At 39.5% G+C, this 71,936-nt stretch overlaps 3 protein-coding genes, 1 long non-coding RNA gene and 2 other non-coding genes across 10 annotated transcripts; all 6 read right to left on the bottom strand.

The window, feature by feature from the left end:
* Window positions 1-32,872: 32,872 nt before the first annotated feature.
* On the bottom strand, window positions 32,873-42,942 carry ccdc142 (coiled-coil domain containing 142). Of its 2 annotated transcripts, none has more exons than XM_072664000.1 (14): window positions 42,692-42,942; window positions 42,481-42,577; window positions 42,083-42,209; window positions 41,488-41,549; window positions 40,405-40,468; window positions 38,193-39,794; window positions 37,755-37,841; window positions 37,265-37,426; window positions 36,648-36,811; window positions 36,151-36,270; window positions 35,824-35,938; window positions 35,517-35,694; window positions 34,827-35,038; window positions 32,873-34,285 (listed from the first exon to the last, which is right to left on the bottom strand). In XM_072664000.1, the coding sequence occupies exons 3-14, from the start codon at window positions 42,165-42,167 to the stop codon at window positions 34,035-34,037; spliced, it is 3,102 nt and encodes a 1,033-aa protein (XP_072520101.1). In that variant the 5' UTR covers window positions 42,168-42,209; window positions 42,481-42,577; window positions 42,692-42,942; the 3' UTR covers window positions 32,873-34,034. The 2 variants fall into 2 exon arrangements, with proteins under 2 accessions (XP_072520101.1, XP_072520100.1); XM_072663999.1 differs by having other exon boundaries at window positions 42,696-42,942.
* A 566-nt stretch (window positions 42,943-43,508) lies between these two features.
* On the bottom strand, window positions 43,509-47,845 carry slbp (stem-loop histone mRNA binding protein). Of its 2 annotated transcripts, none has more exons than XM_072663632.1 (8): window positions 47,684-47,845; window positions 46,527-46,658; window positions 45,792-45,896; window positions 45,566-45,622; window positions 45,325-45,465; window positions 45,029-45,178; window positions 44,477-44,588; window positions 43,509-44,181 (listed from the first exon to the last, which is right to left on the bottom strand). In XM_072663632.1, the coding sequence occupies exons 1-8, from the start codon at window positions 47,737-47,739 to the stop codon at window positions 44,122-44,124; spliced, it is 813 nt and encodes a 270-aa protein (XP_072519733.1). In that variant the 5' UTR covers window positions 47,740-47,845; the 3' UTR covers window positions 43,509-44,121. The 2 variants fall into 2 exon arrangements, with proteins under 2 accessions (XP_072519733.1, XP_072519732.1); XM_072663631.1 differs by having other exon boundaries at window positions 43,511-44,181; window positions 45,566-45,628.
* Window positions 47,846-49,924: 2,079 nt separating this feature from the next.
* LOC140541158 (uncharacterized) lies at window positions 49,925-52,372 on the bottom strand. 2 transcript variants are annotated; one of them, XR_011977905.1, is made up of 6 exons: window positions 52,255-52,372; window positions 51,295-51,361; window positions 50,936-50,988; window positions 50,757-50,813; window positions 50,530-50,565; window positions 49,925-50,254 (listed from the first exon to the last, which is right to left on the bottom strand). It is a non-coding gene; the product is annotated as an uncharacterized lncRNA (long non-coding RNA). The 2 variants fall into 2 exon arrangements; XR_011977906.1 differs by having other exon boundaries at window positions 50,757-50,808.
* Window positions 50,637-50,705, bottom strand: LOC140541616 (small nucleolar RNA SNORD63). The gene has a single exon (XR_011977943.1). It is a non-coding gene; the product is annotated as a small nucleolar RNA SNORD63 (small nucleolar RNA).
* On the bottom strand, window positions 51,056-51,259 carry LOC140541615 (small nucleolar RNA SNORA74). Its single transcript, XR_011977942.1, has one exon. It is a non-coding gene; the product is annotated as a small nucleolar RNA SNORA74 (small nucleolar RNA).
* Window positions 52,373-56,722: 4,350 nt separating the features above from the next.
* Window positions 56,723-70,537, bottom strand: fhdc2 (FH2 domain containing 2). Of its 2 annotated transcripts, XR_011977898.1 has the most exons (13): window positions 70,414-70,537; window positions 68,362-68,905; window positions 66,597-66,658; window positions 63,840-63,942; window positions 63,388-63,473; window positions 63,084-63,184; window positions 62,768-62,838; window positions 62,522-62,629; window positions 61,079-61,149; window positions 60,788-60,905; window positions 60,491-60,655; window positions 57,015-59,459; window positions 56,723-56,980 (listed from the first exon to the last, which is right to left on the bottom strand). XR_011977898.1 is itself a non-coding variant. In XM_072663472.1 (12 exons), the coding sequence occupies exons 2-12, from the start codon at window positions 68,794-68,796 to the stop codon at window positions 57,825-57,827; spliced, it is 2,955 nt and encodes a 984-aa protein (XP_072519573.1). In that variant the 5' UTR covers window positions 68,797-68,905; window positions 70,414-70,537; the 3' UTR covers window positions 56,723-57,824. The 2 variants fall into 2 exon arrangements, 1 of the variants encoding a protein (XP_072519573.1); XM_072663472.1 differs by having other exon boundaries at window positions 56,723-59,459.
* Between the last annotated feature and the right edge of the window lie 1,399 nt (window positions 70,538-71,936).

Below are 71,936 nucleotides of genomic sequence, written 5' to 3'. Positions count from 1 at the left end.
GCATCGGCTATAGCACTCGTTCATGATGTGCTGCTTGTCAGCACGTAGCGTTGCTCTGAATAGCCTCCCACCAGAGAGTTTTTTAAACACACTAAATCAGTCCTTGAAAGAAATATATATATATATATATTTATTTTTTCACCGATAACCCCATTTCCAGCAAGTATTCATTGAAATGATATAATAACTGACATGGAAGGGGTAGACGGTGCAAAAAAAGCAATTTGATAAATAAGGTATTTGCAAGTTCCTTTGTGGCCTGCCCTTTTATGACGGGAGGAATTTAAGCGCTGCGAAAGGCCGAGTTAAATTGAATGCCAAAAAACTCTAAGCTTGTATGTCTAAAAAGAAATTCAATTAAATGGGATTTTAGTGTTCTGAATGCGTCGGAGTCTTTGCTCAGCTGATAAGGGCTCCGCCAAGCTGAGACCACCTTTATGCCGGCGAACGATCTGCTCCCTCTAAACGTGTAATCCTTACTCAGAGCACAATATGGATAGCTGAAATATCAATGCACCCGGGATCCAATTTAAACACATCGAATCAACTGAGGGGGACAGTTGAAGATGGACTTCCTGTGGCTTAGAGAAGCCCACACAAGATTTAGTGGTGCTCCTTGAAAAGGGGGGTAAAGGTTTAATAATAGTCCGTGTCCCACTGGTGGCAAACAGACTCTATTATACCACTGTGGATTTTTGTAGCGTTCTGCCTTTTTTCTCTTCAAACAAATGCACAGGTTAAAACAAATTAAGGAACTCTATTAAAGGACTTTACTAAACATAAAAGCTTTAAAGACAAACAAAAGGATCAGACAAAAAGAAAAGCACTTCCAAAATATCTGCTCACTGTTTTAAGACAGGCTTATGGAACAGATACTGTTCTATTTGCAGATAATCCATAAAATCTTCCAGTGACCTGACTGGATTATTGGGTTTTAGTAGTAGTAATTGATGCTAGTACAGTTCATGTGAATATTTTCACAGTTGTTAGGAGCCATTTAACATAGTCTCTTGTTTATTACTATTACTGTGCGCTTTTTGGTAATGATGTGGAATATCCACTAACCACTTAGTTACATCCCACTGCTGAACATGGTTGATTTCATTCTCCTCTGCAAACAAAACCTATTTTATTAACTAGAAAATCTTATCATCTGTTGCACTACACCCTTTAAAGAGGGTATTTCAAATAATGTCCTGCAACTGTTTGCGATAGATATGTGATAGAGTGCTAGGAAACTTTTTTTAGAATGTGTCCCTTTTTCTCCCAGTTCGGTACTGACAATTAACCCATCCATTTGTAGCTCCCCTTGCACTAGCAAGAGAGAGAGACAAATGTGCTCTCTCAGACTCTGGCCACTGATTGCAAAGCAAAATGGCTCTGGATGGACACCCGCGACCCCGGGCCATAGTGGTAGCACATTAGCCTGATGGGCCACTCTGAGTCCCCCTGCTAAAAAACTTTAAATTGTTAAAAAACACTCACACACCTGTTACAAACATGGTTCTTTTTTAACCAAAAGTGTCTCTTCGTCACTGCTCAAAGAACCATTCGAAACTGCTTTATTTTTAAGAGTGTAGCTAACGTTTAGACAGCCAGATTGCTTTATAATGCTCCATTACAAACACTGAGAGCTATTCGTCTGCAGCTATTAGCTTTTAAGCTATAGCTAACATGGTAGTTATTTTGTCACATCTAGTTAGAATTGACCTTATAAACAATTACTTATGATTCCAAAATGAGACTTTGAGGAAAAAGTTTCTAGTGTCCATATAATGAGCAGACTTTTGCTTAAATATGCCAATGGAGTGGACTGATAGAAAGAGAGTGTGATCATTTGCAGTTGTGTCCAGAGAAACAAGACAAATGAACTTCAATTCTTTAAAGTAATAGTGATAACACAGTAATAACTGACTATGTGAGTCAACTTTAAAAATAAGCTACTAAACTAGTAAAAAAAAGAGTCTACATTTAAAAAACTGTTTACGGGGTTCAGAGTGGTCCAGCAGACTAAGGCACTGCCACTATGACCTGAGGATCGCTGGTTTGAATCACGGGTCCTGCTGCCTGCCATCAGCAGCTGGGACCTAAGAGAGCACAACTGTCCCAGCATGGGCGTCTGCTATCTGATGCACAGAGCTGGGTACCTGGTGCTTTCCTCCAGGCACATTGGTTGTCCAGTGATGTTGCATTAGTGATGTGGTTTACAAATCTGAGCTAAGCCAAAGCATCAGGTCAGTACAGGTTGTTTTAAATGTTGAGTTATACATTTGGGGAGAAAGTGTGCACTTGGTAAATGTTAAGAATACTCAGGTATAGTATCCCACTTTGGTCAAGTCTAGAATTGTTTATCAACAATCAAAGATTAACAATTTGTGCAGATTTTAAATAATGTTGAGTTAAATTCACAATTAAATCTAAGATTTAAAGGGTTCATCAATATGTCTGCATCAATATGTCTGCATATTTCAATGAGTATGATGTAAACACAGCCTTTAGGCATGGCTTGCTGTGAAATGTGTTGTATTGTGTATTGCAGAGAAACTGAGAAACTTAGCAATAGGATCCACAGGTTGTGACAAATAGAGGCAATTTTATTTACTATAGTGAACCTGTACATGTCTTCTGAGTTAAAAAAACATTTAATAAAAAAAGTCTTTGAAACTGCAACAAGCAGTGTGTTTATATTGTATTTATATTCACAGTGTATTCATTTCTTGTAACAAAAGGGCATTTTTAGAGCCTTTTAGAGACTCTTCAGATGTCTGATGTTTTGTTTCTCTACAACAGAATATTTCAAACCAAAACTCTCTAAAACATTTCCTTTAATTATATCCAGTCTTATCCCAATCTCTTTGGTCACTGCAGTCTACTAATGAGCTGCAATCAGAAATGTGTGTGTACTTATGGAGCAGTGTAACGACAATTTGGAAAAAAAACTGTCAAAAAAATCTAACCCAAATAGCAAAGCAGTCTACATTGTACATTTGACTTCACAAAGGGTATGCTAAATGAGATCTTCAGTGTATGATTGACATCATCATAAAGTGGAGAGGGAAACACAAATTCAGGGCACAAAGACAATAAAAGGGGAATCTAAAAGCCACTATAATTGCTTCAATAACAGAGTTTATGGTGAGTGTCCACCCTTTAACTGAGTAATAAAACTAAAAGGGTATTGTAAAATGGAGCCTGTATGGAATCAGAGATCACAGACAGGAGGAATTGCAGATGAAGAAGTGAGGTAAAGTCGTAAGGTAGAGGACACTGGGTGCTGCATGCATACTGAAATTTGCAACAGCATGTGTAACGTGTTTTTTTCCCCCATTTAGAAACATTAGAAAAGGAACAAGAAGACGACGAAAAGGAAAGCTCTTTTTCACGGCTGTAATCAAGAAATACTTTGTAGACCTTTAAATTAACCACTTCACATGAGTAATTGAATGTCTAAGATTAGAGTTAATTAATTAATTATAGGGGGACACACACAATGAACGGTCATTAATGTTGCTAAGCTGCTGGAAGGTTGATTTGGTGCATAAATGTTTTAACTACATACGTGGCATCTTATTATATGGACGTACTCTACAATCCCAAATAATTAATTAAAGAAAGCCTATTAAATTACTTGCTCCATTATGTATTTTAGCTACTTTAGTGCGCACCGCCAAGGGTTTCTCCTCCACCTTTTTAGCAGGCTGGATTTAAGTGCCTATTTGAAATCAATTTCTCTAATAATGATCCTAATGAGCTCATCAATTAAGCCTGCCATAATGGGATGTTAGTGTGTGGTTGCAGTTATCACTTTAACTCTGGCACTAATTTCCATGCTTCATCTATCAAAGATGATTGGCTAATATTGTGTTGCTTCTGTTGGAGGTGATACGGAGATCACCAGGGGTGAGAAGAGAAAAAGTCAAAACCTTGAGCAGCCCCTGGAATGGGCAGCAATGATAGTTATGATGCTGCTGCTGCTGTATATATACATGATATGGACCAAAGTATATCAGGACATCTGCCCATTCATTGTTTTTGTTTTTTTAAATCAAGGGTATGCAAAAAAAAAAGTTTATCCTGCTTTTGTTGGTGTAACTCTTCCTACTGTCCACTGAAGACTTTCTACTAGACTTTGGAGCACTGCTGTGATGACCTGATTGCATTCAGCAATAAGAGCGTTAGTGAGCTCAGGATGTTGGCTGATCACCACCCCAACTCATCCCCAACTCATCCCAACAGTACTGGATGAAACACCATTATTCCAGAGAAAACACCTCCTCCACTGCTCCATAGCTCAATGCCAGGGGGCTTTATACCCCTCTAGCCCACACCGGGCATTAGGCATGGTGCCAATAGTTACATGTTTATCTGCTACAGCGAATCCTATTCTACAGGGACTGTGTGTGCGTGTCAGCGATGGATGGAACCTAAAGTAGTTGGAGCGGTCAGTACCTACCAAAAGTGCTCCAAGAGTGGCAACAATGCCATGGGCACCCAAGACTCATTCAATTCATGAATCATTTGACCCAATGAGGTCCCACCTCAAACCCCATAGGACCTATTGGACAAGGATCTGTTGTGAATGTTTTGATGCCAGACACCACAGGACACCTTGGTAAAGTCTATGCCTCAATGGGTTGGAACTGAGTCGACAGCACGAGGGGGACTCTTAGGCAGGTTCTTTTAATGTTATTGCTAATTGGTGTATGTATGCGTGTTTAGTGACTGAGGTCGACTGAACGCTGAACTTTCAAGCATCTACTCTGTAGATGTATCACTACCTAAAAGTAAACTGTAAGTAAATGATCAGGAGTGTTGGGGGGGTAGGAGGTCTCACACGTATTAGACTGCCCCACACACACACACACACACGCAATTTGAAACTGCTTATGCAAATGAGTTGGATAATGGATTTCAACATCTCAGCCTTATTTACATAAGTAAGCTTTTCAATGGTTGTTCCACATCAGGGATCCCATTATTTGCCTTCTTTCAGGGACGTTTATGAGCTTTGCCCTCTGCTCTGACCCTCACCACACACACACACTCACATGCCCCCACCGTCCAAAAAGCAAAGGCCTGTAATGGCAAGGACACACACATAATCCTAATGCAGTTGTAATGTATGCGTTGCTTAACCGCCACGAGTGATCTCTCAAACGGCAGCGTGCTCTTAAACGGAGCGTTTATTTAACCCTGGGGTTCGAGGGGGGGCTCCCCGACAGGGTTGCTCCAATCTGTTCAAATACCACTCCAGGTCAGTAGACACACGGCAAGCCACAATACTTGCATAACAAAGGCACCAGTCATATGAAGCTCTGGTCTACACAGGACGTACAAGATGTCATCTTCACAGGGGGCTTATATAAGCCATGTATTTTGTTGTACATCCAAACGCGGTGATGTGTGGCAAGCAAACACTCTTTATTTTGTCGTATCTGTGTTGGTCTGAGCTGTTCAATTAAATTTAACTACTGATAATGTGTGTACACTGATATACTTGCAGTTATTCATAACATTAATAAATTAATTAAAAAAATGAATACATGAATATATATTTATAAATAATATATAAATATATAAAAATTATATATCAATTATGTTATATATAAATTGTAACAATTGTCTTTACTATAGTTATAAATTTAGTCAAAACCAGTAAAATTCCAACTACTGAATATGTACATGACAAAACATACAAAAACATATACATATTTAAATAGTTATTTGTGTTGCCATGTTTTTATATAGAATTATTAACAGTTCTGGTGTTTAAACTAGAGACTGATCTGTACACACACACACACACACACACACATGCACACATATATATATATATATATATATATATATATATATATATATATAAAGAATATTTATCTATTTTAAAGGGTGCAGGAGCAGAGATACAGATCGGTCTCTAGTTTGAACACCAGAACAGTTTCTAAATAAGATTTCACAATGGTAGCATTTTAGAAGATATCTGCAACCATTCCTCCAGATCATATACAAACATTTAACTAGGTTCAAACCTTTGTAAAAAAAAAAAGTATCACATAAAATCTATTTTGATCTAAAATACTGAAAGTATAATAATAAAAAGTAATTTACATATATATATGACTTCTACTGCTGAACCTACCCGTGACACCTAAGCATGATTAATTGATGCTTGGCTGTGTGTGATTAATTGATTTATCACATATTTTTTAAGAGTCATTCATTATTTCATGCTAAACTTGCTAAGAACTAGTTTAACACAAATTCGGAGAGAGTGAGGGGTCACAAAAGGCTAAATGATCTTAATAAATGAAACTACTGCTCAAAACACACGTTTGTTTAAATAAATCAAGCCTTTTAGTAAAAAACGTATGCAAATTGTCAAATAGCAAATAAAAAATAAACATTCATGAACTCAATGAAAATTGAGAATCAATAAATGTACAAATATACATATGTACAGTTGTATGCCAATGTGGACACCGATTCTGGTCAACTATTATTTAGGTTTTATTTTTTGTTTTAAATAAGTAAACAAATCCTCTACAGGAATCAAACCTAAATATGACATCTTTTAGCAAATCTTGGAACATAATTTCCATCTATTTTTTTTTTCAAGATGTTTACAAAAAGAGAAAGACAACATGTTTTTTTTAAACCTATTTACCTATTGTAGAAAATCAACAATACATGTACTTTACCAGGGACCCAACTAATATTATTTAACTGTATTTTAATCTTTCAACCATCTGTCTAATATGCTGATGGTTCTCAGCGTGCCATCTCCATCAGTGCTTTGTGGTATCTGATTTTAGCACATAATCCGGCCATTCAAGTGCTACAAGTAAAAGACAACAGAAATCATCAGACCGGGCAAACATCTTTTGATATATGTTTAAAATGATTTGTGACTTTGTGAAAGATTTGTGCCACAATAGACTTTCTGCTGGTTTCAGATAGAATAGCCTTCTACAGAATCTGCTGCCAGAAAGAATAGCCTTCATTACCCTCACACCTGGATGAGCCTTTGACAGTTTTTAATTTGTGCCACCTCGAACCACTGTTGTTTGTTACTTACAACAGCTGACCAGAAGCACAACACACACCTTGACGCTTTGAAGATTTTCTGACCCAGTTCTCTGACCCCTGGTCATTTGACCCTTGTTAAAGTCACTCAGGTGTTCACACCTGACCATTTCCCCTGCATCTAACATTTCGAATATGTGAGCCAACTGTTTAGTTACTACCTTATATACATCCCAGACTTGACATGCATTGCTGTTATGGGATCATCAGCGTTATTCTCTCCAAATATGGCTAATCTGTGTATATTCCAATATGTGCAATTTCACCAGTACTCATATAGTTAAAGTTGTCCATGCACTTTCACACTATGACATCCTTTACCAGATTGGATGCAGTGCTGGAAAATACTTCTCACTATAACTGTTTTTTGCACTGTATTCCTTTATCTAAACTGCTTATTGTAAGAAATGTTGCCACATGTACTGTACATTGATTTTCTAGACATCTATGCACTCCATGGAATTGATACTAAACTAAAAGGAATGCAAAAAGACTTGAAACACTACATGCTCTATTCTTTAAAATTCTTCTTCCAAAATATGAGATCAAGTATGTGGAAAAATCAGTTTGCAAGCTGTTAGTGAACACAACACCCCATGCAGGCAGAGGCTGTACATCAGTGAAGCCATAATGAAATGCAAAACCCCGCCTGGCTAACAATTGGAGGCCTGTGTAGCAGCTTAGCCTGTTGGTCCAAGGCTATTCGTCATAATCAGCGACACTTTTCTCATTAGTAAAAAGCCATTACTGCTCGACTTTATCAGTCACTGAGCGTTATCGCTGCAGCGGCAGCAATCCTTGCATGCAGTAGCAGGGATGGTAGGTGTCCCTGTGCCTTAATAAGGCTACAATTTCAGAAGTCTGCGGTCAGGTGTCACTTAACGCTTAGAAGTTAGTCACGTTAAGCTGCCCACCGCTGCCACACTTAAGTCACAAGGAAGAACGTTGGTAATGAGCACTATCAAGCATAAAGCTATGCTCCATTCCTCACGATTCCTCTTTCACTCTCTTTTCTGTGCATTTAGTATGTAGCGGGCCAACCATGGGAGTCCTGAAAGAGGCCATTGTTAGGCTGTCAAGAAGACAAGTGGGGTCCCACTATGGCACTTTTGGGACGACGCCTCATAAGTACCTCAGAGGTTCACACCATGATTAGATCTGACAGCATAATTTCTCCAAGTTCTGAATGAAACAGAGAGATGATAATAAACCTGAGTTTTTTTTCCTGCTGCAGTAAAATCCTGGGCTATATTCCAAAAAACACCACAGTCCAAAGATCCTGATTCAGGGGATCAGGACTGGGGCTGTTCTAGGCATGTTTTGATTGGGTATTGGTGATATTAAGCCCAACTGAGTTCCAATCTTGTTTCTATTTTGCACTATATTTTCTCCACTTTGGCAGAGGCACCATAAACCACGTTGTTCAAGATCGTGTCCAAAACCAAGAGTAAAGAGCAGGATGTGGAGCACATGTTAGTGAAATATAAATTACTACTGCACTACAGCATAGCCTTATAAAAGCTTTTCAAGAACTTATAAAGAACATCAAAGTACAATGAGAAAAAAAACATCTAGACATCTTCAGTTCCAGTTCATCCATGTTTGAATCTCTACACAAATGAACATCAAGGCTTGTGGGATGGTTCTGGTCAAATGTCATGCATATCTACCAACAGCAGTTCGAGGGGCAAATCAAAAACTGTCAACTGACTTGATTACTCAGATCTCATCTATATGTGAGGGCAATATATAGATTCCATCCCTAGATAAATTTAGCACTCTGCATTTTTTAAGTGAGACAAAAGTCTTTTGGCTGTTAGTTTGATGGTCTTCATAGTGTTGCATAAGAGCAGACTTGACAACTGACATTTTTGTAGAGATTTAAACATGGATGCCAACCAGATAAAGTCAATCCATGTTTAAATCTCTTTTATGCAACACTCTGAAGACCGTCAAACTAACAACCTAAAGACTTTTGACCCACTGAAAAAATGCAGAGCTCTAAATTCATCTAGGGATGGAATCTATTCCCATCCCTGACTAATGAACAAGCCACAGGATAGAAAGTGACTGAGATAAGAACACAGAGATATTTCACCATGGGTGGCACAATGCTCGGCTGTAAGTCTACAGTGATATCCAGAACCAGGGCCACATAAATGTTTAAATCATAATCCTGACTCAAATATACAAAATTCATATCATTTAAAACACAAGCTTTAAAAAAGCAAAAAGCTAACTTTTTCTAACCAAAGTTTTTTGCCTGAAATCTAATCATTATTCTTTCCCCCACTTTTTAAATTGGCTCCTTTTAAAAGAAATACAATACTTTGAACTGTTAAATCTTTTCTTCTTGAATGCTTTCATTCTAAAATTGAAAAGGTGAAGTAAAACAACAAAATGTTATTTGGCACAAGTAAAAAGAAAAACCCTGTAAATTAGTGAAAACCACAAAAAAATCGATATTTTTAATAATGAAAAGAAAAGTTGGGGGGAAAAAGCATTAACAGATTTACCTTAATATCTCACTGTCACGGCAGTGCTCTCCAATCCTCCCCCTGGAGAGTTACTTATCCACAGATTTCAACTACAACCCAAATCAAAGATTTCTGAAGGTAGTAATTCCTTGGATCAGGTGGGGTGGATTAGAGTTGGATCTAAAGTCTAAAGTCTGAGGTAGCTCGCCAGGAGCTTGTTGTGTTGAACTGTTACAGTAATGTGGTCATTTACTTAAAATTGAACTATATAGAAACATGAATTATGTAAAATACTGTTTTCCATTGTTTTTTTTAAACCAGACATCACTGTTTATAAATCCACTGAAAGAGAAAACATCAGATCTTAAATTTTTAGTTATTAAATTTGGTTCTTAGTATTTGTCATTTTTGTAAGAATAACCCGCCACCGATTCAGCTGGAGACTTCTCAATTTAGTAGAAGGTGGTAGTGAAGTGTCACATTATCACTGGAAATAATCATACATGAACCCCCCCCTTGTCTGTATGCAATATTTGCAAGAAGAAAAAAAACATTCAACCTTCACGCCACCTTCTCTTAAAGAGCTTTCATGAAAGCCAACACAATCCAGAGCAGGTAGGACCTGCATGTAAAGCACTGTTTCACACTGTGATTATGACACATGCACTCGTGCACTCCAGCAAGCAGAGGTCATTATGGCGTGGCCGAGCGGTTTGTAGGCATGTAATTAATACTGTAGCATTAACATTTCAGCGGCCATGGTGGTGAGTGAGTTAATCACAGGGGGGCTGGAGCTCCGAAATGACTCTCCGCTTTACGAATGGCTCCCCATCTCCCCTCTTAATCTGTATTTTACGAGTGAGAAACTTTGCATTATGCAAATCGGTGGATGGGAACAGGTGACATTTCGACGGCGAACAAGAGCAACGGCCCAGTTTGGTCTGGGACGCTGATTTAGACATTAGTATCTGTCAGCGCTGAGTGCCCAAGCCTTGATCTGCATAGCAGAGAGAGAAAAAAATCTCATTTAATCTGCCCATTTTAAGGTGGAATTTTCTGAAAAGCCAGGAGATGTCTGAGAGCATGTGCGCCTGTGTGTGAACATGAGTTTGTGTAGACTGTATGACTGTGTGACTGTGCGTGGTGCACAGATTCCCCTTGCTGTTCTTCTGGGTAGTATTGGTCAGTTTCAGTAATTATATCAATAATTGTAGCCTAAATAATTATATAAATAATTGTGTAAAAATTAAACAAATTAAAAATGATAAAATCAACAAAATAAATAGCCTTAACTGACTAAACCTTCAAGAGAGTTTTAGTTAATTAAATAAAAACACATGGTGAGTAATATTTCAACACCTAATTTTAAGAAAGTTCTGCCATTATGTAGCAAAAGACAATATATGTGCTTACTCTGTGTCTCTTTTTTTCAACAGAAGAGAGAGAAAAAAGACACGGGAGCCGACTCTCTAGTTCCACCTTAAATGAGGAGCATCAGCCCAAGCTCCGTTCCCCCCGACTAATGTTTGCGTCCAATAAAGAACAAATCAGTGCCCAACTTGGCTCGTCTTATCATGCAGTCAAAACTGATGATCAAAGAAGTCATAAAGATCCCATTTAATCTTTCGCCTATCTATCACGCTGATGTCTTCATCCTCTTTGTGCAGCGGTAATATCAGCCCATTATGAAAGCAAAATAGATCTGGCGTGCATACAAGGCGAATGAAGTGCTCACTTTGATGTGACAGCGGGATCGGCGAGAGCGGTAATCTGCAGGAATAAAAAAGATCTCAATTATTCTGTGAGCGTAATGTGGGAGAGCAGCTCCGAGCATGCACATCTGCTTTCATATATTGTGACATGCGCTGATAAAACATCCTTGCCAATTTACACTCGCTCTGCTTGACTAATCTCCAACAGCTCTCATAACCTCTAATCACTCCATCAGCCGAAAAGGGGGGGGGGGGGGGTTGGGAGAGAGAGAGATGGAGAGATGGAGAAATACAGAGAGAGAGAGACAGAGACGACAGTATGAGAGGGAGAGCCTAAATGAGAGGGAGATCGGGGCACCATCCTAAATCCAAATTACATTTGTAATGAGGCATGATCCTGTATTTTGTGAGTATTAGGAATTTTTATATTGTGCTTAGAAAGCGCAATGAAAACATTACTGGGCCAAGTGTGTGGGCTGTAACATGCAGCCCAGGAGAGTTGATATAGCCAAGAAGATCTCTTCTTATTAGGCCTTGAGTGGAGATCATTATGATTATGCATGGAGTCCATTACTGTTATAGCCTATCAATGCTGCATCATAAATGTATAAAAGCAAAAACAGAATCAAACTATATGAAGTAAATTATGGAAAATGTACTGTAAATAAAAAAAACAATAGTATGCATCTTAATTCTCATAGTCTAACACACCAATATAATCAAAACCTGCTGCACAAATACAGTAAGAAAAAAAAATCTAATATTCAACACAGCACTAGCAGCTCACAGCTCAGAGCCTAAGACAAAATAAATTTGACAAAACTCACAGAGATAGCAGCTGAATACACCAAGTATTTATTAATACCAGCACAAGATAGTCTGTCGTACTTTGTAATTATGCCTGCAGGCTCCGATATGTCTCCCTGAACAATTATTATTACGCCAATTATCATAAATTTCCCCCTGCACCAATTAACAATATGGGAGGGCAGAGCTGCATGTATTTTAAGTGTTATAATTAAGCCTGGCTCTTTTGTTAATTAGCCTGTTCTGACTCTTTGCTTTTTATGCTGCTCATCTGCTCATTACCAGAGCCATTTAATTCAATTAGCACCTTAATTAGATGAACAGCCATGTTCTGATGTTGCAAATCTTGTTGGAAGAGCATGGTGTGATTAGCAAAGACAAACACTGCATGCAAATCATGGACGCGAATGCCGAAGCGAGACCGGGGGCTTGTGGAGAGGAGCCAGATCATCTGAGTAGGGCAGTTCCAAACAGCCACCCCCTGGGAACCAATAATGAATAAGACTACACACATAACAATGAACAGACACAGGAGCTCAAAACTACTGTAAAGAAGGTTTCTGCTTTCTATATATATATATATATATATATATATATATATATATATATATATATATAAACACAAAAAACCTTCTTTACAGTCATTGTAAACAGATTTTATTCCAAGCCATTTTGGAGCATTTCTTTTGGTCCTTTGTTAATTCTGAATTCTGACACAATGTAAATAATAACTGTCAGATTCAAATTATATCAGTATAAATGTCAAATAGCAAGGTTTTTGCCCTTCTACTAAAAGCAATCAGCTACATTAGGCTGCATCCATTGATGACACATATGTGTAAATGCGCAAACACACATTATTTAGTCCCTGTTGAGAAGTACTGCCACTAGATAAGGCCTTTCTAAATTAGATAAACATGAACCTCCTGGCGCCAAGCCGGATGCTAGGTGTGGGCTAGAGGGGTATAAAGCCCCCCAGCATTGAGCTGTGGAGCAGTGGAACTGATGATGGTGCTCCATCCAATACTTGGGATAAGGTGGGGTGGTGATCATCCAACATCCCAACCTCACTAATGCTCTTGTCTCTGAATGCAATCAGAACCTCATAGCAATGCTCCAACATCTAGTAGAAAGCCCAACAAATGCAGGATAAACTCTTCATACAAACATGTCCACATTGAAATAAAAATTATATATTTCCATATACATTCTTTTAACTGCATATTAGACATCTGCTCCGAAGCTGTAAAGTTGCAGTATGCTGCAGCCTCGCAAGTGAGACTGACATGTGAGATTAACACGGTGGGACTGCAGCAGAGGTAGTCTACTCTCAGATCCCTGTTGACTCCGATAAGAAAGCCCATTCGATGACATGGAGGGACAAACTCAATTAACTATAATGGAGAGAGGCCATTGTGGCTATCCGCTGACGGACGGCTACAGAATTCACTTTTCTCACTCAGGGAGATATTAAAACCCACCGAAAGTATGGAAGACAACAGCGAGTGCTGTGGTGACAGGCTGAACCAAAGGCTATCGATGAGAAATATCCTAATCTGTGGATTAAATGCTTGCTGGCCATAGTTTAATTTGAAGAGAAATGAAAACTATAGCCACTGACTCTGCCACATGAAGCTCAGGGAAAAGAGAGGCTAAAGAAGGCATCCGAGCCCAAGTTCACAGTGGAGAAATCTCACAATGCATTAAAGAGAGACCAGTGATCACTGCTGTTGCTTCGCCAGCAGGTCTAGGCTTTTGTCGTTCATTGTTATGATGAGAAAACTAACCAGTTTGCACCCTTTTTCATGTAACTGCTGAATAAATCAGCTTGGCTTGTAGTAAGTTTGTAAATTTAGGGGTTAAAATAATATTAGTGTTTGTAACGGTTTCTACAGCCTAACAATTGAAATATTAACTTAGATTTTGTTTTAGTTCAGATGATATTTATACAACTATTTTCTACATAGCCCCATAGTCCATAGGCTGATAAGCCTGTTTCATGGATAGGTGTGCCCTGTTCCTTCATTATTTCATGTTACATACCATACCACATCATCTGTCAAACATGGTGGAGGCACTGTCATGGCTGCCAATGCAACTGAATCACTGGTGTTCATTGATGATGTGACTGCTGACAAGTATCAGTATGAAATATGATGTGTAAATACCTATACTTTCTGCTCAGATTCAATAAAATGTTGCACAACTGATAAAATGGTGCTTCACAGTATGAATGAATAATTACCAAAAAAAACCTGTAAAAGCAACCAAAGAGCTTCTTAGGGTAAATAAATGGAATGTCCCTAAATGGCTAAGTCTGTCATGTGACCTTAACTAAACAGCTTTTCACTTACTGAACACAAAACTGAAGGCAGACAGAAACTGCATAGGATTTGCATTCAAAGTAAAAAATGTGTTGGACAGATGATGTGGTATGGTATTTGTTATGATATAAAGAACATGCCACACCCAGGCATGAAACTGCTATTGGTCAATTGTCCAATTACTTTCGAGCCTTTGAAATGAATACTGTGAAAATAACACAATATGGTAATGCCATAATTTTGTAAACACCTAGAATTTAAGCTGAGAGTGTACACTCTCACTCACACACTTTTTACATTTAAATCCTATACATGTTTCCTACTTTCGCTAAATCATCTTCAAAAAAGCACAGAGAGACAGTACTGTTGTAAATGTAAATACATCAGCATGATCTACCAAGTAAAAAGATTTTAAGGTAAACTGATGAAACAATAAACAACTACAAACACAATGGAAATGTATATAGTTGAAATTCAAATGTTCAATGAAAACCACTATTTAACCCATCTAGGTTAGCCTCCAGGTTCATCAGTCTGCTCTGACTGTGGCACCAATATTTTTAGATTAGAGCCTACAAACATCTGAGAGCCTACCGGTGTGCAATAGTTGGACCATAGTTATAAACAAAACAGGCAGTGTGTAAGACATTTTAGTGCTATCAGATGCAGCTAACCAGTTTACTAGGGTCTCATTCATACATAAAACGAAGCTGATACAGACCAATAGGGCTGTCAAAATAGTTGAAAAAGTTGGAACAAGAAATCACAAATAAAGCGTTTTGTGACAACATTTGTTGTGAAAGGTGCTATATAAATACATTTAGAATTGAATTTAATTAAAATATAGTAATTGATAAAGTAGTCTGAAATTATTTTCAAGTTGGCAGAACTACTCTACAAACTAATTAACAAGAGTCAAAACCTATAAACCAAGTTCCCATTCAAATATCACAGCTTTTTGAATGATGAGAGTAGTCAAAATGTATTGCTGCATATACACAATGCAGCCATAACATTAAAACCTCTGAAAGGTGAATTTAATAACATTGATTATCTGATTACAGTGTCACTTGTCAAAAGGTGGGATATATTAGGCAGCAAGTGAACGGTCAGTTCTTAAAGTCGATGTGTCTGAAGCAGGAAAAATTGGCAAGCATAAAGATCTCAGCCACTTTAACAAATGCCAAAGTGTGATGGCTGGACTACTGGGTCCACTGGGGTGTTCCTGGTATGCGGAACAACAGTGTTCCAAGTAAGGACAACTGATGAACCTGTGATCGGGTCATGGGAGCCAAAAGCTCAATAATACATGTGGGAAGCAAAGGCTAGCCTTTCTGGTCCAATCTCACAGAAGAGTTAGTGTAGTGCAAATTGTAGACAAAGTTAATGCTGGCTATAATAGAAAGCACACAGTAAATCACAGCTGCATATGGAGCTGCCTAGCTACAGAACTGTCAGAGTCCTCATGTCCATTGTCAAAAGCCCTTACAATGAGCACTGGACTATGGAGCGCAGGACGTAGATGGCCTGGTCAAAATGTTCCCATTTTTGGTTGCATAAAGAACCATGTTTGGACAAGATCTATAAGTAATAGATTTTTATTTTTATTTTTTTTACAAACATGGTTCTTTAGGCAACCAAAAGTGGTTCTTGGTTGCACAGCATTGCTTAAAGACCTTCATTTTTAGGAGTGTATGTGTAAATATATAAAAAAGCAGATGATTAATTATGCACCACAGTCTCTTTTACTTTAAGTTTACAGATTAGATTTCTCATTAGTAATGTTAGCCCCTTTTGGACAAAAACAATCAGGCATGAGACAACAATAAGGCCAGAGGTCCCCATCGGCCAAAGACCCCTCCTTTACCAAACAACTCAGCCCTATTATTGACACCCCCAATGGGATGATTACAAAAAAAGATGCCTGCCCCAACCCCCCCAAAAACGCCTGACTGTCAAAACGCCTAAACAATAGAGTGGGCTTGTAAGTATCCTGCTTGTATCAGCTGATAAATGGGCCGCTCTTTAAGGAACTTATCTCTTTAGGACTTGCAGCATGAGGAATGGCATCATTTGTACTGTTTGCCTGGCTGGACGAGTCAAGCTGGATCCATTTAAAAGATAGTGAGATACTGTCGACAGCAATAGACAGGGTAATTGCGGAGCCACTACTCTGGTATAAATTACATCACTCCAAATGGCAGAGGGGCCCGCCGAGAGCAAAAAAAAAAAAATCTGACAATTCACTCCACCCGCCACCCCACCACTGCTTATCACTGCTTAGCAGAGAAAAAAGAGACAGGTGAAAAAAATTAAGTATTGATCAAATTAACAGTTTTACCAATTCGTTTAAAAAAGGGTAGGGGCAAGAGAGATGGAACAATTAAATTCCAAAGAGAATACAGGAGTATAACTCATGACCTCCACAGGAATAGGGAATCACGCTGACTTAAGCACAACAAAAATACTTGGCCCTTTTATAAATGTTCTCACAGTCTAGAATTAAAATTTGCACTGTAGACTTACTGTCGTCTATAACATCTGTAACACAAAAATGGCCATTTACTTTACTATTCCAAAAGACCAGTGAAACTACACACTGGTTGATAACACTGTTTATATAGTGTTGCTTTATATATATATATATATATATATATATATATATATATATATATATATATAGTCTCCCTTTAGCTATTATTTATGGATGCAGTGATATTGGAATTGTCATAACATATTAGGTTTATTAGCTATATTTACAAACTTTCAGCTGTACATTTAAATCAAAAGCAATTTAAATAGCCCAACACCACTAATATAACAAGTGCTCTCTCCAAATTCAACACAAAATGCAAGTCTTAATGACGACTGCAGTATGGAATTATTCAACCCCTTAATGACAAGCATATTAAGTACTTAGTAGGGCATCCTTTTGCTGTTATGCTGCTAGCATGATGCATAGCCAGAAACCAGCTTCTGCCAGCGGCCCTGAGGAGTCTTAGGCCATTGCTCATTCCTCGGTCTGTGTGCTGTATCCACCTTCTTCATATCCCACCAAAGACTTTCTATGGGGTCCAAGTAAGGCGACTATGACAGCCACTCCAGAAACTTCCAGGACTTCTTCTGAAACCAAGCCTTGAGGCATACTTGGGATCGTTGTCCTGTTGAAAGGTCGAATGTTGCCGAAGCTTCAGCTTCCTCTCAGAAGGCATGGTGTTTTCTCCTAGAATTTCATGAAACTTGATTGAATATCCAGCTGACCCACAGGTCCGAAAAGTTAAAGTTTTGTTTTACATCTTCACAGAACAGAATCTACAACCTCTGTGTCTTGTTTATATGATTTTGCTGCATTTATAGGGTTGCTCCAGGTATTTTGTAGGGATATGGTGACAGCCAGTGATAGCTTCCTATTTCTGCCATGTCCAGGTAGTGTAGCCAGTGTTTAACTTTAACTAGGTTAGGTATTTGATGTGTTTTATCTTAAGTACACCTAATGCAACTAATAAAAAGTCTTTGATTTGCCACTTGATTTGAGGGATTCTATTCACATTCGATTCTATTTTGCAGTAGTCATTAAAAGTGACATTTTGTGCTGAATTTGGAATAAGCACTTGTTATATTAGTTGTGTTAGGCTTTTTAAATTGCTCTTGAAATGGGGGTTAAATCATTTCAATTGCAATGGTACCTGCTGATACTGATGCATACAAAATGCATGGAGAAACTGGGACTACATTTACCTGGATTAGCATCAGGTAAATAACAGTAACAGTAACAGTAATTTCTGTTTACTATGAATTGGATAAATGCATGTGTAGCATCACAGCCCAGTGTCACCTAAACAGTACTCGTCTGGAGTTAAATTAATGCTTCTTATTAGTGACATCAAATATCTTACCAAAATTTGATGACACTAATAAGATATCATTCAAATCTCAATATTAATAAGTTCCAAAGCTATTATCTCCCGGCACTGATATAATATCATTGTGCATGCCTCTGACATCAGGCAACATATTTATAACCATTTCATGTAATAGCTGTGTCTGATGTAGCTTTCAGAGGTCTTACACACTTCCAACATCTATTTCCCATCAGCACAGCCGGGACAAATTCTGACTCGGCACAGGACGGTGCACATTTTCTAAAACATAAACATATTTAGATGTATATGTAAACAGAACAGAAACAGCCACTACAAAGGTTCATCCTTAGTTTGAATATCAAATGGAAAATTCTGCCTCAGTCTGACCTTACCCAGACAGACGAAACTTATTAGGTTATTATTTTTCCGCCCCATAAAATATGAGCAAGTTAAACCCAGCAATTAATAATGAACCATAAATCTAAATATTCTGATGTATATTTTCAAACATGAATTGATGCTGCCACCAATGCATCCCTGGACATTCTTCATTTAGATGAGGAAAATAATACTTCCCATTTAAAAAATTTTCCTTGCCATTGTTCCGGAAAGAAGACCTCATATCCTGGCGAAACACTATGGGCAGATTTGTTTTCGGCGCGGTGGTTTTATGCATCATCGGCTTGATCTCAATTTACATGTATGTCCTGGGTTATGGTTGTATTCATTTGGGTCAGGTAGTTAAATCAATGGAGTACACTGTAACCTTCTAAGCTAAGACAAGCAACACATTACGAGATATAAAAAGCGACCCTCATTGCTTGAGATACAGGTATAAAAATAAAAGGTTTTATGTTTGTGGTTTTATTAATTTGTCATGACCTTGTGGTACCCTTTAAAATCAAGGCACTGGAAAAGATAGTCGTTTATTTTCTTTTATTGTCTCTTTGTGACAATGAGGATGTTGAGTAAATATCTCAACAATTTGTTAACATGTCACTGTGTCAATAAAGTATGGTAAGAGTAATATGAATAGCAGTACAAAAACTGAAATGAGGACATTTTATTTAAGTAACGGTATATGTAAAAAATGTGCTGCTGGGACATATTTATGACATTAATGCCATCAAAACCATCATACCCCATAATGTTGCCTTGTTTGGGAACCAAACCAAAAAGAAGGGGGAATCAAGCAGCACATAATATTTCCCTTTATAATGTGAGTCCGTAATTTTAAATTCTGTTCTAGTTTCTGTTCTAATTCCTTTTACAGCCAATACACTAACAGTACTTCAAAAAACAAAGTAACAACAAAAGAAAAGAATGACAGAAACAAAATGAGCTTGCAATCATGTAGTCACAAAGTGGTAAACCATAAACACTCTCAATGAAAGCTGCAGTTGTGTTTTGTTAGTGTTTATTTAACAGTGTACTGTGTCTGTTGACTGGTCTAACGAACAACTACAATAACCTTTTTTAAAAGTAGAGAAACAGTAAACTATTCACTGTTTATCTTGAAAGTAGTCTGAGCTTGGAGTTGAAAACACTATCCAAACTTTCCAAGCAGAAATTCTGAATGAAGAATGTTTTCTTTGACTGTTTCTTGCAGGATGTGGGAAATCCTGAGTGTGTGAAATAATCAGTCACTAAATTTGTTGAGTGGAGAGATTATAGTGGATTTGGGATGAAACTCTTTACATGGAAACAATTATCTAAAAGAAAGCAGTATAAAAAGTCTGCATTTCTATGAACAAGGCAACAGAGTGATTAATAAAAAATAAGATAAGATAAGATAAGATAGTCCTTTATTAGTCCCGCAGTGGGGAAATTCCCAAAAAATAATATTAATCTTTACCTAGTTTCCCCCTTTTTAATAACACTGGATTGTAGAGGCCATGGTCACTTTCAATGCAGGTCCACCTAATCAAGGAGATGACTTTCTAGGTTTAAGTTGTGTGGATAAGAGTGACAACTCTTAAAAAAGACCTGCAGAAACTAGGAACAAAGATATCCAGGAACAGGATTTGGTGACCAGAAGATATAAATAAAAATAAAATAAATTTACATCATTTTCTAAGACTGCAGAGTTCAACTGCACTCAGATAATGTATCTTTGAGGTTTGTAAGGTTTGTCCTCACAGATGGCCCAGAAATATAAAAAAAAGATCAGACGTATTTTGCACTTACAGGTGGACACTTTTTTCATGTGTTAAACGTTATTAAAATAATGAGCATGTATTTTATATATTTAAAGCAATGAACACTAGAAATTATGTCATTTCATGGTGGGGCAGTGGCATTTTAGGGTTTGCAAGGTTAACACAAAAATACAATTTAACCATAGAATTTCACAAACAGTTATAGTTAGTTATATTATACAAATGTAGACTCTAACAGTTGAGCTACTTTATTCAGCATAGATATTTTATTTTCATATCTACATATTTAAGGTACATTTTCAATAAAAGTGTTAGATTTTAGCTCACCTTTCTCATCTCTGGAAGCTCTCAGCCGACCTCTCTTGATGCTGTTGGTCTTCTGTACATTGTTGACAGTTTTAATATACTAAATGCAGCCCTATATTCAAAACATAAGAATAGAAAAAAAACATTTAAATATCCCCAAACAGTGCACTGTAAAACTAAAAGCCTGTAAAATATAACTTTGTAAAAAGATAATCATATCACCTATTCCCATATTGCCTTCATATTCTTTAACGGACAGGTGCTGTGAAATTAACTACTTCATTTAAAAAAATATATACTATTGTTGTTAAAACAATCTTTGCAGCAACTAGTAGAACTAAGCCTTAAAGCTGATGCACAGGTCTAACTTCCAATTGTACCATTCCCACTGACCAGCTACAATGTAATAAACAGAGCACTTGCTATTTGTTTTAAACAAGTCAGTATTCTGACTTGACAAATTAGGAACTAGCTAGGCTAGTGCACAGGCTAGTGCAAAACTGGGAGAAGCATAACAATATATCTAAAATATATAAATCTTTAAAGTTACAGATCCAAATCCGCTCTAGACACCCAAGCACATTCCACAAAGTGGGGGCAGGAACACACATTATCACACTGAAGCCTTTTCTAACCCTTTTTGGGCTAGACATTTCTCAGAACAGATTTTTCTAAACTCAACAGTATCTTTCAAGATAGGATGCCTCTCCTTTAATGCATAATGTCTTAAAAAAAACAGATGTATGTTGTAGGAGGTCTATCTCCTTGGCCGGCTCAACTGCTTTAATTCCCAGACATCTTATAGTGATGGCTTCAATTTCCAGGGCTTTTGATAAAATCGTGCAGTCTCTCGTGTATTGGGATTGAGTACCCTGCTATGGGAGCAGTTTAATGAAGTGCCATAGTTTCACCGCCTTGTGTTTGACATAACCTCACTCACCAGGGCAATAAATGCACCATGATAGATGGGAAGCCTGTAAACGTAAAACATACAGCTGTAATTGAGTTAATATGACTTAAAATACTAACTATTTATTATGCCAGATTGTGCTGTCATACAACTTCCACGGGTTAAGCTGTGAACAACAGACATATGTGTTTTACTTCTTTTCACCTGAGGATCCCACAGGAACTTTTTTCTAGCTCAAATTGCTAGAAGATACAATATGTTGTGAAAATGTGAAAATGTTGGCGGGTGCAGAATTTAGACTACTGAGCCACCTTAATATGCAAGTAGATCCATCAAAAGTAGACATTACCTTTTTATTACAATTAATTCTGAGAAATATAAATACAAGTACCTTTGATCAAGTGTCTGTCGCATCCATGACCTTGTATGTCGAGAATAACAATGCTCATCTTGACGGAATTTGACTCCTGAACACCTAAGGAGGAATAAGCAGACATACATTAAGTAAATCCACATCTACACTTACATACTGCAATAATTCAACATCAGAGCTTAATCTACCTACTTGATCGACACATCATTGGCTTGTAAGTCAACGGTAAAGAGATGTACAGGCTGTGGATTTCATAAATGTATACATGTAATCAAAATATCCCTCAGCACTTCAGTTCACATAAACCATACATAAAGGGTGAGCTGGCAGTCGGGTCGTCAGGGACTAACACTGATTTCTTCTGACAGCTCAAGGAAATCACTTTCCTCCACTAAAACCAAACCAATCGCTCTCCTAACACAGCTTGATATCTCCTTGTTTATTTTGTAGCTGGCAGATGACCATTACGTGAGGCCCTTTTCGCAGAGGTACTACAGGATATCTCGCAGGTCACATCATTCTAGGGAGGTTGATGACTCGGTTAGATCTCCATCACCCTCCACTCAGGCGGAGAATATGTCCTCAGCAGAGGTGCGCTGTTTAGATGGTGATGGAATCGAGAGCAAGTGACAGGCCACTGACAGCCGTTTCCTGAGGAGATGCCTCTATTAGTCCCCCGTTACCCCCTAACTTGTGTTTGCATTGATACAGTATGGTGTAGGAAGTGGGTCAGATCCACTGCCACTGTGCACCATGTTTGTACTTGGGTCAACGTGATATAACGGATGTGCAATCCTGCGGCAATGCAAATAATATAAAACTTGGCCCTTTCTAAAATTATATACAAGTCGATGCTATTGGTAGGGGAGAGTGAGGCTGAGACATGTGTAACTAGCGATGGGCAATATGGCGATATTTTATCGAAGTTGTGATAAATCTTATTTTGATACACAATTTGCTTTTCTGAACATATCTCAGAGACTGTCGTTGCTGGTCACAACACTGAACAACTGCACATTCCATTACAGGGTGGTTTAATTAGATGCAGGGCAGCAGATTATGCAGCATTATGGAAGAGTATTTGAATGGCCTGTCACTACTGATGTATTTTGGCTCATGTCAAAGTATTGTGATAAATATTGTATTGTATTCCATATTGCCCAACCTATATGGAACTCTGCCTCAGTTTTTGTATTGAGTTTCTGCTGTTAATCTGAATTACTGAAGTATACAATGATTATATAATCTTAAATCTAAACATAATATAATATTTTAGCAAATATTATCAGTGTACCCCTAAAATTAGTTGGAAGTTAAAGGTTGTGACCACTGAATTTATATAACACTTGGACCCTACATAGAATGCCATTTTTACCCATTCTTAATCATGAAAAGATAAATGGACAAAAGATAACTCTTTAGTATAAAGTTATGCTGCAGCTGTTTAATATGTTCTGTTATTGGCTGCCTACTCTCAAATCTAGCTACTCTGAAAGTACAGGTGGATCAGTTTCTCTACACTACTCATTTGGCACTATTATTAAGATTAAAAATAACATTAAAGGTAGAAAAATACAACAAGAGCCTTCGGTGTGTGCCCCAAGTGATCCTGGGGGCAGTGATGGTGATGCATTCATTTGAGCCAGGAGCAAATAATCCTGACATGTGTATAAAGTGGCAGGGTGTAAAGGTTATTCACTTAGTGCACCGGCTGGCTGTAATTTAAAACAACTAGCCCCCCGGATCTGTTCCTAAGGCCAACCTCCCCCCGCCCCAACACTTTCACAAGCCTCCCTCAGCGAAAGTTTTCAGCAGGATATTACACACTAGAGCAGGCACCAGATTGTGTGAGATTACGACAACATCCTGGAGCAGTCTTGCTTCTGTAATATCTCCATGTTTGCAGTCATGGCCTGTCACCCCAGCTGACCAGTGGGGACGGCTGGTGGGTCGCGCCCGTTCCTCAATCAACTTCAAGTGTTATTAAATAGTGACCTCCATAAAGAAAAGCACAATGTAATGATGGCTTAAACAAACGCAATTTATCATCCTCCTCACGTTGACATTACTTTACCCTAGCACAGCCAACCAAACAGGCACAGTTCAACTGGCTCAGTGGCCAGGCTCTGACCCCAACAGGGACTTCCACTTGCCTCAGACCACACAGTGACATTCAATACAGCTTAACTCCCCCAATGTAAAAATGAATATACAGAAACTGACTAAAGGTTGATGCTTGTGAGCTCAAAGTGTGTTACTTTGAAACACAGTCATAATACATTTTTTATGACCATTTTTCAACCTCTCGTTTGTCCTTAGAATTAAATGTTTTGCGCCTCTGGTCATAATATCTGTTATGGAAAATAGCTACGTGGGTAAAACGTGAGCTGATTTTAACAAGGCCATTTAAGATGAAATATTGGGTACCCTGCATATTCAGTACTTAGTACCACCAACTTTGGCAAGTAGCACAACTACATGCTTTTTGTAGCCAGCTTTTTTTTTTTATTGTTGTTTGAGTGGACATTTGCCCATTGCTGCTTGCACAAATTCTTTGGGTGTCTTCCATGCACTGCTATTTTGAGTTCTATCCACAGACGGAGGCTGAATTTGCTGCTATGTAATTGAATCTATTCTTCCCCAACCAGTAAAATGTGTCCTGTGACACTGGCTGCAACACAAACCCAAAGTACGAAGGACCACCCTAATGCTTAACAGTTTGAGAGGTATAGGATACTTTTCATAAAACTCTGCACTGCAGCCAAAAACTTGTTTTATAACTTCATCAGTCCACATAACCTAGTTACAAAATGTATCTGTTCGGATGTTCGCCTGAAGCCACCTGACACTGAATTTGTGGTAAGGATGCAGGAAAGGTTTTCTTATGATAACTCTTCCATGAAGGTCATATTTGTGGAGTCACTGCACAGTAGAACAGTACACTCACCAACTCACCAACCTGCTAAATCTTCCTATAGGTCTTTTGCAGTCCATGGGATTGATTTTTGTAATGTGAATGATCTCTGTAATGACTGGCTGTCCTGCATGGGGCCTTAACACAGACTGATCATATATATATATATGCTGGTTTTAACATCACAAAATCAGTGATGTTGTTTTGCAGCTTAGTTTCTGCATGGACTGTAGGGACAGGTGGGCGACCAGTACTTTTAAAAATATATCATATATAATATTGATTATTATAAATCAAAGTGTTTACTTTGATTTAACATGATATGAGTTCTTTGAAAGTCATATATTGCAGCAGAGTGTAAGTTAATAAAACACTTGCAGAACAGCTCTGACAGTCAATTTTTTGAAAACGTTCTCTATGGTAAAACTGGTAAGAACTTTTTGGAAGCCCTGGCCTTATGTACATGCCAGGTGCTTTTTTAAGCTCCAGGAATCAATATTGCGAGCGGGATCTGCTGTTACGCAATTTGTTAGATGACATGATGTTTTATGTTTGAATAAACACCATGCAAATATGCATAAATGAAACACTTTATAATGTTAATTTTTATGTTTATTATTAACTAGACTGTTCTTTTCCTGATTAGTAAATTAGACGTAATGAAAATGTACTGATTAATCATTCATGAGAATATTTGTTATCTGCAGCCCCAGATAAATTAATCAAACCAAGAAGCAACCAAATAAGAGACTTGTAAATCACAGAAAGGCCAACATCACACAGTTCACATGTTACTGTTGAAACAAGGTAAATGCAAACTTTTTTAAGACTGCTGTTCTCTAAGAACTGGGCTGGACACCCCTGTCCTGAAGTGAGAGATGATGTCTGACCCAGACTTTCAGAATACTGGATGGATGCCTGCCATTCCCCTGACTGTAGCTTCGGTTTCATAACGAGCATTACGGCTATAAAAAGTCTGCATTATTAGTTAACCAATAAATGTGCTGTATTGGTCAGAGCCATCAAACAGGTCATTCAGGAAATTATGTGCCAGCTGGATTTTTATGGCTATATTTTCTTATGTAGTATACACTCCAGGTCAATGCTAAGCTGAAGTTGGTGGACACTTCATCCATGGAGTCATGATTTTTTATATACATTATTGACTTGGCCTTTATTGATTGCAGAGAATGTATCACACAAATCATTTTGCACCAAATCAATAAAGAAATCTTGTGGAAAATTTATATTAAAAGACCTTTGTTTGCTTAAGTGAGTTTCAGACAGGGCGTATTGAGTGTTTTTCTGATTAATTGAGTTAGTTTAAATTTGAGCACTGCAAGCCTATTAAAGAATGCATTCTTAAATCATACTCTGCCATTTGTGATTGAAATGAGATTTTCAATGCAATGAGAGGACTGTTAAATAAATCAGAAGTGCATTTTACAGTGAACAATAAGGGGGACATAACTCTCGTGAAGCAAGGTCTTTCCATCTTCAAGTCCAGCACTTACCTGCGTGCCTTTCCGTGGAGCTAGTTATTTGCTTCTCAGCATGATAACATTAGCAGTTCTGTGTAATGATGGAGCTGACAAAGCAATAGATAACACTGGTAGTTAAAGAATTAAGGACAGGGGAGTGGCTTTGTTAACAGTTTGCTTTATCGAAATAGAGGGGGATTTAACTTATTGCATTTATTAAAGGTTGTACAACAAATTCAATTAAAAAACTCATAAAAAGCTTAGATAGGTATTTAAAAAAAACAAACAAAAAAATTTAGTTACACATGACACGAGCAAATGATGACATATTGCACAGGGCAAAAAAGCAGGGCAACCTCTGACAGAACGCCAATCTGTACCAATTAAAGCCGAAAACTGATTCTGACTGATAAATAATTGCAATGTACAACTTATCAATTTATCCATCTGACATGTTACTCAATTAGAAGCTAAATGGCACTTGGGCCAGATGTTATGGCCGAGCATATCATTTTTGAGCTCTAATCGCATAATTGATGCAAAAAGGTCACTTGGGCTCAGAGGTTTAGCTCACTCTGCCAAACGGCACAAACAGTGAGGGGATGTCTCACTTCAGTGACACTGAAGGGCAGACTTCCCAAGGAGGCCACTTTTTTATTTCTATCAGTTGATCATTTCTGTTTAATTATGTGGGGTGGATTTTGGAGTAGATAACAAGCTGTTATCTCCAAGTAAGAAGGATAGAAAGGATATCAAAAAGATAAAGTCCCATTCTAGATACCTAGATTGCTGATGTTCAAATATTTTAATGATCTTTTATCTTTACAAAAAAAAAAAACAACCTAGAAATTTTAAAAAATAAATGCTAAAAATCTGCAGGAGATACCTGATCGCATGTATGTGTATGCAAACAACGTAGAGGTCTTAGATGCATTAGTTTTTGAACTGATAAAGCCATCAATGAAATAATCAAAAGGGAGGGAAGCGAGAGGCTCCACAGCACACATAATGGCCCAAGGGGATTAAAAGATCACCTGAGTCAAGAGGTGTGTTAAAGACTATGAAATGCAGAAATGATTAGGGAAGATATACATGGCGCAATACTTGATGAGTAATTGAGAAAGGCTGCATGCACAGGGTAGTGATATCTAGCTAGAAACTGAGTGTGTGACTCATCCAACGTTTCTGCAACTGTATCTGTATCTATTATCTGTAAACTAACTAAACCTGCTGTTATTTTCTTATCTTTTTTTACTTAGTTGTAGTTTTATTATTTTTTAATTACCTTTTAAAATTTGTCTATGTTTAGTAAATATATATTGATTCATTTTAACCTATTTGTCTCTTATATACCAATAACACAATGTACAATTGTTGTATATACCCAGGCACACAATTGAGTTAAATACTGGTTAAAACTTATGTTTTAGGTTTCTAAACTTATGTTGTAATGCAATGACATTCATTTAGTTTAAGGAAGCTTATGTTGTATTCTGTTAGATCATATGTTGCGCTTCTTGAAAGTCTTACCCAGCACACCTGGTGCAGGTTAGCTCTGGTTTTGTACTCAAAAAAACAGCAGCATTTTTACTTTAGTTATTCTTATATTCTTGGTCACAAAAATTGGCCTTTTAAGCTTTGACAGCTTTAGAGATTAGTTGCACAAATGAATACGAAACAAATGTAATTGAAGATGCCATCAATACAGCCAGTGGAATAACTACTCAACTTACTATCAATGCTGAAAAATGTCTGTAACTTCCTAGGAAAGTGCTTATAAACTACTGGAGAAATGGGGAAATCAATTATACACTCTGTCACATTCACTGAAACTATAGTGTCACTATCAAGTCAAGACATTAACGTTTCATGTAAAACTTTATGAAAATTAATGCTAATTTACACACAGCAACTTTGCTTGCTGTAGAGCAACATGCCAATATTACTGCATTTTGACCTACCGCAGTTTGATGTGGAAACATAATAATCATAATAATAATTATATATATATATATATATATATATATATATATATGTGTGTGTGTGTGTGTGTGTGTATTAATATATAATAATAATATGGCAACAAAGCAGGAGACAAAAAAATATACTATTATGTGCAGTTTCAATATTATCACTTTTTTTGAAATATTTGAAAAATGTATTCAATATTAAGACTGCTCTTCTCAAAAATTGTGCAGCTCTATGCTAAATTAACAACATGGTTATGAAATTTCCCATTGAGCTTTCTGGCAGTGAGATGTTTAGCAGAAATGAAGAAGGTACAGTCATTCTGTAAAGCAATGTTGTTTCATTTGGCCATATTTTGGTCAAAAGTTAAAATTCTGATCACTTTAACATCACATGGAGAATTCTGTTATATCCTGTGGCCATCATCACTGACAAAATGAAAAATCTTTCATTCATCCGTTCATTCGTAAATCCGTTGACCAGATAATACCGGTCAGAGCTACTTTACATTTTGCATAATATGTTCTCATAAGTTCTCATGTTCTCATTATCACTGGGAATACAGGGGAGAGGGAGTGAGAGAGACTGAAAGGTGAAAGTTCTTTGCCGTATGGGAATGGGTGATCAGATGCTTCATTAGAAGCGGATTTATTCAATCAGCTAGCTCACCTCTTAATTAAAGGAACTAATTATGCTATCGAAAAGCTTAGCTGGTGGCTCCAAAAGGGGGTTCGGCCTGCTCGCTTTCCAGTCCTGCCTTGGTGAAGGTGATGACCTTGTGATAACCTGTGTGTTCATCAGTCAAATTACTGTCCCCGGTAATGGTAATGCCAAAGCACTGGAACACTAGGGCCAACTAATCTGTATTCAAATTACACACCACCAAACAGTAAGGTGGGCTCGGTGGCTATAACTCAGCCACAGTGCACGCAGGGAGGAGCACTCGACAATGCCCGAGAACCCCCTCCCGGCCAATTGGACATTATCATACATTTCCCAGGTGTGCGACAGGCCTTCTGGGGAGCGACTGATATTGGAAAAATTAATCATAAGTTCCCTGTGCTGCCTTAATGGTCAACTTAAATTAATTAATTGCTTGGGTGTAGGAGGGGGCTTTGATGAGTTAGGCAAGTCTGTACTGAGGTGTAGTTAAAGGCAGAGATCCTGAGGGCTCCTTTATAGTTAACTTACTATAAAAGGTCCCATATTTTTTCAATTACAGTCTTTATAATTATCTTCTTATATGATCCAGAGTACATAACTGGATTTGGGTGGAATTGTACCTATTACCAAAAGGTTAGTGGCACTAGTTAAGTTCTCTGACTATTTACTGAAAGACTGGACACCATAAGTCACAAATCCAGGCATCTGTTGTGTAGCACACGACTTTATGGCATGTTTATATAAATATATTTCCATGGTTTAGTAGAGGTAAAATGTTTTTATATAAGAGGAATTTACTTCTAACATTTCAGACATTCTGAATTTTGGAGGAAAACCAATTTACTATGTTTATTTTTACTATTTAATTAATAATAATAATATAAGCATAATATTTAGTGTGGAAAATCAATGTCGGTTGCTGTGTTTGGTTCTCTGGATGAAAACTTTCTGCTGTGATCCCAGCTGAGGGGACAGGGGCTCTACTATAGAGAGCGCAGTACAATTACTCAATATACTCAATTAATCAGTAAAAACTGCTCAATAAAACATACAATATTGGAAATTAAGTACATTTTGTATTGATCACTAATACATACAAATAATCAGATGGAACAAAATAGACAACTATTCCTGAAGTCTGCCTCACACATCTTTGTCATATGCTCATAATGTCTCATTAAATGACCACACATTCTTCACTCCTGTCCACACACACCTCCTATAGTATTTGGTTTCCCTTCTCCACACATTTCCCTCACAGTCTCCCTCACACCTGTTTAAATCTGGTGATCTAGTAGTCCAGGAGATCACCCAGTTCCTTCTTGCCATCTTGCGTAGTCAAGGCATTTCGTGTGGCCCCCCACTAAAAAGGAAAGGACAGATTCCATCAAACACAACCAAAACAGCTGCTAAACACCAGTGTATACAACACTGCATGTGGAATTTGTTATAACTGGTAACTTTCATTTTCATCTCACTTATCTTCACTCATTAAGTCATGTGCAATTGTACACACCTTTCCTATCTTCTTCCAAGCCAAGCGATTCCTGGCACAACCTAGTTCTGACAGACGAGGCCTCTGAGAAAGAAAGGCAAAATGTATAGCTTATATATCTGGAATAGTTAGCTACCTATCTGTTATGAAATATATTCATATATACACATTAAGATAACATAGCTATATATTTATTTATTTTACAGATATTATCCTGCAGATGCAGGTGCTAGCTAGCTAACAGTGGGCTGTGTGTTTGAACAGATCATTGGCTAGCATTAGTTAGCTAGCACTCCAAAATAAGCCAGCTAACATTAGCTATGTAACTAAAGGCTCATTTAGTTTCATATAGCTATTAAAATACTAAACCACTTCTACTTTCCATAGCACAAAGTGTGAAATGTCTTAACAGACTGAATATTAAGCAAATAAATATTTTGTTAAAATCTCTTAAGCTAGCAAGATGCTAACAGGTGGGATTCATGATCCATCGCCTTAACTAGTCCTAACGTTCATGGTAGCTAAAACAACATACACGAAGAAATGAGCAGATGAAACTCTCTGTGGATTAATGACAAATGTTTTATATATATTTATATAAACGTGAAATCTGTAACACTACGCCAGACATGGCATTTTTTGAAAGTCCCACTCCTGAAGTCTGGCCTGTGGAGATAGCTATCGTAGACAGGGTCTTGTCGCCATCTGGTGACCTTATGAGATACTCCAGTAGCCTCTCCTTCATCTTTAGTTTCTATAAAGTACAAAAACCACCACCTAGTCTGTCCACACAAACTCTGCAAATATTACACTTCCTCATCACACACCAGATATCCCCTGATAATGACCTAAAACCTTTAGAAGGGTGATTCTTTACCCGGCCCTGTGTGCATACTGCCCTTTTACTGCATACACTGCACTCACTAATACACACTATACACTGAATACACTGTACATACACAGTATGTATAACAGTAATAAACTGTATATATATTTATAGACACACACACACAGGGCTCCATATTGGGGGGACAGGAAGATTTTAAGGGCCTGTGAGTGACGGGGCCCTATACATTTAATAATACATTTTGGCAGAATTGTTGGAGTCGTGGGCCCAATGTAATATCTGTTCATGGGCCCCAACCCCCCTGGCAGCAGCCCTGTATCTACAGCCCTGTCAGAATAGCATGACCACCCCTTGATTGGAATGAACTCGGCCCATTAAAGCAGCTCCACTTGCCATATAGAAGCACTTTGTGGCCCATTTGTTTTTATGTATATTTTGTTAGCCTAGGTATTATTATTTTGGTGGTGGGTCATTCTCAGCACTGCAGTGACACCGAGTCACATGGTGGTGTGTTGGGATGACTGGATCAGTAGACACAGCAGTGCTGCTGGAGTGTTTAAACATGGTGTTCACTCACTGTCCTCTCTAGTAGACACTCCTACCTAGTTGGTCCACCTAGTAGATGGAAAGTCAGAGACAGAAGCTTGTCTGCTGCTACACAGTTGGTGTTGGTCACCATCTAGTCCTTTGTCCGTCGTCACAGGACTCACAGGACTTGTGTTGCCGGGAAATTTGTGGTTGGCGGACTATTCTCAGTACAGCAGCACAGCTGATGTGTTTAAAATACACAGCACTGCTGTGCCTAATACATAAATACAAATACAGAGTTCTCTGTGTAGATCTATGGATCTATGACCCTCTCTTGCACTCTATTGTTTTTGCACAATGCTACTATCAATGACAAAGTTTAATCTACCAATGAATCTATTTAAACTAAACTAATGGCAGCCCCATAGTTTGGCCCAGTTAATTTGTAAGTGATCCTTATTGCGTTGTCAAATGGCTCCCCCTGCTGGTAAGGTTAAGTATATGTAAGGAGATTTAGCCTAATCTTTAAATAACTGCCTCTGTAGTGAAAGATATGATGACAGTGATTGACAGAGGGCCATTTTCCAAATGGAATAAGCTTGCCAAAAACTGTTGATCTATGACAAATAAGAAGTGCATTATATCTGTCAATGCACTGATAATGAATGACAAATGAATCTTCAGCAGCTACACACATTTCAGCTGCAGTCCCATTCTCTGATCAGGCCTGTAGTCACCTTTATTCTGTCCCCTAAATAAACCTTGGAAGAAGTGTGCTTTGGACAGAGGAATCTTTAGTTTTGGCACTTATGTTTCTTATGTTACATATACTCATATAGAGTTAATTATATACGCCTTATGGGTTTGAATGTGATGGTTGACAGATAAATAAGAAACATTATAAACCATTTGAGTTGTTATTTGAGTTGTCTGTGCAAAACCAAAGAAATTATTAAAAAACAAAAAAATACATATATTTATTCAGTCCCATGATGGAAGCACAAAAATATGATTCTGTTTCAGTATCGTATAAAGACATTCAAGAGCTTTTTCCTCTTTTCTCTTGTAAAATAATTGTATCCCACTGCAATGGGAATTGCATTGCATGTATCTTTTCTTTCATTCACTAATATAAATACACAATAAAAATAAGCAACATTTAAATGTATGTTGATGTTGTATATATGGAAAATCAGCTGTCGTATACAATTATTTAAATAAAGCACAAAAAATAAAAGAGAAAAGCTGCACACTTTGTTTTTGCAAAAATAAAGACCTTGCAAAAATAAGGTTCCTCAGCTGGTTTCACATTCTTGTTCAAAAAGGCATTTAAAATGAATTACTATGGTAGTGTGGACATTTCCAAACTGTAGTGCTTCACACTGTTTACACTGTACAGCAGAGCAGTAACTAATGTAGTAACTAAAGAAACTTCCACCTGCAGCAGCCTCTCCTGTTTCCTCACCTTCCAGCATGAATTGCATGGCTGCAGAGAGCAAACAGTGTGAAATGTGAATTTCTTTAGCATCATCTGGAATGAAAAGTACTCTACATCCCTCTTTATTTTGCAGTGTGAACAGACTACTTGCATTAAAAGTGTCTGGTACACTACGGAAGTTCTCAATTTAAGACAAAGGGATTGGCCTTGATGAATTGGATCAGGTGTTTTAGATTTAGGTTGGAATCAAACCAGGAACCAGGGTAGATTTCCAGGAAGAGGTTAAGTGACCCATGCTATAAGGTTCCCTGACAAAAGTTCGTTTTTGCAGGACCCACCATAACTAGTACGGTCTCGCCACCCCTATTGTGGTATTATTATACTATTACAGTACATTTATAGTTTCTTAAAATTACTGTATGTACCTTATACTACAAGAACGGTCAATTTGTGTATACTTATGCAAGAATTTGGACAATGTAACTTACAGTATAACAGTCCGACAGTTACATTTTAGGTATTACATTCGGATGGTCAAGATATTGTTTAAGATTGTCCTATTCGTTTCGATTCATTGCTTTTAAAAGGCATTTCCATTTCAATGTAAATTTGAAAGGAAGTACAGTCACAACGATAGCTGGACGACATAATACTAATCCAAGCATCCATGTTATCAAGTCAGTGCTTTAGGGCTCAGATTTAGTGAAACACTGGAAGCCAGGGAGCCTCCAGCGAGAGCCACTGTGAATGCGCAGATCCAGCCACTCCTGCTGGGCCACAGCCAAGTAGGACTCAGGTGGAGCTGTGGAGAGCAACTCTGGGGTCACAGAGCCTTCCGTTTGGGTCAAGGCCTGGTGGCATGCTGGCTGGATGTCCATGGTTTCCAGGTTATTGAGGCTGCCAGCTGCCTGGTCCACCACCTGGCCTCGTTTTGGACCTGAGAAAACAAAATTAGTTTTGGAATATGAGAGAACATGATCTACAATATGGGCTGTAATTTGAACAGATTTCATGAAGCAGCAGTTCAGTGAAAAATCTAACTAAAAATCTAATCTAAAACTAACAGTTTTCCCATTAACCTAAATGCAGGCAATCAGATTGCAAAATGCTTTGTTTGTGTCAAAATAGAGCTATTAAACTAATTAGTTGTGCAGCAAAAAACTGCACACTGATGAAAGCTTTGCAAATTTATGTCTCAAATTGTTTAAGTGGTTTCTGACAGTATGGGATACTACTCTACATAAAAGGACAAAAGTACCTCACAGCTACACCATTAATACCAGGCCTGATGTTTTTGTCTTAAAGCCTGAATTTCATTAGTACTTCTTTCCAAGATATTAAACTAATGTCTTAACTGATCAACTGCAACTAAGATTAAAAAAAAAGATTAAATTTGTCGAATTGAGATTTTCCTCCCCACAGACTGTCACCAGAATGATTCTAATCTGCATTAGGTCTTACCACATGCATTGACTTACAGCAGCGTCTGAAGGGATCCCATCCTCGAGAGAGAACATAGGTTTTGGCCATGGGCTGCTGTAGCAGACACACTATAGCGCTGTCCACTTGATGAAAAACACGTAGAGACAGCAGCCTGTGGTGTAGCTCCTCCGAAAGACTGTACTCCTCTGAACGAATCAAATCTCGGATAAGGTCAAAATCCTGCTTCAGCTGCAGAGCTCCCTGGATGCTGCCATGGACAGAGAACTGAGGTAAACAAACAGTGCTCTACATCCAAGACATGGACTAAATGCTGTTTGTTTTTACAGATATCAAGTAAAGTTTTTTTAAATTACTTAACAAAATGTTTCTAGTGTGTGCATATAGAAACTAAACAAAAGTTTAGATTTTATTTAATTATTTCTTTTTCCAATTTATTTGTGCTAATTAACCCACCCACTAACTAGGACTTCCCCCATCACTTGCAATGCTCCCAACACTTGGAGGGTAAGAACAACACATGCCTTCTCCGATACATGTAAAGTCAGCTACCACCTCTTTTCGAACTGCCACCTTAGCAGCATCACTAGGCAGCCAATGCGCTCAGAGGAAAGCGTCAGATCCCCAGCTCTAATAAATTAGCCTAATTAGCCAGCATCACACTGTGAGGGACAAGGTATAAACCCAAAACAACCTTCAGTCAGCATTTACTGAACATATCCACCAACCTGAACTTGATTTTCTGTTTGAGGATGTGCTCCATCCAGGCCTCCATGAAGGCAGTCATGGCCTCAGCCAAGGCTGGAATACGAGCCTCATCTGGTAGAGGTTGCACTCCTTCCAGGACCTGGCCAATCACACTTTGAGCTGCAGAGGCTGCATACTCACTCGGGCTGGTTGGTAATTCTAAGAAGAAGAAAAAAAGCACACAAATCAGCTATCCCATGCTGGAAGTACACATATGCAAATATGTACAAATAAAATATGCATTTTTTAAAAAACCTTTCCCACTGAAATTAATTCCAGCCTACCAACCTGATTTGTAGTTAACTCTCCAGTGTTTTGCTGACGGCATGGTTTGCTCAAAAATCTCCACCGACATTTTCTTGCAGTCCATTGAAAAGATCCTTAGGACAAGCTCAGAGAAAGCCTGTTGTATATAAAAATAATTTCTGAACAGTGAAAACTTTCTTACCACAACTTCCTAGAGCTTCGTAGTACAATTCTTGTAAGGTATGGAAGACTGGTTATAGTATCTTCTCAATCCAAACGACTAACCAAACTTTTGTCATGTTTATACTAAGATTGAGAGGCAATTACTGTGACAAAAAAAATGTTTTAGCTGAAAATCTGAGAACTCACCTGTAGTTGTGAGACTGCCAGAGTTAGCTGGAGTTTGTGCTGCACAATCAGAGGATGTTCAGCATCTTCGCCTACATGTTCTAGCTGCTGGGTTAGGCTCTCCACTGCTCTCCTGAGAACCTTCCAACCAAGAAAAAAAATGCATTTTCTTCTATAAAATGATAGGGCTGTACTATATATTGCTTGTTAGTCAAAAATGCAAGACTGTCCTGTGCAATATATAAAACACCAACCAGCCTCTTCATTAAAAACACCTCCTTGTTTCTACACTTATTGACTATAGTCAAGTGTTGATTTCGCTGATTAATAAGGTGCTTGTGTTTGCAGAACTGCCACTCACTGGATGATTGTCTTTACTGCACCATTCCAGAAGCTGCTGGCCTGTATCTGCATGATGTAATGCATTGCACTGCACTAATAAGGTGCTTAGTGAGTGTATATAGGAATCACAGCTGTGTGCAGCCCTGGTATAAATAACATTTAAAAATGTCATGTACCTTAAGATCTCCTTGTGTGACCAGCAGGAACTTATTGAGAGACCATGAGGCCAGAAACTGGTAAGCTTTACTCATTATCCAGAACGTAGAGGACTGGACAGTGGCTACTGCCCTGCGCAGCAACCCTAAGTGACACACACTGAGGCTCCTGGTTTCTGTCTCACCTACCAAGAGAAAAATAAATATAATCAATTGTGAGACTAAGGACTCTAAAAGTTACAGAATTCTTCTTGTCGTCTCAAAAAAAATCTCAAAAAAATTCGTCTCAAAAAAATTATGAAAAGCATACTGGTGGTTGGTGTGGCGCAATGGATAACACCACTACCTGCCAGTGAGCTACCACACCATGTGGGAGACTGGGGTTCGATTCCCAGTCTGGGTGACTATGCAGCGCTACACCAATAAGAGTCCTTGGGCAAGACTACTAACACTACATTGACCCACCTCTGTAATACCAGTAACCTTGTAAGTCGCTCTGGATAAGAGCGTCTGCTAAATGCCATAAATGTAAATGTAAATACTATTATAGTTAATAATTATAGAGAATTCAGGACATTTAAATAAGTTTCAAAATAGGAAGTGGGGAATAATGTGCATATCTACTCATGGCACTGTACCTGAGTTTGGGTCTGAGATTTGCAGTAGCTGGAGGATGCAGAACAAAGGAGGGAACAGGTGGATTGTGAGGTCCATGGTGGCAGTCCTTACGGCGGAGTTTTCCAGCATGGGGCGGGGTAAGCATTTGTCATTTAGCCCCAAACCCAGTGACGAACACATCACTGAAACAAACACAAACCAACCCAAGATTACTAACACCGGAAATAAGATTATACAACAGTACAACAATGCCAAAAGATTCATAGAAAAGTACATACATTAGTTCAGTGTTAAGACATGATGATGGGAGGGGGGGGGGGGTGGAAGATGAGCTCCATCAACAGTAATGTAAACACCACCAGTAAAACATGATACAGCTCAGAAAGAGGGCTATATTTTCACCAAAAAACTGATGGTACTGAAAACCGGTAAATTTAAAAGTCTTAAAAGCATCAAGTAATCTTTTTACACAACAGCAGTGTGATTTGTACTTTTAGTCAACTGACTTACTTTCGTCCCAACGCATGAAGGCAGCAGTAGATAAAATATGGGAGCAAAATTTATTCAACACCTCTTTGCATTCTGATGGAACAAGTTCTGAAGAAAAGAAAAAAAAAACAGTTTAATAAGCAATATAAAAATACCAGAGACGCTTTTGACTACCAAATGTAAATGCATGTGGCTAAAATCATATTAGGATACAATCCTGATACTAGTCACATCACGCCACTTACACGTCATGCGTCTTGAGTATCAGAATTATATCTGGATAAGTCCAAGCCATAAACAAATACAAGTATAAACTCACCCAAGACGCACAGATACAATCTCTTATTAGTTGAATCAAGTATGTCGGGAGCAGGAAAAGCACTAAAATGCAGAATCTGCACGGAATTCCACTGTACACATACTTAGTATCTGTACAATCTTACAGATCTCATGTCTTACCTTCTTTACAAGCATGTTTCAGCCACTTGCCCAAAAGGAAGACCATCTGATAATTCCATTGGTTTACACTACCCAGAATGGGGCTTTGGGAGTGGTAATAGAAGCAATGTATAACAGCTCTCCCAAATTCTCTCCACAGCATGTCCCTGTATTGAGAGAAAAGCTCTACACATGCATCAGACTTGCTCAGGTCCATCCACTGAATAGCCTTGTGCCTACTGGAGGCTGTTTTGGCTCTGTTCAAAAGCCTTTCTTCTCCTTCACTGGCTCTGTGGTTACTCTCCATCGCACTGTCTGCAGTGTGAGCCCTGTCTAACGGGGGTCTTTTAGGAATGTGTGGAGCCAAGAGGTCTGTGGAGGACACCAAAACCTGAAAGAGAATTTCAAGATACTCTCGGTCACGGCGAACAAATGCAGAGAAGGGAAGATTGGAAGACCAGAAACTGTGGAGTCGCTTTCTTGGAGGCTCATCTGGGATGGCGTCAGGTGAAATCTCAACTGTGGCCAAGGCTGAGGTACATGATGAAGGCTGAAGGGGGTCAGAGGGTCCAGAGTTTGTCCATTCAGTGCTGGTATGCCCTGCAAGAGAAATGAGGTCAGTCTGTTGACATGTCCAGTGGTAAAGCTGCTCTGCTGCAATCTGTGCTCGACGCTGAGCCAGAATCTTCATCAGATGGACCACCGGGAATGGGGCAGGTCTGGCACTTTTCCTGGGCAAGCATTGCCTGATGTGATACCAGTCAGAGCGGAATAAAATCTGTGAGCTCCAGGCTGTAGCTCTTTGTTGGGCCACAATATGGTTATAGAGTTCTACAGCAGCTACCAAGTCCTCCAAGGCATCTCTGGGTACCCTTCCCAACTGAGCAGCAGCGAGAGCCAAGAGGGCTGTGTGGATGCAATGCTCCATCAACAGCAAAGCTTGTAGGCCCAGCAACCACAAGGCCCTCCGCATAGAGCAGAGCATTTCTGTGTGACTGAAAAGAACAGGCCGCAAGAAAAGGTCAGAGCGTGCTCTGGAACACAGAAGGTCCCAATGGCTCACGTGAAGCTGCAGTTCCTCACACATAGCTTGAAGGCCCAGGTTCCAAGTAGAGCTAGGCTGTCTTGCGGCCTGACCGCCTCCATTGGCCAGCAAAACACGGGCTCTATCCAGGACGTCACCTAGCCGTGTCACAAAGCAGTTGGCCACGCGACACCGCCGCCCATACTCGTGAAGAAAGAGGAGCAGAGCCCGTTGCTCTAGAAGGTGCTGAAGCTGTCCGTAGTGCTGGCTGAAGGCCGCTGCCTGAGGATGGTGGTAACAGTCTGCCTCCCCAGAAGCCGAAAGCCCTGTAACACATCCTCGCAAGCAGCCTCCCAGTCCGCGCAGTACGCGGCACTGAGAACTGAGGCTCAGCAGGTTTTGCTCAAGGCGTTGGAGGCGCATGGAGGAGCGGGAAGTAAGATTCTGGCACGCCACAAAGTTGTCTTCGCTTTCATAGTCCCAGCAGCTGCCGTCGCTCTTCTGTCTCAGGAGCCACTTTAGACTGGGGTTGAAGCGTATCCGAAACAGAGCCTCTGCCTTCTGAAGGGACTTTGTAAATGGACCCTGATATCGACACCCTGTGGAGAAATGAGGATTTTTAACTGTCAATAAAATGGTTAAAGGGGACTGGATGGATTTTTTTTTAGATCTCTGCATAATTAAACAGTTATTAACAAGATAATACAGCGCTGTCTGGGGTGAAATGGTGGCGGTGAGCACAATTCGTTTTGATTTGATTCCCGATACCAGGTCCACGACCAGGTGTCTGAAGGGTTTAATGCCTCTAAAAGTGACCCCCCGAAAGGTGTTACCAGATAGGGTTATGAATACATGCATGACACCTGAATAGGACAATAGAGATGTTTTTGGCCTAAAATGTGTTTTGTAAAATCTAAGTTTTGTAAAAAGGCACCTCAACTCTGAAGGTATAAACTAACTAATTTAAAATGTTATTTATTATATACATCTGTTAATATTAAGGGCTCCTTGCAGTAATCACCTTTCTGCGATGCTACTTTCAAATAAAATCCCAGTTCATTTGTCACACACATAGTCATTTACATTACAACTAGCAGTAAACTGAACTAATAACTGTCTAGAACAGTCTATACTGTATATTGAACAATAGTCTATACTGTATATAGACTACTGAAAACGCAATCCAAAAGAAGCTCACCCGACACCTACCATCATACTTGTCTTTTGAGAGATACTCCTCAGAAAGTATTTCTGGACAGACGCCCGGCTTTCTCTGTGGTGAAAATATTAAAATGAAATTAATTAATGGCAAGAATTGGAGAACCTGAAACTTTCACAAACAGAGTCAGAGTTATAATCAGAGCGTTTTCTATGGTGTAAATGGTAAGAACAACAGTTTAAAAGATCCTAATTTAAATTTTAACAGCATTTTTTTCCAAATGAACAAAATACTAATTTCTGAATATTTCATCTAGCTACAGCGCAGTTTCTCAAACCAGGTGAAAGGGAAAACTGAAAGCTCCAGTCAAGACTAGGTATGTAATAACACACTCGAATGAGCACAATTCATTTTGATTTGATTTGATTTGATTCCTGATACCAGGTCCACGATATGATGATATGAACCAAAATGAGAAAGAAGAGAAATGTAACTGTATCCATATTGTAAGAAACTGTATCCATATTGTTGGATGATCTACTACTGAGAATACAGCTGGGAGGAGGAAGGACTGTGGCACACGACATGAATGTTCTACAGAGCGTTGTTTGTTGGTGCTGGTTAGGTTCAAACAACTGCACTAGATATCATAATTAACACAAGGTCTGTTCACCGTAATGCATCATTACATCGTCACACGCGTGCACATGCTTTTTAGAATGTGATACCATAATGTTTTAATGCACTGTTACACCCAAGGTCATGACATCACCTGATAAATCATACTCTTGGAGTACAGTTGAGACAAATATAAGAAATTGCACATAGTTCTGCATTCTTTTACACTGCAGAGGAACCAGGTTCAATCCCTGAAAACAGCCTGAACCTGGTACTTAATAGACCTTAAAAGGAACAGTATTGCAGGGAAATCAAATGAACACTGTTCCAAATGTTTCATCACTGACTCCAAATGCGGTCAATCAGCCACTCAATTTTAGATTCTCCGGACTAAAAATAGTAGTGCGGATAAACCTTCATTAAACATTAAGGCTAAAATACGAATGGTAACTCAAACAACCCCCCCCCTCAAAGCATCTGCCGTAAGTATTGAAAATTATGGATGAAAAAATAACCTGTTCATCATCCGCAGCCAGGGGCTCGGAGCGGTCAGTCACAGTACACTGCTCCACTCTGCCTATATGGATAGAAAAGATATTCACAATCACTTTCTAAACAGCAAATGGATGGATAAACCTGTTGTTGTTTTTAAAGGCTGAGGTGTATCATATGGCCAACATGGTCTTAAAGAGCATTTCAGATGTATGAGCTCATTTATATTTACGACATTTGGCTGAGGCTTCAGGTCCGGTCCGACCCGGGAATCCATGTCTACCCTAGTCTACCATGAGGAAGGCGGTGTTGTTACCCACTACACCAACCACATCAGACGCATGTAACGTTCACACAGCTGGCCTAAATATTACACCACAACATATGTAAGCTAGCGCTACATCTCAGAGAGTGTTGTGCTGTGGAAAAGGGCGTTATAACTGTTTAATGAAATAGACAATTATCTTGTAGAGAAGTGACAGGTTTACTACTAGGTTTAGCTACTGAAAATGGGTCACTATAAAAAATTAAAAATAAAAAAAACACAGTAACTGTTAGTGAATAGCTGAAGAGATGGTAGGCTTAGGTCTCTACAGTGTCTCCTGTAATGGGGTATACCTGCAGTATGAGGGTCTGCTCCCACATTGTTGTTCGGTTCGGGCCCACTTTGTCCCTCCTGTGGGCTGCCAGACGTCTGGGCCATCCTTACCTCAACCCACTAGCTAATTCATCGCCCTCATTTCTCCTGTAATGATATATTAAAAGAACTTCAATTACCAGAGCCCCCATTAGCCCCCTTTAGCCAGCTAGCACTAGCTAGCTAACATGTTTCTAGTAACGTTAGCTAGTTAGGCTAGCTAGCTAACTAAACAGCTAAAGCCCAACACAGCTAGCTACTATCTATATTTTACTGCAATTACAGTCACTAACCAGCCTCTGGTTACATGTTAACTACAGCTGTAGCTATATATTGGGTCAGTTGTGGTTTTCTACTCATGCTTTCCAGGAAAACTTACCAGAGCAAACCGCCACATATTTCCATTAGCTAGCGCTAAGCAGCTAGCCCGAACAGCCAAAGCACCAGGGAATGAACTCTGCCATCAGACTTTCTTACTGCAGTTGAGAAATAAAGCCGTTAACCAGACATTACACAACCTATCCGACTACCCACATCAAACATGTTGTCAGATTTGTCCAAGTTCCTCAGCTAGATAGCTAGCTACCTACCTACCTAGCACTAGCTAACTTAGCTAGCTCGAAGCACCATCAGCTGATCCCCACCGTCCGCACAACCGCTCAAGCAGGTCGACGACCAACAGTTGAGGCGGCGACGCTTGCTGGAGGTTTAAGCTGAATACCTGTTTTTAAGGAGACCTATGTTAAGCCCAGGCTCACTAATCCATCCCCCATAGAGAGCAAGAAAACACGGGCACTAAAATTAGCTGAGCCTCTTGTTTAGGAAGAGGAGGAGGCGACCAATGAGCGACGCTGTTGCTGGCCCGGCTCCGAGCTGCACGGTCTAACCCTTTAAAGACAAGCGTCAAATTTGTCAAACCTCACCCTAAATAAAAAGATCCTAACCTTAAATGAGGATTAGATCATATATAATTAACTATTCAATAGAATTAAATAAATAATCGATGACATAATAACGAATAAATCAAACACGTTTCCTGCTTCCAGGCAGATTTTCAATTATCTGTGCAACATAAGAAATACACCAAGTTTTAGGTCTAAAATTACTTGAGTTTTAAAGCCAACTCCAAGTATAAAGGGTTAAAATATTTTGTGAAAATAAAACTGGTGTGGTCAATATATTTCTTAAGCATCAACAGTCCTGTAAGCAGGGTTCATTCCTTAAAATAATTGGTCATTGGGTCAAATAATGGGTCACTTTATTTTCTATCCAAATCCACTAGAGAACCTGAAGAGGTTTTATATTGATTGTTACTCCACCATTCATGTACCCTTTCACCCTGAAATGTGCTTTTAAAAATACATTTAATTACATGACTTAAAATCTGCCATCACCATCACAGTCCACAGTACCATAAAACAGAGCATTTCACTCCAAACCAGTCTGAATAAGTCAGCCATTTTAATTAGAAAGAACATTTGAAAGGTTTAATTGCTGCCTTCGAATATCTACTAAAAAGGTTTGCCCCAAACACAAACTAAAACGAAGGAATAAGAGTTAACACGCACATTACAATCATCTATTCATATTTAATGGTCAAAACATACACAGGTTGGTTTTTCCAGTTTAATTAATTTATTTATTTCAAAATGGTCCTAATAAAATACCTGAGGAAACACTTAACAAAAGAAGGCCTGTACACAAGATAAAATCAGAAGCAAGGCAATTAAAATGATTACACAATACTTACAATTTAAATTTGGAACGAACTCTGATGTGGAAGAACTTAATATGAAGGATCCACAACTAAGCAATTTATATAAAAAAAACAAACAAACAAACAAACAAAAAAAAACCCACACAACCAAAAAACCCTTATTTCTTGAATTCACTTTGTTTCATTTACAGAAGAAGGGAAACATGAAGTTAAAGTGAGTAAGTAGAACGGCAATAACAAAATCAAACAGTGCATTACGACAGACAGTTCTCTGTCGCATTTGTGGAGCATCAGTGAAATAGGTCAAGCCATCTCGGTCTCATTCATCTTCATCATTTTGCTAGGGGTTCCAGTGCACGAGTCCTGTGGGGACATCAATATTATGACTAAAGAACACACATACAACATACAAGAAAGGCAGATTTGCAGCAGTAACCACAAAAAAATGATCCGTTTTGTGTGATGTGATTCTATTTGACCACAAGCAGCACATGCATTACAATACATAAGTACAGTGCACTTTACCTGGAGTGCAAATATCAATAGATGGGAATAAGTTATATACAGTCTTTCTAATATTACACAACAACATTAATACAAAAGACGGTTAAAAGCCATCATTTATAATTACATGTACAGTTCCACATCAAGTTTTTACCTGCGGCAATGACGAAACACTGGATTTTGGATACTGCTGTTCAGTTCCACAATCTAATGGGGCCTCCATGTCAAAATCCAAATCCATGATCTCACCCAGGTCAAGCTCCTCTCTGAAGAAGGAAAACAGAAGAGAGCTTGTTAACATTGATGTTTATGGCTTTTTCATGAAAGTAACAACGTAAATTTAACAGTTTTACAATCCTACAAGCCATTCCTGACCAATCGACTAGCTAAATCTTGAACGTCAGAAGACAACACAATTAACTGGTTATCCACTTTGTCATAAATCACTAAAGAGGCACAGACACGGTCACTAAATATTTCTGGGTATCATACGGTGTTATGAAGGTTTTGGCACTTCTTTTAAAAATAATAAAAAGTATTTAAATGTGACATTACTTTTACATGCATCACCTTTTACAATGTAAAGTTAAGCACACTAGAACCAAATGCAAACATTTGAACACAGTAAAGCAACACACACATTATTATACACATACACACACGTAATGTTCACCTCCCTACCCAAACGAACAAACATACTACATACACTGGTTGCAGGTCATCGTCCTCTTCGGTAGGGGGGTCCCATGCGTGAAGTTTGACCTTCCATAGTTTTATCTGCTGGTCCCATGAGCGACGGCTATATTTCTTAAATTTATTGGGTGTTCTAGGGTGGATTCCTGGCTGTCTTAAGTGCCTAAGGACAGATTTTAAAACAAATTAATCATAAATGCACAAACCGATAGAAAGAAGACATAAGAGAAAGCATGTACTCTTACATATAAGAATGGTCAATCATACAGTTCAAATAACTGTGCCAATAGCACTAAGGATTTCACTCACTTGGGCACTTCTTTAATGTATCTGTCATATGCAAGAGTGTTCTTGCCATAGTTGATCTGCTTTTGTCTCCTCATTAACACAGTCTCATCTGTCTCAATGTCACCAGGTGCAGGGGACTCCCTGGAATCTTTAGAGTCCGAACTGCAACCAAAAAATAGAAGAGATTAATAAAATATTTATTTAAATTAATTTAAACCATCTTATTAACAAAAGTTAATTACAATTAAAAGCCATAACAAACCTTCCCGATGATGTTTTTCTCTCTCTTTGAGCAAACTCGCCAGCCAGTATCCGTCGTCTGTAACTGAAACATCAGGACATTTTAAATTGACAGGAATGCAAAGTTCAGCCTGGGCTGTGAATTAATTAAATCCTTTAAATATCTATTTGCGCTTTATTATATATATTCTTTATAAAAAAAATTAAAAAAAAATTAAAAAAAAAAAAAAGAGAGAGAGGGAACTGACCGCTGCATGTCACGACGGACATTAGTGCGCATTTCATCAGCCTCCACCTCATCCCCCCAGTCCCTTACTCTCGACACAGGTCCTTCACTCTCAGGGGTTGTGAAACTAGACGTGAGAAATTAACACACCATTATTTTACCCGCTGCTGTTTTTGTTTGCTGGAAATTATGGCAAGACTTGGCACTTTGTTGAACCCAGAGAAAAGTAGATGTTTAAAAAAAAAAAGTGCTCAAAATAGTTTAATAAGAACATTTGTCACTGGAAACAAAAACAACTCCAGTTGACTCTTGAAATACCGTCATTAATTACTGCAAAGGTTTTGGCATCTTCAGACCAAAGCCTTTTTTTTTGGGGGGCAATGTAGTAAACACGGCTTCTGTATCAAGATGTTCTTTACATGAAATGATCAGCGCCCCTTTCCCCTTTAAATATACTTTTGCTAACTGCTCCATTTTTAACATATTAGTTCACATCCCTTTCTCATCTTGCTTGACGTGGTGTCCTGTAATGTACTTCAAACATGGAGCATAGTTTAAGAGACCTCTCGTCACAAACTGGAACAGTGCACTACCCTTATCTACATGCAAGATTTGCACATCTTACCAGTATACAAGCAGGGCTTTTCACATAACATGTGTAATTTGGCCAGCCATGAATGCCCAATTGTTTGCAATAAGATGATGTAACTCCTTAGAAGAAAAAACAAACATGCACACAAACAGGGGGGGAAATTACCTATTAGGCCTGTGTGATCTGTCGCCTTTTCTGTCGGTGCTATTAGTTGATTCAGTTGCTTTCTGTGATCCTCTCACAACCCCATCAGCTCCACGCTTTCTGCACTGGGACCATCTTGTAGAGCCTTTGTTCCTGGCAGAATTACAAAGAAAACAAGGTAGTGTCAAGAAGTGAATTGGGCAACAACAACAAATAAATACAATACAAAAAAAGGTCTTAGTTCATTTAGGATTAGTGCAAACCTTGAGCTATTCAGCCAAATTAATTCATGACCACAAAACAGCATAAAAGTTGATAAAGACTCTCAGCCACATTTTTGATTTGCAACTTCGATTAAATTAGCCTTGAGCACCTAAAACATACCAGTTAGTGAAAGTGAAGTTATATCGCAGCTTTCTATTTCTAGAAAACCCTCTGACAACAGCTAGCAAGCATGTTAAAACACTTAGGCGCCAAACTCACGTTAAAACTTTTTAAGACTATCTAATTACGTTACGAATCGCATAACCTTATTTACTTATTTATGAACCTTATTTACCGACTTATTTATTTAACTATTATATGTAAAATATTGGTCTTGCAACAATGGGTTTGTGCTCACTGAGCCTTTAGATGGATGACCAGGCTAAACCTGCGTCTAGCTACATTTTCTAGTTATTTTGGCATAAAAATAATCGACAGGTCATACAGGAAACTAGGCTAGCTGTCTAATAAACGTATTAAAGCTGGTTTATTTACCATTAACTAATATGTTAATGTTAAATAAACGTTTATAAGAGACGTAGCTAGCTATATATGTCCCCCCAGAACAATGAACAAAACAGTTCAGCTAACCTATAAAACCTCTCTTTTAAAACTACGGACGTTAGCTAGACAAACCAAAAACCTTAGCTATATTTACTGTCAAATAACTGGAACTTACAGCAAAAATAAAACTAATAAAACAATTAGCCTAGAACAGGATCTTTAAAAGAAGCACAGCTCCCAAGCCAGCGAAGAGTTCGCGGCTAATCGGCTAACAACCCCGCGGTTTTGTGAAACTCGCGGGAGAAAGGTTAGCCTAGTTAGCATTAGCTAGCCAACAGGACATAAACACAGCTGTAGGTTCAGCTCCACTGCCCACAAATTACAGCTATTCAATACCGGACTCCACTCACCTGTTTTCGTCAGCCTTGCAGTCGTCGTCATTTCTGTTTTTACGTTGATATGACATTGTATAAGAGGCTTATTAACCCGAAGCTCCTGAGGGGAAGAGAAGTGACCCGCTGCCGTTCCTGCTGCTGCTGCTGCTCTGGGTTTGATAAACCGCGCCACTGCACAGCAGCTCCGCTCTCCCAGCCACACAATAGCGGGGAAAACGCTGACAAAATAAAAGTCTCCACAGACACGTCATTTTGGCGCCTCACTCCTGGAAACTCAAAACTAACACTATAAACAGTTAGAAACATTAGAAACCCACGTTTCATTCAAATTATGCCTTTGAGTGAAATAATAATAATAATAATAATAATAACAATAATAATAATAATAGTAATAATAATAGTTAAAAATAAAGTATTGGTTCCAACACGAGGTATTTAAGATTGAAAAAACGATCTTTTTTTCTTTTGCATTGTTCCCGCTGCTATTAGTATTTTTATTCATTCATTTATTTTACTTTATTTGAACATACAGCAGCAGGCAGGCCGCCACTCACTTTTAAATGTGTCTACTTACTTTGTACAACTTGTTTTCTATTTTATTTTTCATATTTCATTTATTAAAATACTTTCTTTTTTTCTATCTGATAAACAAACATTATGTTTTATTATCCCATATTTTCCTAGAAAATGCTTCTGCAGAAATACCATTCTAGGGGGCACTTGTAAGTACATTTCGGGTATGCTCATCTGGACTAAATAATTACATTTTTATTAAATAATGCAATAATGACCATGTTAGCCCCAAGCCTTAAAAACCATTGTAGCCACTCTTTTAGAGTCGTGAAGAAATTATGATTATGCAGCTCTTCACCTGAAACACTCGTAACTCCGCTCTGGAGAATAAAAATGTCTAATTTTCCGTTCTTCTTTATTATTTTTTTTATTTTTTGCACCACAGGTTGAACCTGCCTGATCTGACAGCAGCAGCTGACTCTTAATGGCCCTCTATTCAAGCTGCCTTTCTCCTCGAGATTTGCATACCTTTGCATTACAGTGATCTCTGTTGTTTAGCTCATTTGCTTCTTATAGATATGTTAATGTGAAACGTCGGTTGTTGCTTTTTGTTAAATAAATAATAAAGGGCTTTGCTTTCAATGATTACTTGAAGGCCGGACCACTTTTTGTGGTCATTCATGCAGAAGTACAGGTTATTCTAAGATGGTCAAAAAACTTAATACACAAAGGTGTATTGCATGTGTGCTGTTGTAGTGATTATAATAAAAAAAGTGTAATCCCCATTGTTTCTTTAAGTTTCTAATTCTACATGTACAACACACTCAACCATGATCACATCATCTTTTTATTTCGCAGGATAATTAGATTAATTAAATTCAGGAGTTAGGAATATTAACACAAAAGAAAACAGGGCAGTGCTGCAAAACCATAAATAAACATAACCAATTAGTGCTGGTATATAAAACTCTTAATATTCTATTACTGCATCTTTGCCAAAGTGAATGATTTTAGGTCTTAATTCAAAACATTGTTCAGAGAACATCAAACATGCTTAATTAGTATCTTAATTACTACAAATCACTCAAAATAATCATAATCACCCTAAAATTACAAATTAGTGCAACCAACACTTGGTCAGTTGAGCTCACTTTTTGCATAACTGCTTTTTTATATTGGTAGACTTCCTCATATGAACCGCATGCTTGAAACTTATTCACAGTGTCTCTCCTGGTTGAGCAGAGAACATAAAGCCTAGGCACAGTCCATGGGCTCATTCACAAATGTGTACTTCTATTTTGTAGAGTTTCCTGCTGCATTCTGATAAACACCCAGTGGCTTCCTTACGGTCCTGACCAGTGACCAAACATTCTCCCAGAACTTAATGATAAATCACAATAGTTTGCATTCACAAAAAGAAAGCAACCCCCCCACCCTAAAATAAATTACAAACCTACAATCATGTGGTGCATTGTCACTGAAAATAGCAGCGAGGCAACTCCAATTGATATAAACCTAATTTTATTAAACTAAACTTGCTTTCAGGTTGTGCGTTCCCACATTTAGTTTGAGACAACCAACAGTTTCCAAATGTTTCCAGTGAAGAGAAACCTTGAGTGTACCTCAATTTACATGAGTATCCATCATAGAAATTACCCTCTTGCTAATGTAACTGAAATCCATGTATTACCACTACTATACAACTCATGCATTCCACCAAGTCAGTAGAAAAGCTACAACAACTCAGGTCAACACTGACATTTTATTTAAACAAACTTTAGATATAAGGAGTTAACAAATTTGAGGCTTTTTACAGCTTTTCAAAACATTATAGAACCGCATTCCCTCAAGGCAGTGGTTCTCAACCTTGGGACAAATCACAGGCCACATGTGCTTCATCCCGATGTGTGGGGCTGGAGGGACAAATTAAAAACCTGGTCTGAACAGCAGTCTGAGAACCAAGGCTTTACATTTATAGTTGCATTAACAGTCTGCTAAGTCTTCTTTCAGGCAGCATACATCTGGTTGGTCATGTGGTCCTTGATACCGCAAGAGGTTGTCAGCACCGGTCAACTTCAGGAAAAAAACAAAGACAAAAACATAAATTTTCCATTAGACAACATACAGTCCTCAAACATCCTGCAAAGGGGGAGGAGTCACTGTCACAGAATAGCAAAATTTACATTTTTAAGCATGTAGCAGGTCTTCTTGTCAGGTTTTTGTAGATAATGGCAACTAAAACCTGTGCCAGCCCTGCATATATTTTCCCAAGGTAAAAAAGACATCACAACAAAACAGTTTGCCATGATGGTATCGACTTGGGGTGAAGACTAAAGACAAATTGTTACCTCAACCTGTCGTTTGTCCAGTTTGTCAGCATCTCTCTGTGGAGGAAACCCAGGCAAAAGTTAGAAAGACACCCATTATGTTCAGCTGGTTGAAGTGAAGCATGAGTTTTGCTCAGTGGTGATTGTTCTTCACTTTACACTAAGAATAATGTGTTGATTTTGAGTCATCATAGCAAACATTTAATATCTGGGTGAGGTACAGCTACAACATCAGGGAAAACTCTTACCTTGGTGAGCAAGGCCACGAGTGAGCAAGGGAACAAGCTGCTGGATTTTGGCCTGACCTGTAATTAGAATAATAATTGCTAAGATTCACAGCCAAGCCACCTTGTATTAATCAAAATACTACTCTATCAGTGCAGTCATACCAGATCAAATCTAGTCATTTAAAAAGTCATTTACTTACCCTTCAACTCAGCCATCCATTGCATCCATCGCTCCCGTCTGAACAAGAACGATCTAGAAAAAAAAAAGGGGACACTTGCTTAGGGCTTGAAACATACATTTCCTTTAAACATACAAAAAGCATGTTTACCCACAGACTAGGGTTGCTCCCACTAGTGAGGGAGCAGCCAACTCTCAAAGGGGCAAGGCTCTGCCACAGCCAAGCATCAAGAAGTCACTAAAACAGCAACTCCCGAGCAAAGCCCAAACGGCAGTGCCTTTCTCTCCCAGCAGAGTAACACTAGCTCAGGCACGGTACAGGCCTGCACAGCTGACAGCCGCTGGAGTGACTCACGTTCAAGTCAGTCAAAAGCTACTTACCAGCATTCGGGAAGACATTTGAGCCAAATACTGCAAACTCAACTTTGGGTGGAAAGCAGACAACCACCTGTAAAGAAAAAAAAATAAAAAAAATTAAATAAATAAATAAATAAATAAAGTTGAACATGTATAGCAGACTGCAAGTACAGATTTTATAAGCAGTGCAACACTCAAGAACAGCATCCCAGCCAACTTTAAGACTTAGTTAAAGGAGAATGCCTTATACAATCCTAAAGGAGATGAACAGTCATTCTGAAAAGCTTGATGGAAAATGCATTAATAAGGGAACTTACTACCTCAGGTTTCTTTACAGTTACAATTAGTCAATGCCCATTTAAATTCTTGATTGAAAAACTTGTAAAGGGGCCAGGCATCATGCATAAAAACAACCAGATTGCATCTGAAGTGTTAAGAGCCATAGGATCCAATAATCTACCAATTATTAATTATAATAAAAAAATAAAAAAATAAAAAAAACCCACACACACTCCATGGCTGACTCATCAGAAAGATCTACTCAGACTTCAGGCCATGCTGAATGCCTTTACAGTACAAGTGAATTATACAAGGAAACTACATAGAGTGCCCATTTATGCAGGACAGGGAACTGTGGTATTATGGGCAAACTAAGCCTTTATTAACTGGCCCTATCCGAACAACAGAGCCGGAGTTACACAGAGGCCAACGAACACGTGGTGGGGACCAGGCCCTGAAACAACATGGACGCCACTCCAGTAAAGAACCCTTTTTGGTAAAAGAAAAAAATAAATATATATTTATATAAATAAAAAAGAGCTGTTACACTACAGATTAGAGTACTAACGGGGGGAAAAGAAATCATAGTCGCATGCATTTTATTTAGCCAATTTAACTCGCAGGACCGAGAGCACAGCCTGTACTTTAAACGCTAACTTCCGGCCGGTGTTTAAAAACGCCGTGCATACCAAAATATCAACCCACCTTGATGCTCATTTTTACGTTACACCAGTCTTCATTCCTGCGAAATTCGCCGCAACCCAGCGTCTCAGACGTATGCAGCGCAGGCCGGCCATACCGGAGTGAGAGACAGAGGGCAGCGCCACACTGTATTTATAACCCTCTTAGGTCACGAGCGCGAGGAATGTCGGGAAACGTAGGGGAAGTTCCCTTCTGCTGCCTGCTCCCTGCTCCCTACACCCTTCAAAGTGCCCTACCCTTAATCTTGAAATGATTGGCCTGCTGAGTTATTGGACAAATGTAGCTAGCTATTTTCCCCCAGATCGTTAGACCTGTTGCGTATCAGTGGTTAGAGGGTTGATGATAACAGAGGTCGTTCTTTTTAGTATTTTATTATGCTTTAGAATGTAACAAATTAATACTTCATTTTTGGTCAATGTATTCAAATATTGTGAAAAATTTCTTAATAATGCAAGAATTGGCATTTCTATTGGCATAGCTCCTGGGCCATACAGTCGCGCTTTGAGCAACCACTAAAGGAAGCGCTTTTCACATGCATTTGACAAGCAGAGAGATACAGAACCAGCATCTGAAAGTGAAGGAAAGAGGTGGGCTGAAGCGATAGAATAATATTACAGGATTTTACATGAATATGACTCTTTATGTAGCGTTAGCTACTCTCCCTATTACAAGTCAGTGGAGCATCAACATGGTTTTCAAGCTATTAAGGTAAACATGCTACATAATGCTGCTTTAAAACAGCACACCTCCATCACTAGCATATTTATTAATACGTTTCGTTTGTTGTCGCTACATTAAAGTATAGTATATGGCTACAGATGTACATTACATTATCTAATTTCATTAATATGTGGGTAGTACAAAAACACACAGGGTTATGGGATTTTTTTCATATGAAAAATATTTGCTATAGCAAAAAAAGGAAAATGTATTCACTAGCTTCTGATGATATTATTATTATTACTACTTACTACTACTACTACTACTACTACTACTACTACTAATAATAATAATAATAAATTAGTCCTTGTGTCTAAAGGGCTAATCCCAGTTTAATACACTGCTACATTGTCACTAATATCATTTCTAAGTTTGAAAAATGTTGAGCTTCAGGCTTTTTCCTTAATCGTACACTAGGGGTCACAATCTACCTTGAAAGGTTTTATGACTGAAAGGAAAACGCCCCCAGCATGGACTCATTAGGGTGAAATTCCACAGCTGCTAACTACTTTATTTGGTCTGCTTTACCCACTATCTACTCTGATTTGAACATGTACATGTTCAACACTTTTAAAATAATGAGTATAAAACAAATGGAAAAGCTTTGTTTACTATATAACATGACAAACAGGCAAAATATCTCAATTAATAGGCCCCACCATCACAATGTGGGTATGGAATATGGTTGCATAGAGTGTTTATTGTGGAAAATCTGTTTCTGATAAATAAAAGTTATCTGCTTCGCTTACATGACATACACTATTTTGATAGTATGGAGCATGTATTCCATATTGAGGTGTATGTTTTAATAGTCGGCATTCCTGGTAAAGGAACAATTTGGCCATCAGACTGCCATGATTCAAAGTTTCTAAAGGTTATGTGGCTTATCTGTGACATATCCGTCACATCTGTGTAGGGAAAAAGTAATATAATGCATAGTGGCTCTAGACAGAGTGACTGTATGGCCGAACCAGCATAGGCCCCTTGCTGATGGACGGATGTTTAATAAGGAAAACATGGGGAACTGCTTCATGCTGCTGTAGTAAAAATGCTATCTAACATTTTTAATGTGATTTTGTAAATTAGTACTTAAATAAGCCGCCTTCATTAGTTAAATTTGGAGTGTTGGAAGAGGAAAAGCGTAAATCTCCACAGAGCTGCGACTCAGAAGGAACCCAGTTTGACACCTCTGGTTTACTGGGTCAGTTCTCCTACTCTTTTCTGTAACACACATACATCACAAATGAGTCTTTAATGATCTTGCCAGAGGTCACACCACTCTTGTCTGAGTTTGAGGTGTGTTCTGTGAACTTCCTGAGAATATAAAAGTAACATGACCTCCTGACCTCCAATAAAAATCTGCAGGGAATAGCAGGGCACAAAGTAGAATACGGTAAAAAGTAACACTGATTTTTAATGTAGTTAAGCTCATCCAAGTGAAACATATATTTGGTTACATAGCTTACATTGCATGGGGCAGTGGTGGCTCAGCGGTTAGAGCGCCGGGATATCGATAACAGGGTTGTGGGTTCGATTCCCGGTCTCGGCAAGCTGCCGCTGTTGGGTCCTTGAGCAAGGCCCTTTACCCTCTCTGCTCCCCGGGCGCTGGAGTTGGCTGCCCACCGCTCTGGGTGTGTGTGTACTCACTGCCCCTAACACATGTGTGTGTGTGTGTGTGTGTGTGTGTGTGTGTGTGTGTGTGTTCACTACCAGATGGGTTAAATGCGGAGGACACATTTCGCTGTACAGTCCACACTGTACAGTGACAAATACGTGCACCTTTACCTTTAGCCAGGCTAAAGTACAGCTTCCACACATACAGGGTTAGCACATGGGAGTCAATGGGGCCAAATGGAAAGTCCATATCCCTCCCTATAAAATCATAAAAGTTTGGAATTTTATTCTAAGAATAATCACAAATGTACCGTAGATGTCCTGTCGGTTATATCATGCTTATACCTGCTACTCTATATTGCAATGAAAATTGTCCTCAGTCTCCTTTCATTGTCATAGTTATTGTGATGCAGATATTTTTGTATTTAGATGAGAAAGCTCCTTTGGCCCAAAAAAGGAGTATTGAACTGCATTTAATCAATTGCAATTAAAGCTTTAGCAATTTTTACAGTTAGCTACTTATCGGCCCTGTCCCATTACTCGCACTTTGCGCATGCTTGCTAGGGGTGCAAGAGAATTACCCATGTTCCACTGCAATCCAGTGGCCTTACTTGCATAGACTCTTCGAAAAATGCAGAAAAATACTCTTTATGTGGTTTTACAGGTCAAGCACTGTTTAACAGGCTATAGTCATATTAAGGTTTCATTATTTTTGAGATTCTCTGCCACTGACTACGTTTCCATTTTAGCAGCAGCACCACAGCTAAAATAGCAGGAACTGTTAAATTCAGTGTCCTGACAGCTGGGCAGTGGTGGCCCTTGAGGAAGGCCTTTCACTCTCTCTGCTCCCTGGGCGCCGCAGCAATGGCTGCCCACCACTCCGGGCATGTGTGCTCACTGTCCACTGTGTGTGTTCACTGCACGGATGGGTTAAAGGCAGAAGCTAAATTACATCTGTGTCACAAAAATGTCACAAATGGTGAATATGGTTGTCTTTGGTATACAAGCTGCAGTGTCGTATACAGGCGAAGAGGCATAAGGCGAAGTGTGTCCTAATTCTGCTCCGACCTCTCAGGCGCCTTGAACGCTCACACCCCTTTCACCCGCCCTTTAACAACTTCATAAAAGTGCACTTACAGGAGGGGCTTAGGGAGAGAATTGGGACAGGGCAATTAACTCCACCCATAGGGTAAGTTGTATGACGTGCACTCATTTCGTTTCCTACGGAGTTGTTCAGAAAAGGTTAAGTACTGGAAGCAAAGTTTACATTTTCATTAGCGGCAAACGTGTGTAGGCTGCTCTAACATTGCGAAAATATATTATTTAGCAAAATCCGAAATGTGTAAAGATATTTATATAACAGAAAGAAATGATCTTAATTATACTCTTTACTCCAGTTGTACACTGGAACAGATTATTGTTTTACTCCCACTTGTAGCACTGCACCCTAAATGATGAGACTAGGTAGACCAGTTTTCTCTTACTCATACAGTCAAAACATTACGTTCTTCTCCTCCACCATCATCATCAGACACCATTCACTTTCTCTGCTGTCAGACCGTTCAACCCAGAGACGGCGCACTGACTGATGACCCGGCTTTTAGACACAAAGAAGCACCAGATTTTATTGCCTTTCCCAAGATATCTGGCGTCACTCTGTCCTATAAAAGGAACTTTCCCACTGGGACGCCTGAACGGACGCTATGCCCCTTATTCCGTGGGGGGAGAATTCTCCAGAATGGCTCCAGCATCTCCATGGCAACGTTTACAAGCTGGGGGATGGCTGTGTCAAGAGATGGAAGTGGGGGAGAGCAAAGGGGATGCTGAGTGGAGCTAAAGGGCAAGGCACAAAGGCCTGTTCAATATGATGACCATGGAAGAGGAAGGCCTCTGAGGCCTTGAAAATAAGCCAACCTGGCTTATTGGCCGACCAAAGCTTGCAAGAGTGCATATAATCTGCATAAAGGATGAGAGGACCCTTTAACATTAATTATCCAACATTTACGGCACCTTGTGGAAAACCGCTCAACTGGATTGTGGCTTATTGGCAACAGGAAAAGTGACCAGCCCAATTATTATAAGGTTGATTTGATACCAAAATAAATGCAAACTGTCTTAAGTCATTTATAACCTTTATTTCATGATCTTAAATTTACAAATACAAATATGACAATAGACATATCCGATTCTGTTAAATTAACATTTTTTTTCTTCAACACAAAAAACACAAATCCAGCAGACTTTCACTGGGGCCATCCAGCCAGTAATTATCTCTCAAGTCTGTAAAGTGCATCAGGTTGAGCAGAATCAACAACAAAAAAAAGCTGCGTACCGACAGTTTACATGGTGGTCTCTCCTGCAGCTTTGGGACTTTTGAATTAAGACCTACATATACCTTCACTTCACAGTGAAGGTATATGTAGGTATACGTCTTACAAAGAATGACTTTATACCTAATTTTAACTACTCAGTTACTTTGAACTAGCATGGGGACCATTTGTGTGGCAGTGCATAGAGGCTGTCTAGTACAGCAGATAACAAAAAATCATTTAAATTCACTGCAGGTCCTTACACACAAGTGCCCTGTCTCTTTTTAAATTGTTCAACATTTTTGCAATGTCACGTGATATACTGAAAAGTAACACAGGAAGAAAAGACCAACACTTTGAATTAAGATGTTCAAAGCTAAAAATGACAAAGCTAAAAAAATGACTGCAGAGAGTTGCATTTGACTCTCCTCCTGAGGCGCTCTGTAGCCTGCACAGAGCACACTAGTGTTCAGAGGTAGTGTCCAAAGCTAAAGGCAGTGCTGTGTCCAGCTCTATGGATTGTTTCCACATCATTAACAGTCACCATGTTTTGAAAAGGATAAATCGTGTCACGACACCTTACTTAGTGGAAGACTCTGAGAGGAGTGGCTGTCTTTCCCGGGATCCATTTCACTGCCCTGGTCTCAGGCCCTTTAGAGTGAAAAAGAATGAATGGCTCTTTTATCTAATGACATTCTGGCCAGAGACAGAGCTAGGTGATAGGACTGAATTGATGGTTCAGACAACGAAACCCGTCTGAGTGACTTCAGTCCAGTTACGAACACAGGAGCTTTTAAATGGCTCCATGCTATTCATACAAATACCTGTGAGGGAGCCTGTAAATACCCTTAAACGCACAGATGCTTTCAAACACATACACATGACATTCAGTGACATGATTACTAACTGAAGGCTTCCGGAGATTAAACATCACCTCCACATTGGCTGAGTGGCAGGTCGTGGGATTTTAGGCCCTGCAATCCTTGTCCCTGGAGTTGCCTTAGTGGAGGTGGTTTCTGCATTCTTGGCTGTTTTGGCTTTGGCTGCATTGATGACAGCAGTTCGAATGGTCTTTGCATTCGTAGCTGCTGTTGGGCTGTGGACAGTGCGAGCCTGGCTTGGGCTCTGGGGTTCCAAGGTGGATGCAAACCGCTTGGACACTCTTAATGGGGAGCCCCTAACAAATGGCTCACGGCTTGAGAGCCCCTTTTCCTTATCCTGGCCTGCTTTCTCTGCAGGTCGGCGGTTTTGTTTTACCAGCGTTTCGGACTGGGTGCTTGCCTTGTCTCGCGTGCTGCTACTACGCTTGAGCTCACTCTGGATGCTGGTAGGCCGTGTGATTGGAGATGAGCGCATGGATGAGGTACGTGGAGGAGTAAGGCGCGAAGCACGAGGGGTTGGAGAACCCTCAGGAAGGCTTGACTCAGCCTTGGCCCGTACTTTTGGAACACCTGTGCTATTGGAAAGCGAACTTCGGGATGTCATCCCCCTTTTAATGGGCCCTCGGGCTGAGGTCTTTCCAGCACGAAAGTCTTCCTTGGCCTGAGGGGAGTCTGCTCCATCCCTTTCCTCAGCCTGAAGTTCTTTTCTCCATTTGGAGCAGTGGCTGGGGGCCGACCTCTGCCCCGTGGGAGAAAGGGCCTCGTACGAGCGCAGGCCCTTCACAAGTGTGTGGCACTCCACAGTTTCACCCACTCGAGGAAAGGTGCGCTCTCTGTCTGGGCTTGCTGGCTCTGGCTCCTGGGCCAACTGCAGTACCACCTCAGAAGGGCAGGACCCTGGCCAAATCTCCACCGCTGGACCTGTTGTCTTGGTGTCAGTCTTAAGGGTTTTTGCACTCTCGTACAGAAGAATCTGAGAGCTAGCTTGAGCAGCATCCGTACTGTCCTGCTTCTCTACCTCCTCCAAAATGTCCGTTGTTATATCTGCTAACCTTTCAGACATGTTATGAACTTGACTCTCAACTTTCAACACCTTCTTACTGGACTGTCCAGTGAAGGATGAGGCATTTGTTGTCCCCTGATGTTGTACTGTCTCCTCTGGAGAAATTAACGTATTGTCACTGGACACTCTGCTTGGACTAAGCTCAATAGTATCATCGCCTGTGCGATCCAAACTGTTGTAAACAGCAGTGTTTCTGTGAAGGACAGATGCAGAGTCCGTTCCTAACACACAGTCTCCTGTTGCGAGGTCAGTTTTAACTCTTCTCTGACTATTTGTTCTATTAACATTGTCCGTGGTTGGTGTATGTCTGCTAAGCCCACAGATTCTACTGTAACCATCTGAACTGAGGGCCTGTTGAAGGTCTTGCCCCTCAGAGCCAAGGGGTGTTGTAGAGTTTGTTTCTGAGCTTTTGTACTCATGGCTGAGGACATGTTGCGAGTGTCTGCGGAGGCTGCGGCGGCTCCAGGTGTAGCTCAGGCTCCTCTCCAGTGTGCGCTCCAGGTCATCAGGCTCTCGTCCCAGCTCGAGGCCACTACACAGCGCCAGCGAGCGCCGCTTCTCAATGTTCTCCCGCTCCCGCTCTGCACGCCTCTGTTCCTGACGCTCCCGCTCAGTGTTCTCCTGAGATGGAAGATGAAGGACATGTGAAATGAATGATTAGAAACTAGATCTTAGTCACATAATTACCTAATTAGCATATAAAAAGTGTAAGGTTCTGCAATGAGCTTTTTGTCAAGGAGTCACAAAAGAACAATTTAAATAGCTGAACACAACTAATATATGTCTTTTTGCCACTTTTATTGACTTACAGCCATAAAGTTATTCCAAGTACTTAGTATGTGCTTAGTAGTGCAGTTATGACCAGCTGCAAACATGATGCATAGCCAGACACCAGCATTCCTGAGGAATCTTAGCCCATTCCTCATGGACTGTGGCTTCCAGTTTACTAATATTCTTGGGTTTGCGTGCTGCAACCACCTTCTTCAAATCCCACCAAACATTTTCTAATTGGGTTTAAGTCAGACGACTGTAATGGCCACTCAGAATCATCCGGGACTGGAACCCAGCCTTGGTGGAGGCATGCTTGGGATCATTGTCCTGTTGGAAGGACCAATGATGCCCAAGCTTCAGCTTCCTTACAAAATGCATTAGATTTTCTTATAGGATTTGTTCCTAAACCCATCTTGCCCTCATACAGTATAGTGCCAGAGGATGCAAAGCAGCCCCAGAGCATCACCGAGCCACCACCATGCTTCACCATGGGCAGGGTGTTCTTTTCAATGTTTGCTACATTCTTACTCCGCCAGACACACAGCGTATCCATGTATGTATGCATGTTAATTAGAAGCTATTAAGACATTAAAAAAAATATTAATGGATAATATCATTAACTTGGCTCATGTAGGAATGAAGATCTGTTTGGGAGCTCAACGAGTCAGATATTATTATAATGGCTAGCTGTGAGAATGTACAGGCCATTAAAAATAAATAAATAAATAAAAGGAGCAAATCTCTCGAGAGTTTGAAAGAATGCAAATAAACCCACTGAATACATGATGTGGGAAGTCCGAAAATATTTTTTTTCAGAGGTAAGGTAGGACTAGTTCAGGCTAATTTATAAAAAAAAAAATAAATAAAAAAACAAAACCCACCCGCACAGCTTTTTGGAAGCGATGGCAGAAGCAGTGAAAGATGCGGCAGGCCTCTTCCAACTTGAAGGAGTTCTCATCCTCACAGAAAAATTCCACCAAACCCTGACTCGTCTTGCATAAGCAGTCCACTTCATTCTGAGCTTCCTTTAGCCTCACTTCTGCAATCTGGATGAGAAAAAAATTAAATACTACATTACAGCGACCTCTAGGTTGCATAAATACATACAGACAAAAACACATACACAGCATTTAATTTACCCTTGCAACAAGAGCAAAAAATAATAAACCGACTCTTACTTCCAGGAATGTTTTTGTCTGCTGTTCAATCTCAGCCTCCGTCTGAGCACTGATTCTTAGTGCTGCGACTCGGTTCTGTAACCGGCACAGATCCTCAAGCACAGACTCTTCCGATAGCCTACCCAAACACAGATAGAGTCAGAATTCATCAATCTAATCTTCTTATCTTATCTTCCTTCAGAAACAAACCATATGAACGTAACACAGAGCAACATGTCTGATAGAGCCAAAACACAAACGCTAGTTATTTGAGACTGTAGACTTCTGGAGATAAACTATTAAATAACTCACCTTGAGGCTGGACTGACGTGACTCAGCTGGCTTGGAAATGTCAGTAAGTCCTCATCCTTTTTAACAGCCTCCTGCAGCAGCAAAAAGTAACATTTGATTATGAGCCTGTCCACCCAAATCCAGGACACATGCATTTTTTTTAACCATTCATCTGCTACATGCTAATGACACAATAACACTAATCTTGTACAGAATCCCTTGGAAAGAGCAGATTTCATGATATACCAGTGTAAGTCAATACTGAGAAATAACTGAAAAGAACAGACAATGAAAAATGTGGCCATAATTTAACATTTTTTGCATTTCAGTTGGCAGGTTTACACTATACAATATTGAACCCAGATTTTAGCCCTGTTTGTCAGTCTGTGCTGGTTGGCTCTAATCTGCAATTTGTTTTTCTTCAGTTGGAGTTGACAGTTGGAGAGAATAACGTGCAAGTGGTGCTGACTCTGATTTTTGGCCCTCCGAACACGTTTCAGACATTTCAGATTGTTTTTGACCCAACTCTAAGCATACTTTAGTGATGTACACTGGTCAATGACTCAGTCTGAAAGGGTCCTGTCTATGGCCAATAAAAATTAAGCACAAAAAGTGCAGTTTCTAATTAAAAGTTTACGTTTCACCCTAAATGATGCAGCAGCTATATTCTGGTGCTAGTACACTTCCGATATTGTAGCACCATAAGATTGAATGGAAATTTGTATATGAAGCCAACATCTGCCTCATACTTAGGATAGCCTCCAATATGTGCTGTGCTCCTCACCCCTAACTCCTTCTGCAGTCTGTACAGACCATGCTGACTTTTCCAACCAGAACACACATCAAGGAGTTTTCACATTTCTTTTGATTTGGGTGAGCAGCGCATATGGTGGAGCAAATCTACATTTTCAAGGTAAGGTGAGGCACAAGTTTTCTGGTCTTTGTTTGGTTTGGTCCACCAACAGATTGTGTAGTGGATGTCCCCTAGTTGTTTAGTGTGCAATGGACATTTTCTTGTAAAAATCTGCAAAACTCTGTGAGATACCCAGTTGTTTACAATGTGCTATGTCCTAGGTCTTGTAGTGTAGGCTGTAGAAGCAATAAAGTTTTAAGTGAAAACCATGAAATAACAGAGATATACACTCCATCATGCCTTCAGTCTGCTATATGCATTTCACATATTATTGCTTGGTTTTATGCTGTTTTTCTAAGCCAACGTCCAGACGGTTTAGCAGTATGTGGTGCAAAATGGAACGCTATTTAAACAACTTCCTCTATTCTTATGTAAGTAATGTAACATGAACCTGTCAGCTCAATTCAGTAAGATCAAAGACCTGCAAAGAACTACACAATTAAAGCATCCCTGCTTTTCTGGGCGGGTTTGTTTACAACCGAAGTTCAGAAGTGAAAGTTCTGGTGACTGCAGCCTAGCATCTCAGAGCTGTGAGTGTATAAAATACATACCATAGCAACAAAATGGAGGAGGTTCATGCCTGGTTTGTTGGCTTTGGTGTCAGCCAGTTTGAGAAGGGAGGCGATTCTAAAGCCGGCTGCGTTCCCCGCATAACCTCCCTGCAGGCACAAGAGGTCAGTGTTATTGTCTTCTTTGGTGTCTGACATCTTAAACAAACAGTCCATTAGAAATGCAAAGAAATTCCATCAAACACACATACACACATGCGTCTTCATATGGACAACAGCAAAACTTACAGCATTCATGTAGTTCCCTGCCTTGAGCACCAAACGCAAGATGGAGTGAAGCTTGTGGCAACTTAGCAGTTCTGCAAAGACGCAAGCATGACATAGGCCACATCAAAATCCTTCCTCCATGAGGTTTTGTTTATTGCATTCATCATTGAATCTAAAACTCCAAAGAGCTTTCTGGTTCTGATCTCTGATGTTTGGCTATGGGGAGGGACATGTGAAGGTGATTTACGAAGCAAGCTACAGTGATTTGAAGTGGCGACAGGAGCAAACAGAGCGTGGAGAATGGGAGGAGTCACAGGCCCCCTGTAGATGGCTTTACCTCGAGCTGCCTCCCCCAGACATCTGGCCGCCACACAGAGAGAGGTCACAGCGGGGTCGAACTCCTGCTGCAGAATCATGGCATCCAGACGCAGGCGAACGCTAATGGACACAGGCAATGATGGGAGGGAAGACGAACTGATCAATCAGCAGTCAGCAGTGCAAAGTGCCTTTGCTTTGTTTATATTGGGGAGGGGGCTGGCAAGGGTTAAAATGAGATGGCATTTATTGGGAGGGGTATACAGTTACTGAAGAAATTTGCAAGAATGTGCCAAGTTCCAAGTCTGGAGGAATTAATGACTTACTTTGGTACTTCCACCAATAAGAGCATGAAGAGGTCTGGCTCTCCAAGCACACTACGTTCTCCATTAAACCTTTTCAACCGTGCTTCCTGGAAAGGTACAATAAGAAATAATCAAAAACCCAGTCAAAACAGTATACAACACTTGGTACTGCACATCTAAGACCAAACCATTTTAAAGTTTAGCAGTTTTTAAGCATAAATTTCAGATTGGCGTCCATATTGGCTGATGCTCAACATACCAATATGGCTACTGGATTCGTTTCCAATAACCATATGTGTACACCAGAGTACTATTTTTGCAGAAGTATTCCTTTTACTAAATTGAGTACAGAGTTTAATGTGAGACACTCAGCTAGAGCACCAGCACCAACGCCACAGCAAACAGTAAAGCAGTCACTAATAGAAAACAGACAGGGAAGTAGAGAAACAGCAGGAAGAAAACTGTTGCATTACCTCCTCGCTGTCAGGCAGCAGCTTGCAGAGCTCTGAGAGTTTTTCGGCCCCATAGCGCTCCCCGACCCCCTGTCTCACATCCTCCACAATCTCCTTGGCTGCACTGTGGAGAAAGGAAACACCCCATGTGAGAATGACATCACTTTCCACAACATCCCTGAGGCATGGTATCTCATGCAGCTGCAGTATCAAAGCAGGGGTCACTGCAAACCAAGTGCTCTGTCTTTTGGTTTATAACCTCAGGATAAAGACACAACCATAACCTTATGAGCAAAGTAAGTACTGTTAAGGGAAAAAAGAAAACAGCAGCGTAGTGAGCAAAGCGGCAAAAAGACAAAATGTGCACCATGACTTTTCACCCGTTTTGTTCCCTTCAGAGTTCAGACACAATTATCAAATTTATCTAGGCGGCATATGGAAAAGAGGCCCTTAGACGCCACAATGGCGACAGAAAAAAGATAGACTGACTGTACAAACATGCAAGGCTTCCTAAAAAATCATCTGGCCTACAGATACAATTTCATAGACCTATAAACCTCTGAACTGCTGCCAAAATAGTGCAACCCAGACATCTATGCTGCCACTCACCTAATGTAATCATACACTCAGTGACGTTGCTAAATATTTAACACTACAGAACTTCATGGGGTCAATCTTATCATCAGATTTTTAGTTTGTTAAGAACAAACAGTTCCTAAAAAACTAAAAACCTTTCACAGCTATTAACATTTCCCTCAAACAAACACTACATACAGGTGGCTCTTTTACTTTGCTCTCAAGAGCCTTGCAAAAGAGCATTAGCTCATCTTTTTTGTTCCTTCCAGCCTGTAATTGTTTGTGAAAAAGAATACTGGTGGCCCCCAGGAGTCGGTAATATGAAATAATGAAAAGGTACAAGAGCAGGACACAAAGAGCCTCTCGTTGGCCATGGGTGAACGGAATTCATAGCACTTCCCCTCCTTAAAAAAGCGCTTTGCTACACAACAGCTTGTGCAGTCATGGTGGATAAATAGGCAAAGGGTGGAAACAAATGTTTTAGCCTGCATGAGCACTACTTTATAATGTCTTTCAGAGCAAGTTGTGGCAGATATCAGTCTCAGCAAGTTGCTCTTCAATTAGGCTGACGCGGGCAATTGAAACCCTATCCACATTCAGGGTACAAGTGCCAACATGAAGGCATACAAGCTTCCAACAATAAAAAGACATGAAGTTCTGTGACATTCAAATGCTCAACTCACTCACACTATCCCATCACTATTATGTTCACTATAAAACATTCCACAAAAGGAAATCTAAGCGAAGACAGGACTGATCTACTTAACAATACTAACTTTTGTTAGTGACTGCTCATTTTTAAGACCACAGTCAGTAGCACAGGAAAGTGGCAGAGCCAAGGAGAACCATTTACATTTTATAATGACTAAGTATATGATTGACAAAGACTACTTTAACTGTCTCCTTCAGTACAATACTGTGAAAGACTACTGAGATTAAAAGCAATAGCATAACGGGGCAATCTGCAAGGAAATAACAATTAACAGTTAAACTTTGTGTCTTAAATTGTCTTAAAACAATGTCTTTTCTGTGCAAAGACAAGAATGCCTACCTAATGTATGCCTCACTAAAAACCGCATATTGAACCTACACTTCCATCCAAAAGTTGATGTGTCTGACATTGGCTTTGTTCACATGACCAGCTTGAAGTGGAACAAATTCCCTTTTTTACCCTAATGTGATCCAGATCTGATGTTTTCACACCAGTCTGGTCTTTTCAAATCACATATGATGTTTCATCTGATTCCTGGCCATGCAAACTTATTAAGAACAGACAGATCAGAATGCAAAAGTTACTTTCACTGCACGTCACATACGTTCAGAATTCGCCTTATACATATTGATAATATTTAGAACAAATGATCTCCATGGTGGCTTCAGCTAATAATTACAACAGCCTCCTACTTCCCACGTAGTGCATGACACAGGTCACAAACAGTGCCATTTGTACCCAAACAGGGTTTTATGCCTATGGTCTAATTTTCATCATTTGAATGTGTGCATTCGGGACATTTCAGCATGCAGGTATGTTCACATCAAATATATCTATCACTTATCCACACAAATGTGAACCACCAAGTCATAAAGATTGGATCTAAGAAGAAAGAAAATGGAACAGACTAATGTGAATGTAGGCCTATAGACACTAAGTGATCAGTAAGCAAATGCAGCAAACAGAATGACATCACTAAATATGCACTTTCAAGTTTTTGGAGTAAAAGACATGGGCACCAGTGCTGAGCCTAAGTCGCACTGGATAGACAACTTCAGCTCGATTTCCCTTTTGCTCAGGACCTAAGAACAGCCAGTAACATTCTAACCAGCTCTATTAACAAGTTACAAGTTTCCTCAGCAGGGGAGCACTCTCTTCAGATGGTGTGTTTGGGGTTCAATGCACTTGTGACCTTCACCCTTCTAACTGACCATCAAACTCAGCTGCTCTCTTCAACAGCTGTCCACCCTTCCCCTTCACCCCCTGCTTTTCACACCCCCCTTCTCCTCAAAAGAGCAATATACCACTCAAAATAAACAGACCAGTCTGCTGCCCATCAAGGGAAGAATTAAGTGCTTCCCTTTATAGGCCAATACAAAACACCTCCATTTCCTTATTACCCTGGAAGAAGCAACATCACCACTTTCACATCCAAACTTTGTATTCGCCCTGTGTGGTGAGAAAGTGTGAAAAGTAAACTGTGCCCTTACGTTTTGAACTGTCGTAGAAATATCCCAACGTTCATGCTGCGCTTTGAATCAAGCAGAGAAACCTGCAAACAGAAAGCACATGGATACAGAGATCAGCATATTATGCAAGTTGGTTACTCAGTCAATTAGGGTAACTTTCTCCAAATAAATCGTACTGATAAAAAAAAAAGTGTTCAATGTGAAATGTTTGTCATTTTTGAGAATAATTTAAATTGTTTTATGTCAGTCTGTACTGACCTGTCCTTCTGCTGACATCTGAGGTTTATCATTTGATTTTAGATTTAAAGTGTGTCAACAGATACCTATGCTGATAGATTCTGCATGTACATAGAAGCCCTGCTGCAGTTCTGTAAGGGAACAAGTGCATAGGTAGTATTTTGACCTGTTGCATTTTGGAGAGGTACTTTTTTAACCTGAGTCAGCATGGGTTTATGTTTCTTTACACACGTACTCCTGATCTACACCAACAGCTTCAGTTATCAATGACCTAAGACATTTTGGAACAACGTCATCATGCAGCTTATGTGTTTACGGAAAAGGTCAATGAGATAAACTGCCTATTGGAGGCAAGAAGCCCTATGAAAGACCACAAGTAGCATTCGTTCTCAGATTTCACTGACTTACCACTCTAATTCACAACATTCAAGGCTTGTAATCACTAAACCAGATAATCCCACCGTGATCTCACAGATGACCAGGAATGGGGGTTCCCAATTTAGACAAAATCCCATACCGTGATATATACTGAGACATGTTGTACGTAAACTTTGTAAAAATGTGATGTGACATGGTAAAACAAACCCTGTATTTTCTTCAACAAAATTATTTAGATTTGTTGGATCACTTCTAATGCCTGGATTTATTAAAAACATCCACAGAAACCCACCTGAATCATTGGCAGCTGGTCAGAATATTCATAGTATCTTTAACACTGTAATTTAGAGTGCTCATTTGCTTATTGCAGGCTGCAATATCAATACTGCAACAGCATGATGATTAAAATGGGTTCAAAATTGGTTTCTAATATTTGCCATTAAAGAGGAAAATGGAATAATTATCATCAGTTTTACTGCATCCAATAAATTATTGCTCTAGCTCGCACAGTCACAAGCACACATGTAGTCAACTTTTAACTCCTGTAAAGCATAGTGCATTATACCATTGCTCTGCACACAGAGACCTTGAGGCTTGGCTCACTGTCAGGACATATATATATAAAAAATATATATAAAAAATAAGAGTAATTGATATGCAAGAAATGGTCAAACATTCATCTTCATGGTTTTAACCTTCATGGTTTAATGGTCTTATACTCACTGAATTTCATATTGCGATTTAAGATAGAAATGATTAGATATTCATTAAATACTGGCCACTGCAAAATGTTAACTTTAATCCCGGAAACTTCATGTTATTTCATCCTTAATGATTAAAGGGGCCATATACTTTTTTTATTTTATTATTTATTTTATATACTTTAAGTTGAACTCCACTTACAAATGTTTGTGTGGCTTTATGTTTCAAAAATTAATTTATTTATTTAACATCCATTTCTTTATTCCTTAAAATGTTTTTACAGTTCTACTGTTCTGTGGGTTCAAAATAAATGAGCTCTGTTCTGATTGGCTGTTCTGTACTGTGCCTTGTTCAAAAAGCACTCAGTGCTTAAAAACTCCTATGAATGGCAGTATGAATAGGCGGAGCTTAGTTTCCGTATATGGAACATGTTCTCAATTTCTGAAACAGTGAAGGCAGCTCCTCTGACCTTGTCAGCACAGGCCTCCTGCGGGGACCTGCAGCGTCGCAGGCTGCGTCTGAAGCTGTCCCCTCTGTCTGTCTTGCGTGCCTCCTTCTGGCCGAAGAGCTCATCCAGAGAGTGCAGATCGATTGGGAAGTCGTCATCGCCAGCTGGGGAGAAGCTCCACACATTCTTACAGCCTTCCACGCGCTCCTTGGGGATTCGCTCCCAGTTGAGGTTGCGGAGTCGCTGCCGGCGCGCCGAGTCCAGTCGGCTGAGGGAGGTGGCTGGGGCAGGTGGGGGTGGTGGAGGAGGAGGAGGTGGAGGGGGGATCGGCGGCGGCGGCGGAACGGGAGTGGCATCCATGGCTGTCACTTCCGATGCCTGGCTGCCGACGCCACCAAGCAGCGTTCCATGAAAGGCCTGAGACTCCTTGGGGTCCACAGAGAGGCGGATGCGCATAGAGGTCAGGTGCAGCCAAAGGGGCTCACAAAGCAGCCACTGACCTTGTGCCAACTCTACAGGGCCCTCTCTTGCTGAGGCTGTCTCCTATTAAGTTTCTGATGCTTATCTGCAAGGGCAAGAGAGCATGAGATTGAGAACAGTGGCAAAGAAGACAGATATCAAGTTGTGTTACATAAAATCTATGTGGGTATAACCCAGCCATTCCCTTTCTGCCTTAACAGCCATTGTTGGCTCTATAGACAGACCTTAAAACCAAGTAGGGATCTGTTTACAGCCTGTTTGTAATGAACTACCACTAGCAGCGGACAAAGACTACAAGAGAGTAGGGATGACATCATGCTCCCAGTCTGTGCGCTTTCTAAGTAAAGGTCAGCATGCCATTCGGGTTGTTTACTGCCGTGATGCTGCCTCGAGTGCTCCAACACCTGGCAACTCTTCTCCTCTAATTAGGATGAGAGGGCCTGTAATGAGTAAGCATGCTCTCGGCTCGTGCCTCAGACAGAAGATCAAGCCCTCCGTCCCCTTCACCTGAACTTATTACACTTTCCAAGAAGTTTAAGATGTTTTTAAGGGTGGCGTTCAGGACCGGTGCTCTCCCATTTCAGTGGCGCATTTAGTCCTGCTTGGTTTCACCAAGTGCCTCCACTTTCCTCTGCCCTTTGATTAATGTGAAGGAGAAAAAAGTAAGTGGGTGGTGGGGGGAGAGAAAGAAAGAGATGCTGACATAGATTCAGAGCGTCACTGGCAGAGATAAGGAATTCCAGAGCTTACTGGAAAAACAATAGCTTGGATGGGAATGAGCTCAGTACATAAATGGTAGGAATCAAAATGAACTGATTCCTGCAGCAGGGGAGAGGAAACACAGCTTCTACATATGGGCACAACTGGGGAATAATGCACTGAAACCTTTATCAGAAAAGCCAGGAGAAGAAACTTAATGATAATGGCAATTTTAACTTCCTATTTTTTCAACGGCCAAGTTCATTAACATTAAAAGAGTGCCTGACCTAACCAAGGACTAGTGGACAAGGGCTTGGGCAAAAAAAAAAAGATTCTTACAGGTACCGCATGAGGGCGCTGCTCCAACTAAGCACATGCAAACCAACAGTATTGCATTAAAGAAATGACCACATTTGCTTTCAGAAATAGACTAATATAGCCATAAATCTAATATATACTGCAAATTCGCTTTACTGTTACATACTTACAATTTAGTGAGTACACAACCCTTTAAATGCTTTAGAAAAACTGTTAGAAAAACGGGAGTGATGTGAAATGACAGCACTCGGGATAAACAGTGCTCTTCTCTCGTTATTATTGAATTGTGAAGGTGGTCTTCAGCAGTTTCTGGGGAACCTGACCACTTCATATTCTCCGGATAATTCACAGTAAGAAGGCTCCCAAGTTCCCAAGTTTGAAAACCAAACTTTTTCAAAGTTTAAGTCCATGAAAAGCAACCAGTTTAATTACAGAAATAACCTGAAAACCAAACGTGCAAACGTTTGAACCACCAGTTAAACGAGTACAACAACCTAGCAGACTCACACCTTCAGTAAACCGTCCGAGTTAAAACTTTGAAAAATACCAGATAAGCTCAAAAAACGGAATACTCACTGTGTGGTGGGGAAAGGCACGCACATTTCCTCAGTCAGTGCCTGCAAATAAATCCTTAAATCCTGCAGCGTTATGAAGTCCTGAGAGCTGAACTGCAGCGTTACTCCTCTCAGCACTGACTGCGTGAGACTCACCAAAGAATCTCAGCTCGAGCTCCGAGCACGGGCACTTTCGGTGCGCACTTTGGGCTCGCGCACGCGCACTGTCTGGGGTCTTCCCTTTGGCTTCAGTAGTAATGTAACTGTATACTAATCTAACTGTAAACCGACCAAATCACCCCCCATTTAACCTCAAATAGGATTTCCATTGAGTCAAGACGTCGTCAGAACATCTCAACTTACAATATGACGTCTTTGGGACGTTTGCAGAATGGACTTGGGAAGTTGTGAAGACTTTTCCTTTTTCTCAGGGTCCTACATCTTTTTTTCCCCAGGAATGTCCCCATGCTACACGTTTACAGGACATTTTATCCTTGCCTGGATATTTTTCTATTTTTCAACTCAAATCCAACTTTAGAACATTTAAACCTACAAAGAATATGTTACACATTCAATGAATGATAGCCTAAATTATGTTTTTTTATGTTTTTTATGTTTTTTTTTTAATAAATCAAAAATATTCTCTGAGTGTCATGAATGAAATGTAATTTTAAAGCTTTTCATCTAGGATAACTTCCAATGTTTTGCTCATAGCAGACCAAAACAGAACATTCCCAAAGTTGTGAACTCCCAAAGTTAACAGGACGTCTCTTGTTAGCTGGGTTGGTCTTTTTTTAGGAGAGTAATTAGTCTTATAAGTCACTGCATGTTTCTCTCCACCTGAAATGTGTTTTAAAAACAGTTTGAGCAAAGATCTTCTCTCAAAACCATAAAAGTACAACAAAAGGAACATTTTTAAAACCCTTTAATGTAATATGTCTCTGTGAGGGAGCTTTAAGAAGCTCAGGCATCTGGTTCTTGTCACCGCCACTGTGAACATCTCCAGTGTATCCAGAGTCCAGTGGATCTCCCAGAGGTACACCTTCATTAGCTTTAGTTGGGGAACATCAATGTACCATTTCTTTATTTCAATCACTCATTACATGGAGAAGAGTGTCTGCTAAATGTATTGTTATAAATGTAATGTACATGTACATTATGTCCTGTCTTCACTTCAAGGGTTTATTTTATTTATCTACAAAATAAAGTAAGAAAATAAAAATCCATTAAAGTACACAGTTAAACCTTTAAGGACCATTGCAGTATATTATATGTACCTTGTTAAACAACAATGTACTGGTTCAGTACATACTGTGGACAACTGGAGTGTTTTCCATAAACATGGAAACACCCAGGCGCTGATAGCCCTCAGTTCAGGATGTGTTTGATCTGGGTGTAATTTAATGGCTCAGAAAAATAAAGTCTCTTGATTTATGAATGTAAACATGTAGACCTATGTTTTCTTTGGAAAGCTCTGAGCAGACCTTAATGCTTCATCTATGAAAACACATTTGTATTTTTTTAATACAAATTGAATGGTGGACT

This window comes from Salminus brasiliensis, chromosome 19, assembly GCF_030463535.1.
Source record: "Salminus brasiliensis chromosome 19, fSalBra1.hap2, whole genome shotgun sequence".
Lineage (NCBI taxonomy): Eukaryota > Metazoa > Chordata > Actinopteri > Characiformes > Bryconidae > Salminus > Salminus brasiliensis.
Note: the sequence above shows the minus strand (reverse complement) of the source record. Positions and strands in the feature narration are given on the sequence as shown.

Coding starts and splice junctions, on each gene's coding strand:
- slbp (XM_072663631.1), bottom strand. CDS start 47,739: ATGTCATATCAACGTAAAAACAGAAATGACGACGACTGCAAGGCTGAC. Junction 46,659..47,683: donor TGCAAGGCTGACGAAAACAG/GTGAGTGGAGTC, acceptor TAATTCTGCCAG/GAACAAAGGCTCTACAAGAT. Junction 45,179..45,324: donor TACATTAAAGAAGTGCCCAA/GTGAGTGAAATC, acceptor ATCTGTCCTTAG/GCACTTAAGACAGCCAGGAA.
- fhdc2 (XM_072663472.1), bottom strand. CDS start 68,796: ATGCGCATCCGCCTCTCTGTGGACCCCAAGGAGTCTCAGGCCTTTCAT. Junction 63,943..66,596: donor TTTCTACGACAGTTCAAAAC/GTAAGGGCACAG, acceptor CTTTCTCCACAG/TGCAGCCAAGGAGATTGTGG. Junction 62,839..63,083: donor TCTGGGGGAGGCAGCTCGAG/GTAAAGCCATCT, acceptor GCGTCTTTGCAG/AACTGCTAAGTTGCCACAAG.
- ccdc142 (XM_072664000.1), bottom strand. CDS start 42,167: ATGGCCCAGACGTCTGGCAGCCCACAGGAGGGACAAAGTGGGCCCGAA. Junction 40,469..41,487: donor TGGCTGCGGATGATGAACAG/GTTATTTTTTCA, acceptor TTTTCACCACAG/AGAAAGCCGGGCGTCTGTCC. Junction 34,286..34,826: donor GGATCCCTTCAGACGCTGCT/GTAAGTCAATGC, acceptor TTGTTTTCTCAG/GTCCAAAACGAGGCCAGGTG.